General features: G+C 33.8%; 6 protein-coding genes, 1 non-coding gene and 1 pseudogene across 9 annotated transcripts; 5 read left to right on the forward strand and 3 right to left on the reverse strand.

The window, feature by feature from the left end:
• The first annotated feature begins 12,675 nt into the window (after positions 1-12,675).
• Positions 12,676-13,747, forward strand: LOC25496973 (mitochondrial import inner membrane translocase subunit TIM17-2). The gene has a single exon (XM_013597724.3). The coding sequence runs from the start codon at positions 12,808-12,810 to the stop codon at positions 13,438-13,440; it is 633 nt and encodes a 210-aa protein (XP_013453178.1). The 5' UTR covers positions 12,676-12,807; the 3' UTR covers positions 13,441-13,747.
• A 3,206-nt stretch (positions 13,748-16,953) lies between these two features.
• On the forward strand, positions 16,954-21,462 carry LOC25496975 (receptor-like protein kinase 5). Its single transcript, XM_013597726.3, has 2 exons — positions 16,954-20,606; positions 20,897-21,462. Exons 1-2 carry the CDS (start codon positions 18,017-18,019, stop codon positions 21,265-21,267), a joined length of 2,961 nt encoding a protein of 986 aa, XP_013453180.2. The 5' UTR covers positions 16,954-18,016; the 3' UTR covers positions 21,268-21,462.
• Positions 21,463-22,461: 999 nt separating this feature from the next.
• LOC25496976 (aspartic proteinase CDR1) lies at positions 22,462-24,598 on the reverse strand. Its single transcript, XM_024786601.1, has 3 exons — positions 23,346-24,598; positions 22,701-22,797; positions 22,462-22,635 (listed from the first exon to the last, which is right to left on the reverse strand). The coding sequence occupies exons 1-3, from the start codon at positions 24,596-24,598 to the stop codon at positions 22,462-22,464; spliced, it is 1,524 nt and encodes a 507-aa protein (XP_024642369.1).
• A 1,452-nt stretch (positions 24,599-26,050) lies between these two features.
• On the forward strand, positions 26,051-26,166 carry LOC112416161 (U5 spliceosomal RNA). Its single transcript, XR_003006471.1, has one exon. It is a non-coding gene; the product is annotated as a U5 spliceosomal RNA (small nuclear RNA).
• Positions 26,167-28,857: 2,691 nt separating this feature from the next.
• LOC25496978 (receptor-like protein kinase 5) lies at positions 28,858-32,428 on the reverse strand (annotated as a pseudogene).
• Positions 32,429-41,780: 9,352 nt separating this feature from the next.
• LOC25496980 (receptor-like protein kinase HSL1) lies at positions 41,781-46,687 on the forward strand. Of its 3 annotated transcripts, none has more exons than XM_013597731.3 (3): positions 41,781-42,973; positions 43,295-44,878; positions 46,003-46,687. In XM_013597731.3, the coding sequence occupies exons 1-3, from the start codon at positions 41,923-41,925 to the stop codon at positions 46,413-46,415; spliced, it is 3,048 nt and encodes a 1,015-aa protein (XP_013453185.1). In that variant the 5' UTR covers positions 41,781-41,922; the 3' UTR covers positions 46,416-46,687. The 3 variants fall into 3 exon arrangements, with proteins under 3 accessions (XP_013453185.1, XP_013453186.1, XP_024642400.1); XM_013597732.3 differs by lacking the exon at positions 46,003-46,687 and adding an exon at positions 45,077-45,996; XM_024786632.2 differs by lacking the exon at positions 46,003-46,687 and adding an exon at positions 45,080-45,996.
• Positions 46,688-48,903: 2,216 nt separating this feature from the next.
• LOC25496981 (receptor-like protein kinase 5) lies at positions 48,904-52,602 on the forward strand. The gene is made up of 2 exons (XM_013597733.3): positions 48,904-51,713; positions 51,871-52,602. The coding sequence occupies exons 1-2, from the start codon at positions 49,079-49,081 to the stop codon at positions 52,272-52,274; spliced, it is 3,039 nt and encodes a 1,012-aa protein (XP_013453187.1). The 5' UTR covers positions 48,904-49,078; the 3' UTR covers positions 52,275-52,602.
• Positions 52,603-53,037: 435 nt separating this feature from the next.
• Positions 53,038-58,109, reverse strand: LOC25496982 (hexokinase-1). The gene is made up of 9 exons (XM_013597734.3): positions 57,747-58,109; positions 56,746-56,896; positions 56,470-56,652; positions 55,652-55,726; positions 55,332-55,487; positions 54,855-54,953; positions 54,647-54,777; positions 54,010-54,091; positions 53,038-53,798 (listed from the first exon to the last, which is right to left on the reverse strand). The coding sequence occupies exons 1-9, from the start codon at positions 58,010-58,012 to the stop codon at positions 53,451-53,453; spliced, it is 1,491 nt and encodes a 496-aa protein (XP_013453188.1). The 5' UTR covers positions 58,013-58,109; the 3' UTR covers positions 53,038-53,450.
• Positions 58,110-72,089: the final 13,980 nt, after the last annotated feature.

Here is a 72,089-nt window from a genome sequence, read left to right on the forward strand (position 1 = left end):
TTGCTTAAAAAAAAAACAAGAAGAATCAGAGTTCTTTTGAAAATATTTACAAAGTCAGAAACATAATTGAGAGTACTCTCTATATAGTCATAAACTAATTTAACTGTTTACTCCTAAATTAATTTAGATACTAATAAAATATCAGGAAATATCAACAATAGCCATCCAAATGGAATAGCCCCACTAAAATAATTATTTTCGAAGAAAAAGAAATTTAATGTAAGTAAATATCATTTCCTTTATTTCACAAAACATAATATTCCTTAAGATTTCTTCTTAAAAAAAAAAAATGCAAGATGACTTTAAAATCCTCAAAGTTAACACCAGAAAGAATAGTGTTACAAAACAATGATGATAACATAAATTTGTCAACTGAATGTGATCACAGGTTACTTTTTGCAGCTTCTTCAGATGATGCAGCAGAATCTGGTTTTCTAATCACCTCACAGGAAATTTTTCAGGTAGCGTATATAACGGTCCATCAGCAGCAACACCTTGATATGCAAGGCCAAGACTGTATCCTAAAGCTCGAGCCACCGGAACTGCAACTACATTCCCAACTTGCACGTACCTATATCAATATATAAAACTTTCAATATAATTATTTAAAAAATATATACGGATTCCACATAGCTTCCTGGTTTATATTTGTTTAAAAAAATGTTAAACAAGTTTGTTCTTGGTCCTCTAAATAAGTATTCATCGTAATTTTGAGTTTTTCTCAAGTATGTTTAGTATACTAGATAAATTTCTCTTGTAAAAGTTTAGAAGTTATTAACAAAAATTAATTAAGTATTCCTTCAAAAAAGTTAATTAAATATAAATTTTATGTTTTTAGCGCTTAAAATATCATATATGATTCATCATTTGATAAAAAAAATTATAATATTTTTTGGAAAAATTCTTATAACATTTTAAACACGTTTACAAAAGCTTATTCAAAAATCGGAAAGATACATATGACTTGAAAACATGGACCAAACATGCTAACCGTAAATATTTGGAGGACCGTTGTTCTCAATTTTTTTCTAGAGGGATTAACATGAAATTTGATATATTTATTAACACAAAATATGTATTTAACCCCAAAAAAAGTCTTCAATAATCTTGCATGTTGTAGATAATAATAAATGATCATTTTTTTCCATGAGCATAACTCAATTAGTTGAGACATTGATGCGCATGGGTTGAGTTTTGGACTCAAAATTCTTTATTTATTCATCTTAAAGGGTGAATTTCTAGTCAATGGACTACTTGGACAAAAAATTTCTCACGAGTATAACTCAATTAGTTGAGACATTGCGATGCGCATGGGTTGAGTTTTGGACTCCAGATTATTTATTTATTCATCTTAAGGGATGAATTTCTAGTCAATGGACTACTTGAAAAAAAAATAGTGAATCCTAAATAATATATACACGTTAATTTTTCATATTATTATAACTAAGAAAAATTTACCATATACCCCAACAATTATACCTCTATCCCAACAAAATCATTCAAATGCCAATTTTAACCATTTCCAAATGGAAGCATAGCCTTAAAAGCCAACACCAATCAAATCACAATCTTAAAGAACTTATTGAAACTTTTTTTATATCCGTATGAACAAAAGTATATGCATAGTTGCAGGGGTGGAGCCAAAATTTAAAGACAGGGGGACAAAACACATGAAACATTTTTTATGTTGTAATCAAACTCTTTGAAACGAGCTTAAAACGTATACAAAACTGTTAGTTTGAATGCGATAGAAAACAAGGAAAGATGAATTTTGTTATGATTCTAAGACTCTTCGAATTATATAAGATGAATATTTAAGTCATAGTTCAAATATATTTTGAAATGCCCAAAACACCCTACCTCCAAGCAGACCAACTACGTCTGCAAGGGGGGTGAAAACAAACATTTCAGATTATATAAGCCGAAACATGTATGTTTAGTTTGGCTTATATAATCCGAAATGTCCCTGTACAAGAACATAGTGCAAAAAACATAATATCAACCAAGCACAATTTGCAAAAAAAGTACCCGAAGCAAATCCCATTCTGATAAAAGAAAGATGTTTGCTTTTTTATCCTTAGGATCACCTTCTCACGAGTATGAGTTTCATCCAAACAAATGGGGAGTGGTGTTGTAACACCCCGTTACCCAAAAGCAATTAAATAGCAAATATACATCAGAGTAGTTCCACAACGGGCATGCTACACGTCATTTCAAAATTTCTTAAATAGAAAATAAAACTATTTAATCAAGCAACTTATTATTTATGAAAACATAGCAGCGGAATAGTTTTCATAATCCATAACCACATGAACATCCAACAATAGTCTAAGGCATTAAAGGCCTTAACATAATTCAACATCATAGTTCAAAGACAACAAAAGGCTCCACACCATAAGTTCCAAAATTTGATACATGGAAAGGAAAAGCAACAATAATAAAAATGATAAATCCCATCCCACGTATCAGAGCCCTAAACACGACTTTGAGCCACCACCTACTACTCAGGATCACCTGCAAGTTACCCATAGGAAGGGCAACATTTTCAAGCAGAAGGGGTGAGATTCACAACAATAAATATAGATATTAAAATCATCAATTGAATCTAACACCCTAACCAACAACACTTTATCTTGTAAACAAATATATGTATAAGTCACAAGTAACAACAACATCAACAATACCCATGATCACAATGAATATATATATAAATGCATATTCAACACCAACATCATCCATCAGAAAATAACTGACATCAACAACCAAGACTCATGCAAATGACATGACCACTGCTAAGACACCATCTTAGACTTCTTAATGAAATACAATATGCATGTGGTACCAAACAGGACCGAAGCCCTCACCGCTTTTGAATGGTTAAAGCATTCATCAGGACCGAAGCCCTCACCGCTGTTGAGCAACTAGTACTCCAGGACCGAAGCCCTCACCGCTGTTTTATGCATATGCAATGGACCTACTTGGGTATATCTACATACAACTGACCATGCAATGCAACTCCATGTGACTCTACTATAATAATATGTATGATTCAATAAATAACATACATTTCAACCATCATCAGTATTCATCAATCCAACAATCCAATCAACCAAAATAATGTATAATTATATACAACCATGCTCAAATACAACAACACCAACCACTACTAATCATGCAAGCAATTCAACACTCAGAAACAGTGCAACTCGCCTCGCGAGCACATCTGCTCGCCATGGCGAGTTCACAAAAACAGTAGCTCGCCGTGGCGAGTTCAAGGCGAACTCTAGGCGAGTGAAAATCAGGAGCTCTCGGGAAAAATGCCATTTTCTCACTCAAATCCAAATTCTAAGTTCCCTATTCATCTTTTTAACCTAAAACTTTCACCATTCATCATAAAAATCATCTAGGTACCTTAAACCATCCCCAAAACATCTTATAACAACTTTTCAAAAATCAAGTTTTATTATGGGCTACTCGCCATGGCGAGTTGGACTGCTCGCGAGGCGAGCTGTGAAGTTGCTCACTCGCCATGGCGAGCACAGCTACTCGCGAGGCGAGCGATGAACTTCTGTACGGGCAGAAAACTGGTTTTTCCCAAAAATCCCATTTTCCTTCCAATCACTCCCCAAATCAGTTTACAGATGAGAAATGAATGTTTCTATGCAACCAAAACCAAATTCTAACATCAGAATAGCAATATCTACCCCAAAAACCATAAATTCAATTAAAACCCAATTCCTCAATTTCAATCCAAAAACCTGTTAAACTCAAATCAGACTTTAAAATCTACACTATTGAAGTAAACCTCACCCTTACCTTAGAAATTGAAGAAGAAATGTGCAGCAAATTCACTCTTGGCTCTAACTTGGTCTTCTCCCCTTTTTCTCCCAACTTGTCAGTTCTTACGTACAACTGCTTCTCCTCTTTCTTTTCCTAACTTCCCATTACTTAACTCCCTATATTTTCATTTAACTCCCAATTAACTTTAATAACTATTAAATAACTCCCCAAACTCCAAAATAATTATTATTTCATACTTATACTAATTATTATTAAATAAACTATATAATAAAATAATACACCTCATAAGACACCCAAAAATCACATATATATATATATATATATATATATATATATATATATATATATATATACTCCGCATAAATCACCAAACATCATATATAAAAATACATATACTCCACATAATTCAAATTAATTAAATAAACAACTAGGGCGTTACAACTCTCCCCAAATTACAGAATTTCGTCCTCGAAATCTTACCTCAAGCAAACAACTCCGGATACGACTCCCGCATCTTACTCTCCAGCTCCCAAGTCAAACTTTCACCAGTCGCTCCACCCCAAACGACTTCACCTTTCTGTCATCAATCCTCAACGGCATAATCTCAACTGTCAGGTTGTCCCTAACCTGCACATCATCCCTTGGAATCACATGTGAAGGATCCGCAACATACTTCCGAAGCTGAGAAACATGAAACACATCATGCAAGTTCGAAAGATGAGGTGGTAAACCAACTCTATATGCCACTGTACCAACTCTCTCTGAAATCTGATACGGACCAATGAACTTAGGAGTCAACTTTCTCGACTTCAAAGCACGACCAACACCCGTCAAAGGAGGGACCCTCAGAAAAACATGATCACCCTCCTGAAACTCAAGATCCTTTCTCCGCTTGTCATGGTAACTCTTCTGTCGACTCTGCGAAGCTTTCATCTTTTCTCTTATCAACCTGACTTTCTCAGCAGTCTCATGAACCAAGTCCGGTCCCAACACAACACTCTCACCCGACTCAAACCAGCATAAAGGAGTCCTACACCTCCGACCATACAAGGCTTCGAACGGTGCCATACCAATACTCGAGTGATAGCTGTTGTTATAAGTAAACTCAATCAAAGGCAAGTGACTATCCCAAGCTCCACCTTGTTCAAGCACACACACTCTCAACAAATCTTCCAATGATTGAATCGTCCTCTCCGACTGACCATCTGTTTGAGGATGATAAGCCGAACTCAACCTCAACTTCGAACCCAAAGCGTCCTGTAAACTCTTCCAGAATCTAGAAGTGAACCTCGGATCTCTATCCGACACAATACTCGACGGAACACCATGAAGTTTCACCACACTGTGAATATAAATCTCTGCTAATTGCGCTACCGGATAATTGATATTGATAGGAATGAAGTGTGCCGACTTTGTCAACCTGTCGACAACAACCCAAATAGCGTCATGCCCTCTCGGAGTGTTCGGTAAACTCGTCACAAAATCCATAGAGATACTGTCCCACTTCCACTCCGGTACATCTAACGGTGTCAACAACCCTGCAGGCTTCTGATGCTCAACCTTGGACTTCTGACAAATCAAACAGGCATAAACAAACTGAGCAACATCTCTTTTCAAACCGGACCACCAAAACAGTTTCTTCAAATCATGGTACATCTTTGTAGCCCCCGGGTGAATACTCAACCTACTCTTGTGACTCTCCTCAAGAATCAACTTCTTCAACTCTTCATTATTAGGAATACAAACTCTACCTCTGAACCTCAGCACACCCTGATCATCAACCTTAAAATCACTACCCTCAGTGTCATTACCTGAAGTCATCAAATCAACAAACTTCAAATCCACTTTCTGAGCTTCTCGGATATTGTTCAAGAAGTCACTATCAATCTTCAACATACCCAACTGTATACTCTGAGATGACAATTCACAGACAAGGCTCATGTCTCTGAACTGTTCTAGCAATTCAAATTCCTTCACCATCAAAGCAGACATGTGCAAAGTTTTCCTGCTCAAAGCATCAGCAACAACATTGGCCTTACCAGGATGGTAATTCAAGCCAAAATCATAATCCTTCAATAACTCTAACCACCTCCTCTGCCTCATGTTCAGTTCCTTCTGGTCAAATAAATACTTCAAACTTTTATGATCACTGAACACCTCAAATCTGGAACCGTACAAATAATGCCTCCAAATTTTCAAAACAAAAACCACCGCAGCTAACTCCAGGTCATGTGTAGGATAATTCTTCTCATGAACACGCAACTGCCTAGAAGCATACGCTACCACCTTACCATCTTGCATCAGAACACCACCTAAGCCCAGCTTAGATGCATCACAGTACACAACAAACGGTTCTTCTGGTTTAGGCAAAATCAAAACAGGAGCAGTTGTCAATCTTCGCTTCAACTCATTGAAACTACTCTCACACTGAGCATCCCACACAAAAGATTTACCCTTACAGGTCAACTGTGTCAACGGAAGAGCCAATTTCGAAAACCCTTCTATGAACCTGCGGTAATAACCAGCCAAACCCAGAAAACTTATGATCTCAGTTACCGACTTCGGAGTCTCCCACTGTGATACCGCATCAACCTTTGAAGGATCCACTGCAATACCACTACCAGAAATAATGTGACCCAGAAAGCTCACTTCACTTAACCAGAACTCACATTTCGACAACTTTGCATACAACCTCTTTTCCTTCAACACTTGCAACACAATTCTCAGATGCTCTGCATGCTCCTCCTCATTCTTGGAATAGATTAAAATATCATCAATAAACACCACAACAAACTTATCCAGAAAAGCATGGAAGATTCGATTCATGTACTCCATAAAAACACCAGGCGCGTTAGTAACACCGAAAGGCATCACTTTGTACTCGTAATGACCATAACGTGTCCTAAAGGCCGTCTTCTGCATATCTTCATCCTTCACCTTTATCTGATGATAACCAGACCTCAAATCAATCTTACTGAAAATCTTAGCACCAACCAACTGATCCATCAAGTCGTCAATTCTAGGAAGCGGATATCTGTTCTTGATCGTAACTTTGTTCAACTGACGGTAATCTATACACAGTCTCATACTACCATCCTTCTTCTTGACCAACAACACCGGTGCTCCCCAAGGTGAAACACTGGGTCTTACAAACTTCTTATCTAACAGGTCCTCCAACTGTTTCTTCAACTCAGCTAACTCAGAAGCTGACATACGGTACGGTGCCATCGACACCGAAAATTCAACCTCCCTCTCTGGTGGCACATCAGGAAACACTTCCGGAAATTCATTCACTACAGGTAACCCATCAATCACAGCTTGGTTTTCTAACGACAATTGTGCCATTAGAGAATACATCAGAATTTGCATCACGTTCAAACTGTTTCATCTGTTTCGTAGACAGAAGCTCAACTTCACCTTCTTCTTCAGCAGAAGAGAAATGCACCGTCTTATTATAGCAGTTGATATGGACTCGATTAAACTCTAACCAATTCATACCAAAGATAACATCCATACCCGTCAACGGCAGACAAACTAAATCAATCACAAAATCTCTACCAAACATAGATATAGGACACCGCAGACAAACAAGAGAAGTGGTTACTGAACCCTTAGCTGGAGTTTCAACAACCATTTCCCCTTTCATATCAGATACATCCAAACCCAACTTATATGCACATTCAATAGCAATAAAACAATGAGTAGCACCAGTATCTATAATAGCAATTAAAGGAGTACTATTAAAGAAACAAGTACCTCTGATAAGTCGGTCCTCATTAGGAGTCTGCGTACCAGTCAAAGCAAACACCTTTCCACCAGTTCTAGTCTTCTTCGGTTCAGGACACTGTGAACTAATATGACCTTCTCCATTGCAATTGTAACAGACAATGTCCCCACGCTTGCATTCAGCTAAACTGTGACCCTTCTGACCACACCTGAAGCACTTCCTATCATCTCTTCCACAGACATTATTCTTGTTGCCTTTCTCACCACACTTGTAGCAAACAATCTCAACAGGAGCATCTCTCCTCTTGGGCCTCCTATCATCACCCATCTTCTGCTTTCCTTTGTCAGCAGGAGCACTGTAAGGCTTAGGACGATTCTGCTGTCCCTTACCCCTCCTCTCACTCATTATCTTGTAATGAGCTTTGGTGTCTTCTTCATAGATTCTGCACCTATTAACCAACTCAGAGAAGACTCTGATCTGCTGATACCCAATAGCCCTCTTGATGTCAGCCCTCAACCCATTCTCAAACTTGATACACTTGGAGAACTCAGCTGTCTCCGCACTGTAATGAGGGTAGAATGTGGCAAGCTCCATAAACTTTGCAGCATACTCTGTGACAGACATGTCACCCTGTTTCAACTCCAGAAATTCAATCTCTTTCTTACCCCTGACATCCTCTGGAAAATACCTGCCCAGCAACTCCTTCCTGAACATGGCCCAGGTTACCACAGCATCATCCTGCTCCAGAACAGGCAACAAACTAATCCACCAATCATCGGCCTCCTCAGCTAACATGTGCGTCCCAAACCGCACCTTCTGTGTCTCAGAACACTGCATGACTCGGAATATTCTTTCAATCTCCTTCAGCCACTTCTGAGCACCATCAGGAGCATACCTACCCTTGAATGTTGGTGGATGATTCCTCAAGAAAGTCTCTAGCATCCTGGTTCCATCACTACCAGTCTCAACCTTAGGTTGCTGTTGAACAACTTGAGCTACAGCCTCAAGCGCAGCAACAAGGGCAGCATCACTACTTCCAGTCATCTCGAGATTCTACACGACAAACAACAACTCAGAACAACAACAAAAAAAACAATATTAAAGTTGACACTCTATCCTAGGTGGCTCAACACGACTCTACTAGTTGGCCGGACGGACCAACCGGCTCTGATACCAAATTGTAACACCCCGTTACCCAAAAGCAATTAAATAGCAAATATACATCAGAGTAGTTCCACAACGGGCATGCTACACGTCATTTCAAAATTTCTTAAATAGAAAATAAAACTATTTAATCAAGCAACTTATTATTTATGAAAACATAGCAGCGGAATAGTTTTCATAATCCATAACCACATGAACATCCAACAATAGTCTAAGGCATTAAAGGCCTTAACATAATTCAACATCATAGTTCAAAGACAACAAAAGGCTCCACACCATAAGTTCCAAAATTTGATACATGGAAAGGAAAAGCAACAATAATAAAAATGATAAATCCCATCCCACGTATCAGAGCCCTAAACACGACTTTGAGCCACCACCTACTACTCAGGATCACCTGCAAGTTACCCATAGGAAGGGCAACATTTTCAAGCAGAAGGGGTGAGATTCACAACAATAAATATATATATTAAAATCATCAATTGAATCTAACACCCTAACCAACAACACTTTATCTTGTAAACAAATATATGTATAAGTCACAAGTAACAACAACATCAACAATACCCATGATCACAATGAATATATATATATAAATGCATATTCAACACCAACATCATCCATCAGAAAATAACCGACATCAACAACCAAGACTCATGCAAATGACATGACCACTGCTAAGACACCATCTTAGACTTCTTAATGAAATGCAATATGCATGTGGTACCAAATAGGACCGAAGCCCTCACCGCTTTTGAATGGTTAAAGCATTCATCAGGACCGAAGCCCTCACCGCTGTTGAGCAACTAGTACTCCAGGACCGAAGCCCTCACCGCTGTTTTATGCATATGTAATGGACCTACTTGTGTATATCTACATACAACTGACCATGCAATGCAACTCCATGTGACTCTACTATAATAATATGTATGATTCAATAAATAACATACATTTCAACCATCATCAGTATTCATCAATCCAACAATCCAATCAACCAAAATAATGTATAATTATATACAACCATGCTCAAATACAACAACACCAACCACTACTAATCATGCAAGCAATTCAACACTCATAAACAGTGCAACTCGCCTTGCGAGCACATCTGCTCGCCATGGCGAGTTCACAAAAACAGTAGCTCGCCGTGGCGAGTTCAAGGCGAACTCTAGGCGAGTGAAAATCAGGAGCTCTCGGGAAAAATGCCATTTTCTCACTCAAATCCAAATTCTAAGTTCCCTATTCATCTTTTTAACCTAAAACTTTCACCATTCATCATAAAAATCATCTAGGTACCTTAAACCATCCCCAAAACATCTTATAACAACTTTTCAAAAATCAAGTTTTATTATGGGCTACTCGCCATGGCGAGTTGGACTGCTCGCGAGGCGAGCTATGAAGTTGCTCACTCGCCATGGCGAGCACAGCTACTCGCGAGGCGAGCGATGAACTTCTGTACGGGCAGAAAACTGGTTTTTCCCAAAAATCCCATTTTCCTTCCAATCACTCCCCAAATCAGTTTACAGATGAGAAATGAATGTTTCTATGCAACCAAAACCAAATTCTAACATCAGAATAGCAATATCTACCCCAAAAACCATAAATTCAATTAAAACCCAATTCCTCAATTTCAATCCAAAAACCTGTTAAACTCAAATCAGACTTTAAAATCTACACTATTGAAGTAAACCTCACCCTTACCTTAGAAATTGAAGAAGAAATGTGCAGCAAATTCACTCTTGGCTCTAACTTGGTCTTCTCCCCTTTTTCTCCCAACTTGTCAGTTCTTACGTACAACTGCTTCTCCTCTTTCTTTTCCTAACTTCCCATTACTTAACTCCCTATATTTTCATTTAACTCCCCATTAACTTTAATAACTATTAAATAACTCCCCAAACTCCAAAATAATTATTATTTCATACTTATATTAATTATTATTAAATAAACTATATAATAAAATAATACACCACATAAGACACCCAAAAATCACATATATATATATAAATATATATATATATATATATATACTCCGCATAAATTACCAAACATCATATATAAAAATACATATACTCCACATAATTCAAATTAATTAAATAAACAACTAGGGCGTTACAGGTGTTCTTTGTATTTTTAGCAGTGGTGCATGCACACGACAATTCACATGTGATGAAAACTAAGCAACCATGTTTGGATTTATCTGTACCACACTCAACTGCTCGATCAGATTTGTTTGCGATATATAATGCAAAACATTCTTTGATATGTTTCCAATCAACTTAGACCACGACAACTTTCCCGTGAAACTGTTTTAAGCATGATCATACTCATATAGAACAACACATGTATTTGAGTATGTTGCGATTCTAACATGTTGTGAACGAATGACCAATTCATACACAAACATCCCATACTACTAGTCAAATACTTTTTCAACTGACTGTGCGCATATTCAACTACGTTTTTCGTTGTATTTCCCATATATCTTACACATGCACAACTTCTTGTACTCAGTATACGAACCTCCCTTTTCACATATAACGTAACAAATACATTTATGCCATTTCCACCCTTATTTGACTTTTTAATAACAGTTGAAAATCCTAGCCTCCCTACTTATTTTCGAATCCACTCAACAAATCGTTATGTGTAGCAAACTTTACTTTAGTGGTAAAATTTTCCTGATGATCAATAGAAACAACAATAGGTCCAACAATTGGATGAGTATCAGCTGGAGGCACACCAGGTGGAGGAGCACCCTTCACTTTCGCATCCTCAGAAGGAATATCGACTAGAGGTGGGGGATCCTCGACTTTGACATTGACGGTATCATCCAAATTTTCAGGTGAAATAATTAGCAACATAATAGGAGTTTCAATGTCAGGAGCCAATGTAAGAGCCTATGAGATATTAATGAGAGCGTCCATTACTAAAAACAATGCAAAATCATGGTAACAAACTGGACAATGTCTGCAATGGTGTGTTTCAGATTATATAAGTCAAACCATATTGTTGACGTGATCAAGAGGAAAGCGCCTAGAAATCGAACGAGGAAGGTCTTATAGGAACATTATCTATGCATTCAAACGAAAATGATGTTGTTGACGCCCCTTGATGACCAAATTGCTACTCCAAATCACACTTTCGCCCAAAATGGTGTGTTTTTTTTTGAGATGTGAGGAGTGTTTAGTGATAAAGGTGGTGACATTTTGTTAGGTTTTTGGCAAACCTTTATATTCGAAGGTTTCAGATTCCATAATCCAAGTGTTCCCCCGCCTTTTAAAAGCTAGTTTTCCCGATCATAAAAATAAAAATGGGCCCAAAAACTATGTTTAAAATCATACTTTCAACACATTGTGAAAAAATTTCGGTTTATATATTTCAAACGATTGTTATAGAAATTTGGGCAAGCATAAGTCATGTTGCATGCCTGCCTTCAATTTTTACATTGTTAGGATTCCATAAATCAAAACACCTTATGATTATAAAATTCGAACAAAAACACATTTTTAAAAAATAAATCGTGCAAGAATCTCATGGAAAGAAAGAATTAAGGTTTAAATATGCCTTTAGTCCTTACACTTTCATCAGATTTTGGCATTGGTCCCTACACTTTTTTTTGTTTGGAATTGGTCAGTGCACTTTGTAAAAATATTGATATTGGTGCCACGTGGCGTGAAATGATTGGGCCAGGTGGCATTCCGTTGATTTTGTGTTTTTTTTTTTTAACAGAAAGTTAACAGAGGGACCAATACCAATATTTTTACAAAGTGCAGGGACCAATGCCAAACAAAAAAAGTGCTTGGATCAATGGACACATTTAAACCAAGAATTAATAATCATATATATATATATATATATTTTTTTTTTTTCCAATAGGTATGCAAAAACAAAATATCTAAAACATTTCCCGTTGATTCTAAAAAAAAAACAAAATTTCCCATTGCTTGATAAAAAAGATTGATATCTAAAATCTAAAATAATTTTAACATTATTAGTCGGCGTATAAAAAGAGAACTTCGACCCTCTTTACTTCATTCTTTTGTTCTCTCTCTTTCTCCTCTCACGCACCAAAACCCTAATACCCAAATTCACTTTTCGATCAAATCAATCAAAACATGGGAACACCTGAAACCTCACGCGAGCCTTGTCCCGATCGCATCCTCGACGACATCGGCGGCGCGTTTGGTATGGGTGCCGTCGGTGGCTCCGCCTTCCACTTTCTCAAAGGTCTCTACAATTCCCCCAAAGGAGCACGTTTCACCGGCGCAACACAAGCTGTTCGTCTCAACGCACCTCGAATCGGTGGTAGTTTCGCTGTTTGGGGTGGTTTATTCTCAACTTTTGATTGTACTATGGTTTACGTGAGACAAAAGGAAGATCCGTGGAATTCTATTGTTGCTGGTGCTGCTACTGGTGGTTTTCTTGCTATGCGTCAGGGTTTAGCTGCTTCTGCGCGATCAGCGGCATTTGGTGGTGTGCTTTTAGCGTTGATTGAGGGGGCTGGTATTGCTTTGAATAAGTTTTTGAGTGCTCAACAGCCTTTGCCGATGATGATCGAGGATATGCCGCCAGAGAATTCGAATTCAAATGCAAATTCGGAGGAAAACAAAGGTGGGAAGCCGTGGTTTGGTGGATTTGGTGGAATTTTTGGACAGAAGGAGGAAGAGAAGATTGGTGGTGGTGGAAGTGAGGTGAAGGTTTTGGAGAGTTTTGATGCGCCTCCTGTGCCGAATTTTGAGTATAAGTGATTATGAATTAGAGTTTTGAGGTAGTGAATTTGTGTTTTGAAAATTTAAATTTGAGAAAATTAGGGTTTGGTTTGAACCTTGATTGATGTTGGTTGCTTATTAGCTATGATACTAATGAAGTATTTATAAGAGTTATCTGGTTTATGGCTGTTTTGAAATTGATAATCATATGTAATAAGTTTAGCGGTAGACTTTTATTATAATGTTAATGATATTTTTTTAATGTTGTTATGATTAATGTAAGTACAGTAGATTATTAGTTGTTTAATTATGTTGAGTTTAAATGAATGTTCTTTGTTTGGTGTGTGATTGCTTGAATTTCAATTGTTTGTTACCAACAAATTTGTGTTGATTAGTGAGGTGAAGGTTTTTGAGAGGGTTGATTCGCCTTCTCTGCCTTATTTTGAGTACGTGTGAAATAGGGTTTGGTTATTGTCTTTTAAGCTTATAATCTCCCTAATGAGTTTCTATTCAGCTAGATTTTCACTGTGTTTTGTTGCCTTCACAAATGGCTACTCACTTAGTGAGGTGTGAACTGGTTTTTGAGGGGCCGTAGGGGTTCTGTGGTTCTGTTTGGTTCTTTTTTTTTTAGCAGTGGCTTTGTTGTGTTGGGTTGGGGGATATTTGTTACTTGAATGAATTTGTGGTGATCAGTGAGGTGAGGGTTCTTGAGAGGTTTGGTGCTCCTCTGCCTTATTTTGAGCACTAATTTCATGGCCGGCCATGTCTTTTGTCAAGAACTATATTTTGTTCTTGTGGCACTAGTGACATGATAGCTACCGGTGGTTATAATTAGTGTAAGTATATTAGATTACCGGTGGTTTAATTACAATATGTTTAAATTTGATGTTTCCTTTAACTGGATTTTGAGAGTGAGGTAAAGATTATTGAGTTCAAGTGAATTTGGGTATGGTTTTTGACTTTTGAGGTAGTGATTTTTGTTATGTTCTGAAATTTAAATTTAAATTTGAAAATTTTAGGGTTTGTTTATGAACCTCAATTGGTGGTGATTGTTGATTGATATGTCGTATCATAATTTAGTTACTTTGTTAATCTTTGTTTTGAAGTCAATAATACTATGCAATTAAAGTAACTAAATTTTTTAGACAAAATTATACATGTTCTGATTGATGCACTCTGAAATTAAGTTTTGTTTTAGGTTCTATTATTATATTTGCTTTTTACTGTATCGGCTTATTACACAAGCACTGCTGAATGCATGTGAATTTCATGTTAAGCTTAGAATCTCCCTAATGAGTTTCTATTCAGCTGGATTTTTACTGGTTTTGCTGCCTTCACAAATAGCTACTCACCTAGTGAGGTGCGAACTGGTTTTTGATGGGCATCAGGGGTTCTATTTGGTTCCCTTTTTTTTTTTTTTGCAGCGGTTTTGCTGTGTTGGGTTGAGGGGTATTAGGGTCTGCTTTCTGCTTCTTTTTGTGGGCTGGTTCGTGTTGCTGTGTTAGCAGCCTGGTGTTGGGCGTTTCTTGTTCCTTCAGTTTTGTGTTGTAGTGGTCTGGGTTCTAGTCCACCCTTCTAGTGCAATGCCCAATCTCTGGTAATGTGAAAAGTTGATTTAAATTTTTGAATTGAACTTATAATACAATATTCAGCAATTGATTAATAGGTGTTTAAATACTTGTAATCTCCATAATATTAGCATTGATGTGCATATTAGTATTTGATTGCTGGTTTAAACTGTTCGGCATACAGATAAGATAAATTGTAGGAAATTGTTGTTGCTAGCTATGTATTTAACCAATGATTTCAAAGACTGAAAACAAAACTTTGACAAATTTGTATTCTGATATGGGAAGTTGAATTTGTCAATTGGCAGATTATTGTTAGATGTTATCTGTGCCGGTGTTTCAGTTTGAAATCTGTGGTTTTTTGCTCATCAGTTTTTGTGGCAGCAGATTTGTTGGGTGGTTTGTGTGGGGTTCAAGTCTTGAATTATTAATCTCAGATTAGTCTCAGTATCTCTTGGATTGGCGTGTTAGGATTGCTGAATCTTCATCTGTTTTGAGTTGGCTTTATGAGTTGTAATTGGTGTCCTTATTTTCAGCATTTCCAGTTGTTAAAAGAGTATTTTAAGAGGTTTGTTTTTCCTTTAGGAGGATTTTTGTTCCATTTTGTTTTGGGTCTGCTATGTAGCTTTTCGCTTACTGTTAGCTACTGTTTTTTTCTGGTGTAATTTCCTGCACTTCTTGTGCATGGCTATTTAATAAAAAAATTCTTTGGCCTTAATAAAAAAAAAGACTTTGACAAATTTAAAAAAATTGGTTTTATTTAATGATGTTTACTTAACTGAATTGAAGTTTATAAAGTTGGTTGGAAGGTGCAGGGATACTAAGGTATGTGAAATTATTCTTATTTCATAATTGGAACTGTACGATGGTGCCATAGTTATTTCATAAGTCATTCTAAAGCCACTATGTATCATTCTATATATGCCAAAAAAAAAATCCGGTGTGTTGATTGTGTCTGCTTCAAGTTGTCAACGGCTCAACTCAAATCGAAGTCTTGGTAAAGAATCAATTTGGTCACTCAAATTAGACACTCAAATTAGACCAAATTGGAAAAATAGGTTTCAGTGACAGTGACAGGTTAGCATGAATGAGCATCAGATCATGCTATTTCAACAAGAGTTTAATTACCAATATCTTTGATTATTTCAACAATGTTATTTGTCTGTGCCCTCCCAAAAGTTAGAAAGGAGTTAAAACACTCTTTTTCTCTCTCTGTGAACTGACACTTGGAAAATGGGTGCTTTCTTATGACATGTTCCATTTTTGTTTTGTTTATGATGTCAAGAATCCTCCCAAGCAATTACCTAATTAAAGCATTTGTGTTTAAATGGAAGCTACAAATAGTAATTTCTCAAAACCATGGCAAAATGAACTCCAAACGTGCAGCAGGGGTTGCAAAATGTGGAACCGAACACATACTATCAGGTTTAGCAAAAGCACAGTTTGCTAAAGTTTCAAAGTGTATATACCTAAATGTTTGCATTTGTCAAGGTCTTCCAATGTTGTTTACCACAATTGATATGGTGGAATTTTATGTGAACTTCCTAGTTCCTAAGATCTATTTTCAACAAAGGTGCGCTGTATGGTTAGAAAATAGAAACATGGATTTGAATTGACTAAATCGTAAATTATCCTAACTTGATTATGTAAATTAAAGCAAACTTTCTATGGTCATTACATAGTTTGGATTCCATTCTAAACTGTCCCACATGAACATTAGTATAGAGGAATGGACGAAGAAAAATAGTGGTGTAAGACCGGTATTTTCTACATGTAGAAAACACTATTTTTCGTACATGTTTTTGGCCATTAAAGACCGGTATTTTCTGTACCAAAAAAGAGAGTGGTTCAGCACATAGATAGTATGTAAGACTCAAAATTGAAAAGAAAAGGAGCAACATTTTGCACTCTAAAATAAAAGAGCAATTTCTTTATTTTTTGACTACTACTACTAGCATGTGTGTTTTTGATCCTGTCTATTTTGTCTTACACTACTATTCATTTATGTTATTTTTTCTATTTCGTGATAATAGCTTAACTATTTTTTTCAAGGCACACAAATTTGATCTATACAAATACAATACTATCTTACACATAAAATACAAACATGACTTCCCCATAAACTTATCTCATTTGATAAGGACATTGCGTAATTTATGCAGAGGCTGAGATCTGAACCCCGAACACCCCACTCCTCCCTGTTTAAATGTGTAAACTCTAGCCACTCATTATCAAATATGACAAACTTTTTTTGACCTTCTTACTAGAAAGAAGCTACTTCTTTATAATTTGATCACTAACATGTTGTCTTTTTTGATACTATTTATTTTACCTTGTAGATAAACTTTACGCTTCAATCACTTTCATTTCAGTATCTCCTAAATTGAAGTTGTTTTATATGCATGACTGCAACCTGTTTGGTGAAATGCCTGAAACAATAGGAAATGGTTTCTTTGGATATTTCACAAAACGTTGAGTGAAAAAATTCCTAGCGGTTTGTTCATGCTGAAGAATCACAGCAGATTGTTACTTTCTAGAAATAGTCTTTCCGGAGAGTTACGTGGTATGATTGAGTCGTTAAATTTAAATATAGTTAGGAATGTCATCATGTCAATTTGCAGTCAGGAATTTTTCCCTACGGGATGGGGAGGGACGGGGAGAAAGTCACCGGAAACTTTATTAAAATGACTTTTAAATGTGTATGTTCAAGTGCTTTATATGTTATATTTAATGGTATTATTACGTAATTTATGTATAAGTTTTTTGTATACATGATTTTATTGTTGCCACAATAATGTTATAATTCCCCCTTCATTTCATCCATGCTTATACAATATATTTAAGGATCATGGATATATACATCCGAAAATACAGTAAGTGATGATGATGATACCTTTTACTATTAGCTGCCATTGTTCTTGTTAGAGTCAAAAAAGCATAAAGCAATCTGAAAAGTATATTTAATGTCAAGAGCGTGTGGGGTTTCTGGGAACTTGTCCTCTATAAATGAAGTTGATTTGGGTTATGTGTGAACCAAAAACAACCAAATGAAAAAATCCATCATGTCAATTCTTCTCTTCATTTTCTTTTTCATCTATGCAAATTGTGAATCTCAGCTATACAATCAAGAACATGAAATCCTATTAAGCATAAAAAACCATTTCCAAAATCCATCATTCCTTAGTCATTGGACAAAATCAAACACTTCATCACATTGTTTATGGCCAGAAATCCTTTGCACAAAGAATTCAGTCACTTCACTTTCAATGATCAATAAGAACATAACACAAACAATACCGCTTTTCCTATGTGAACTCAAAAACCTCACTTACATTGATTTTCAATACAATTATATTCCAAATGAGTTTCCAACATCCTTATATAATTGTTCCAAGATTGAACATCTTGATCTTTCAGATAACTTCTTTGTCGGTAACATTCCGAATGATATCGATCGGTTGGCCAGTCTGCAGTTCCTTAGCCTTGGAGCAAACAACTTTTCAGGTGATATTCCAATGAGTATTGGTAAGTTGAGGAATTTGAAAAGTCTTCGACTTTATGAATGTCTTTTCAATGGTAGTATTGCTAATGAAATTGGTGATTTGTTAAATCTCGAAACACTGTCAATGTTCTCAAATAGTATGCTACCTAGGACAAAGTTGCCATCTAGTTTTACTAAGTTGAAGAATTTAAGGATGTTTCATATGTATGACTCCAACTTGTTTGGTGAGATTCCTGTAACAATTGGTGAAATGATGGCTTTGGAGTATTTGGATTTATCAGGAAATTTTTTGAGTGGAAAAATTCCAAATGGTTTGTTCATGCTAAAGAATTTGAGCATAGTGTACCTTTACAGAAATAGTCTCTTTGGAGAGATACCAAGTTTGGTTGAAGCATTGAATTTGACAGAAATTGATCTTTCAGAGAATAATCTTGCAGGGAAAATACCAAATGATTTTGGAAAGCTCCAAAGTTTAACATGGTTGTATTTGTACATGAACAATTTGTCAGGGGAGATTCCCCATGGTATAGGAAATCTTAAATCTTTAAAAGGTTTCTATGCTTTTATAAACAAGTTTTCAGGTACACTTCCTTCTGATTTTGGTCTTCACTCAAAGCTTGAATATTTTCGAATTGAAGTCAACAATTTTAAGGGAAAGTTACCAGAGAACTTCTGTTATCATGGTAACTTACAAGTTTTCACTGCATATGAAAATCATTTAAGTGGTGAGTTGCCAAAATCAATTGGAAATTGTAGTAACTTGCTTGTGCTGGAAATTTACAAGAATGAATTTTCTGGTAAAATTCCTAGTGGACTTTGGAATATGAATTTGGTGATTTTCATGATAAGTCATAATAAGTTCAATGGTGAAATTCCTCAAAATTTGTCTTCAAGTATTTCAGTTTTTGATATAAGTTACAATCAATTTTATGGTGGAATTCCAATTGGAGTATCTTCTTGGACTAGTGTGGTTGAGTTTATAGCAAGCAAGAATTATCTTAATGGAAGTATTCCTCAAGAGTTAACAACTCTTCCTAATCTTGAAAGATTGTTGCTTGATCAAAACCAGCTAAAAGGGTCACTTCCATCAGATGTAATATCATGGAAATCCTTGGCGACTTTGAATTTGAGCCAAAATCAACTTAATGGACAAATTCCAATTTCAATTGGTCATTTACCTTCCCTTAGCGTTCTTGATTTATCAGAAAATCAATTCTCAGGCGAAATACCTCCGATACTCACACATCTCAGAAATCTCAATCTCAATCTATCATCCAATCATTTAACAGGAAGAGTTCCAACTGAATTTGAAAATTCAGCTTATGATAGAAGCTTTTTGAACAATTCAGATTTATGTGTTGATACACAAGCATTGAACCTCACCCATTGCAAGTCTGGCCTTAAAAAACATTGGTTTCTTGGTTTGATTATTAGCCTAATTGTGGTGACTTTGTTGTTCGTTTTGTTGGCATTGTTCAAGATCATCAAACGTTACAGAAAAAGAGAACCAACATTGGAAAATTCATGGGAGCTCATTTCATTTCAAAGGCTGAGTTTCACAGAGTCAACCATAGTTTCCTCAATGACAGAACAGAATATCATTGGAAGTGGTGGATTTGGAACGGTATACCGCGTTCCAGTCGACGGTTTAACCTATGTTGCTGTGAAAAAAATCAAGAGTAACAAAAATTCAAGGCAACAGCTCGAAGCTTCGTTTCGGGCGGAAGTTAAAATATTGAGCAATATTCGACATCGAAACATTGTGAAGTTGTTATGTTGTATCTCTAATGAGGATTCTATGATGCTTGTATATGAGTATTTGGAACACAGTAGCCTAGACAAGTGGCTGCACAACAAAAATGAGTCATTAGCTATGTTGGATTCGGCGCAACATGTCGTCCTCGATTGGCCAAAGCGATTGCGAATAGCTACTGGTATTGCTCATGGTTTGTGCTACATGCACCATGATTGCTCGCCTCCAATAATTCATCGCGATATAAAAACAAGCAACATACTTTTGGATTCTGAATTCAATGCAAAAGTTGCTGATTTTGGCTTTGCTAGATTCTTAACGAAGCCAGGACAGTTTAACACCATGTCAGCTTTGGTTGGATCGTTTGGTTATATGGCTCCAGGTAAAATGAACGAACGATTCTTCTGTGTTTTTCTTACCAACAAATATATTCCTTATTTAACATTCTATGCATGATATTTTCCATTAGAAAGATTAGTTTGTTACAGACAAGCAAAACTAAGTCGTAACAAACGGATGAAAACTTTTGTAACATTTGATGATAAAAAGAAATTGTCTAAATATGATCTAAATGTGTTCACAAAATTGTTAACAACGATTGTTCTTAAAGAAAGCTGAAACAAACAGGCCATAACTTTGATCTAATTGTGTTTTGCAATGCATGAAATGCAGAATATGTTCAAACAACTAGAGTCAATGAAAAGATTGATGTCTTCAGCTTTGGTGTTATCCTATTGGAACTTACAACTGGTAAAAAAGCTACTCGTGGTGACGAGTATTCATCTCTTGCACAATGGGCTTGGCGCCATATTCAAGCAGAAAGCAATATAATAGAGTTGCTTGACAATGAAGTAATGGAACAAAGTTGTTTGGATGAAATGTGCTGTATTTTCAAACTTGGGATAATGTGTACTGCTACACGTCCTTCTAGTAGACCTTCCATGAAGAAGGTGTTACACACATTGCTTAGAAGTGAAGTAGGGATTGTGTTCGGACAGAGGAATGATATTGCCGGGGAATATGACATTGTTCCATTTCATTAAATTTCAAAATTGGAGATATGGTTGGGATGTTGTTGATAGCGAGTAACAAATTGGTCGAACTCCTCCAATGTATCTGTCACATTTGTTTGCCTATCTCGAGTGAACATTGAAAATATAGTATTAGAGTGAGTGTTGGCACTACTCGTTTTTTTAATTTCTTACTTGTATCCCAAGCATCCCGTATGCTACATTGTTGTAGTGTTTAATAAAATCTAATTTATGATAGAATCATCATGCAGTTAAGTAAAAAGAAAAATTATCAACATGAAACTCACAAATTTTAGTCAAGAGAATATATTATATATAATTCAAGAAAGAAATACGATTGACACATTGTTCAAAACACACAAACACTATAGTTTAAATATATGTCGCCAATTCGATTTCACAGAACTGACATGATCTAGATTCTAGAGTGTGTCAGCATTATTCTTCTGAATCAAGTTAAACATAAGTGCTAGAGAAATATAAGTTGGGTTGTTCCATCGACGAAGATCCTTCTAAATCAAGTTTCTTCCAGCCGAAAACCAGCAAGGATCATCAAAGCCAACACAACCATGCAATAGGATCAAAAGTGATACGCTGAGTGAACTCATCTTTTTGAGAAAGTGAATAACAAGCTCAGTTTCAAACATTTGGCCAACACAACCATGCAACTCCATAAATTTCAACTCAATGTGAGAAAATCATGAATGTTGTTTTATTTTCCTTCTTTGATTGGGAAACAGACAAGACACATGCAATCTGAAACACCAATTATTCAAATAATAATTATTCATGGTCATGAATTTAAATAATCATCTGTGATAAATGTTGCAATGAATAGACAGAAAGATAAGAGTTAACAACAGTTAGAGCATAATGAAAGAAATACAACAGAATGTGTCTTTGAATTAGGCCCTCTTTGGATAAAAAACTTATCTTGCAGCTAATAGCATAAACGTTTATCATATACTAATGAATAAGATATTTTTATAACACAAGATAAAACAAACTCAAACTGTTTTAGTATAATCAATAAACTGTTTTCATAAGCTATCCTGAAATGCTTATGGAAATAAGTTGAAAACAACTTGTGAACATGTCATAAGCTATTTTCATAAATTCTCTCAAACAATGTCACAAGTGCTAATGTCAGTAAATAAACTCAAATAAATAAGTCAACCAAACAGGCCCTTAGAGGTAGATAGAGCACTAATTCAAAAGAGGCAACTCACCCTCAAACACAGATTTTAAAGACGGCCATAAGTTCATAAACATGTTCAAAACCCAAAAGTAGTCATCATTTTCATCTTGTGGTCCAAGGAAAAACAAGTCCATTTCAGTGAGATGTTGTAACTGGCAAATTGCTGCTGGTAAACGGAAAACCTGCATTAAGACGCGATGAACAAATTAAACCAGACATGATGTGGAATGAATGAGGTTTTACTTACTTGTGACAGAAGCAAGAACAAACTTAGACTCTGAAGCTGAGAGAGAGAAGCCTTGAGAGTATTCACAAGAGAAAAGGAAGCGAATGTGAAAAATACGCTGAATAAATAAATAAATATCTCTGTTAAAATTTTCATGCGAGGTTACCCGAGTTCACTACAAGTCCCCTACCAAATAAACTTGGTTTTGTTTCTGAATTTACAAAATTCAAGTTTACAACCGAGTCAACTAAAAATTGATAACTAGACTCATGAAATAGTACGATTCCACGTGTTAACTCACAATTTTAACAACTTTGTCACATAGAGCGACGGTAAAGAATTAAAAGCTTTCACAATACAAAGAGCGACTAACCTTAGAACACAGACAACAGGAGCAAGAGATCGATGATGACTTGCTCTAGGGTTCGCTATTTTATCTTCTTTTTTTAAATAAAAAAAAGAGGGATTTTGTTTATCAAATATCTTTTTTATTTTTAAGTAACTACTTCGTTAGAAAAACATTAGATGATTGATACAAGTTAGTGGCAAAATATTATGACAATGGAAAATTTAGATTAATAAAGCACTTCTACACTCAATCATAACTTGGTGCAATCAATAGGCTTAAAAGAGATAATATTTTTTTGTAGGTCATAACCAACTAACAAGTTATGTTGTGCCAAGTTCCCGAATATTGAAGGACCTTGAGACGGTAGGAATGAAAAGCACATAATCCCCTCTTCAATCGGAAAAAATGTGCTATTAGAATCTAGCTTAACATCTGCACCACTAAAATGTGCAGTAATGACAGGAAAATTTGATTGTTTTCCAGTGGTATTATAGCAAAGGCTTAATCGATGATCAGGAGGCTCGGCACGTGTGTTTAACATCTTTGCCACATATGATTCCAACTTAGAGTGAAAAAGAGGTGGCAACATAGTAAGCGGTGTGCCCGAGTCAATTAAAATGTTCTGCTTAGAAACATTTGTTTCTTCTCCATATTCTATTCTATTGTTTCCCACACTAAATGCTTCCAATGTTAGGAAATAATAGTCTTCTCGACCGATGACTTTGACCATAGGAGATGAAACAATCATTTCACCCGAAACAACAGCAGCATCTCCGAATTTAAGTTTGCTTGAGGAGTTCGACCGACTAGAATCACTATGAAAAGGAATCAAGCAGTAAGAGAATTTACTACCAATTGAAGAGCCTAATTGTTTTACAAGCGACATTTGTCCACTTCCCATGCCAACTATACTAGAGCTTTGATCGTTATCCGACAACATGTTGACGTGTCCACATCCTATCACAGTTTTAGGAAACAATACACTAGAGCCGGAGGTGGAATCTAATGTTAGAGTCTCCGTACTAAGATCTCCGTGTGACTTTGCATCACCACCATATGTAACCGAATATTCACAAGCATCTTCGTCGTGGTTACAAGAGGTATCTACTTCAGGTGTATCTTTACATGCACTAGAAGAGCAGCTAATATTTTTGTAACTTGAAGATTTTGAAGGATTAAATATAGGAGAGGTTTGATTGAAACAGGTATGACAAGGCTGACATTGGAGCCATATTAAGTTACTACCTGTATCCATAAAACCATACGCCTTAAAGGGTGGCGTACCAACCAAGTAACTAATGAGATACTCACTTGAATCTGGGATTAAAGTTGATACAGGTTGATTTGTATTGTGTGAGAATTGTTTGGAGAAGTGATTAACACGATTAATTGAACGACTCACAACATTATAAGTTCTTCGGAATTTAGTTTCTATGGGATGGTAGATGGGTGATTTTGAGGAGTCACGATGAATGAGTTCAACACTGAAACCATTGTTCAAAGCATGAGAAAGATATACGAAACAAGAAAGATGAAAGAAAATACGCATAAAAAATGAAAAGTGAGACATTATTTCTAGAGATTTGAGAAAGAATTTGCTGCAACAAGTTATGTTCTTTAGAGGTTTTTAAAGACTCATGGTGAGCCAAATTTTCAACATCATAACTATTAATGATTTTAATAACTTTTTATTACCAATAATGTCACTAATATATTTTTTGACCAAATATTAATATTATTACTCTTTAATATTTGTAGCATAAATTCACATCTTTTAAATCACAGAGTTATGCAAAGCATTCCCTACATACAATTATAGCATTTGCTCTTTTTGTTTTAAAAAGGCAAGAAAATTGTAGGAGTTTCATCACATTATGCTAATTCCCTAAATAGATAAATGACATGGTTATAGTATTATTTAACATCAAGTATGTCCCATTATGCAAAACCAAGAAAATTGTAGGAGTTCCATCACATTACACAAAACTGTGATAAATGTTGCTATGAAAATGACAGAAAGACAAGAGTTAATAGCAGTTAGAGCATGATGAAAGAAATAGAACTGATTGTGACTTTGAATTAAACCCTCTTTGGATAAATAACTTATTTTGCAGCTTATAGCATAAACACTTATCATATAAGCACAAAAGCTAATAAACTCAAACTGTTTTAGTATAATACAAATTCTGTATTTGAAACTGGACATCATGTGGAATGAATGAGGTTTTATTTGTGACGGAGACACGAAAAATAAGCTTAGATTCTGAAGCTGAGGCAGAGAAGCCAAGAGAGCAAAGGCACGTGGAATTTCTAACTCTTCAAACTCCATGGAGTTAAGCAAAACTTTGATAACTTGGGCGAATCGATAGATGAAATAGAAAGAATGTTTTCACAGTAGACGAAGGACGGAAGGTCTGAGGCCGTGATACCAATCTTCGTTGGAAGGCGAGAAGTAATTAGCTTGAGACTACGCAATGTGGAACTAACCATATGAATCATGTGGTGGAATATACAATCTATGAAGATAAGGTTTCCAAGATTGAAGCATTTATAAAACAGACATAACAAGACATCCTTCTCTACTTTGAATTCCTCTATCACAAGCGTCTTAAGATGCTTAAATCCAGAAAAGTTGGCATGTGGCAATCGAAAACAGTTTATGTAAGGAAATGTGTAAGTTTCAAGGTTAGGCATTCCATTCCATAAGGTACATTTGAGAAGAAGAGGTGAATGTGTTCAGCACCCTTGACAATTGCCATATAGAAGAGTTGCTTGACAATGAAGTAATGGAACCAAGTTACTTTGATGTTGACGAAACCACAACGCAACCATGATTAAATTGCATCAACTGCATTTGACGGTGATTCTCCGCTATATCAGTGATTGCAATGCGACTGCAACACTCTGAGTGTAGGAAAGTAATTTGTGCAAGCAGTAGGAAAGCCCACATCGGCTAGTTTAGAAATCAAAGTATGCTGCTTGTGCTATAAAATGAAAGAACTCCTTCTATGGCAAACCACGGAACCGTGTGATAAGCACATAGCGAACTATTCTTTCGCCTTTTACTAAAGAATACCGTGTGTTTGTCACTAAAAGCGGTATACGCTTATTTTTGAAAGGGTTCTCGAAAAGAGAACTCTGCAATGATAGTTCAATTTTTAATTTTTAATTTTTTTTCAAGGCTTAACACAAATGATTTTCATAATGAAAAAATATAGACAACTAGTTTGTTATAGCTTTAAATTTTATCAAGTTATATTCAAACTTCAAATAGTTACTGTGTCTTAATTAAGCTAAATGCTGAAAAGAGTATTAGAACGACTGTTGCTAGCACTACTCGCTTTTTAATTCCTTACTTGTAGTGCAAGCATCTTGATCATGCTACATTGTAGCAGTGTTAATAAAACCTAATTCATGATAGAATCATCATGCAGTAAAGTAAAAAGAAAAATTATCAATATCAAACACAAAGATTATAGTTAAGAGAATGTAGAGTATAATCCAAGAAAGAAATACAGATGACACATTATTCAAAACACACAAAACTGACATAATCTAGAGTGTGTCAGCATTATTCCTCTGCTAGTAATCCTATAGAAATATAAGTTGAGGTGTTCCGTCGATAACATACTCATTTAGTGGAAAAAGATTTGGTTGTTGTTGTGTTTCGTCGATGACATAATCTTGAAGATCCTTCTGAATCAAGTTTCTTTGAGCCGAAAACCATAAGGATCATCAAAGCCATCCATCCATTTTCCATCTCCTAAATAGATTCTTGCAATAGTAACAGAAATTTTAGTGGAAATTAAATGCGACAAAATACATTATAACATCCTTCTAGATTTTTTTTTTTTTTGTGCTAATACCTTCTAGAAATATCTAAAAAAAAGGATTAAATGAAATAAAAGTCAGTACTCCATCATAGCAAATATATGTAAAATTCCACTCAAAAAATAAAACAAATATAAGTAAAATTGTCTAAAAATTTAAATACATTTGACTCAAATTTTAAACTAAATATATTTGACGTTGTAAATTTCTCTTACAAAATCTCTTTTACTTAACATTTTATAGCAAGGAGTATGTATGTGAGTCTCTTAAAACAAAAATGTATATATGTGAGAATATTAATATCATTTATTCGGAAAAAAATATTTTAGAGCACATGTTAAGGATTCCACAAATGTTATATTTAAAGGAACTTCTACGGTGCAATTATGAAACTGACTTTTTTGAAAAAGTTAATTTTAACCTTAATGTTTGATTCATTTTTAAATTGTTGATTATTGATTAATGATCAATAGTAATTCATTTAGTAATGTTTGCAACATCTTGGACTTACATGTACTATTTTATTGTTGGCATCTTTAACATGCAAACTGAGTTGCTGATATCATGTGAGTGTTACACTTTGTGGGGTGTTATACATAAAACAAGGTAGGATAAAATTAGATTAAGTGTATTCTTGTTAATCTGATGAATTGATGATACTAAGGGACTGAACTTTTAATATCATTGTACAAATAGTGGGGTGTTACTCACAACACTTTTGATGTTATAGTGTTAACTTCACTAAAAAAATTATTCTAATGACTTTACCATAGAATTTTCCAATATTTAATGAGAAAAATTAATTTTGAACTTTTCAGCCTTTTTCCACTATGGCTACAATGTCAGCCTTGTCACAATTGTTTCAATGAAACCTCTCCTATATTTATTCCTTCAAAATCTTCAAACTTACAAAAATATTAGTTGCTCTTTCAGTGCATGTAAAGATACATCTGAAATTAAGTTAAGGGATTAAAAATACAATTTTGCAGCAAATATTCTATTACATACGGTGGTGATGCAAAGTCACAAGGAGATCTTAGTATGGAGACTCTAACATTAGATTCCACCTCCAACTCTAGTGTCTCATTTCCTAATACCGTGATAGGATGTGGGCACGTCAATGTGTTATCAGATAATAGTCAAAACTCTGGCGTCGTAGTTGGAACGGGAAGAGGAGAAATATCGCTTATAAAACAAGTAGGCTCTTCATAGCGATTCTAGTCGGTCTAACTCCCCTAGCAAAATTAATTTCGGAGATGCTGCTATTGTTGTTTCATCTCCTATGGTCAAAGTCATCCATCGGTCGAGAAGACCATTATTTCCTAACATTGGAAGCATTTAGTGTGGGAAACAATAGAATAGAATACGGAGAAGGAACAAATGTTTCTATGAAAAACATCGTAATTGACTCGGGTACACCACTTACTATGTTGCCACCTCCTTTTCACTCTAAGTTGGAATCATATGTGGCAAAAGAGGTTAAACTACCATGTGTCGAGCCTCCTGATCATCGATTAAGCCTCTGCTACAATACCACCGGAAACCAATCAAATTTTCCGGTCATCACTGCACATTTTAGTGGTGCAGATGTTAAGCTAAATTCTAATAGCACATTTTTTCCAATTGAAGAAGGGATTATGTGTTTTTCTTTCCTCTTGTCAAATGTCAAAATCACGCTTTTATTAGGATTTATATCATCTCATTTTCACCTTCATGTTAGGAGAAACTGAATTTTTCTTATTGTACCAGCACCATCTCATTGGTTTCAAGTGATAGAAATCACAGGAAAACAGAAACACAGAATTGAAGAAGGAAATTGATTAGAGACGCAACGGAAGAAGAAGAAAAAACTGGATATGATATACCAGTTGCGACTGATGCCATGTTAAGAGTTGATCTCAACCTCCATGAAAATGAAACTAAGCTTGCAATATGCAAAGCTTTAGAGAAGAGAATGAAATATGAGAGAAAGGAATTTTATTATTCATAAATCTCGGTATTACAATGAAGCTCTATAGCTTTATATAGAGTGTAACTAACAACTCTAACTCAACTAAACTAACTAAATTCTGTTACAGCTGTTTAGGCAAGTTAAGTTTTAAACAGTTACTTGCTACCCAAGTAACAAATGTAATACAAGCTAATTAGGCTTTAACAGATACGTTGGAGGAGTTCGACCAATTTGTTAGTCGCTGTCAACAACATCGAACCTTATCTCCAATTTTGAGTTTTAAAGAAACGGAACAATATCATATTCCCCAACAGTATCATTCCTCTGTCCGAACACCATCTCCCCTTCACTTCTAAGCAATGTGTGTAACACCTTCTTCATGGAAGGTCTACTAGAAGAAGTGTAGCAGTACACATTATCCCAAGTTTGAAAATGCAGCACATTTCATCCAAACAACTTTGTTCCATTACTTCATTGTCAAGCAACTCTATTATATTGCTTTCTGCTTGAATATGGCGCCAAGCCCATTGTGCAAGAGATGAATGCTCGTCACCACAGGTAGCTTTTTTACTGGTTGTAAGTTCCAATAGGATAACACCAAAGCTGAAGACATCAATCTTTTCATTGATTCTAGTTGTTTGAACATATTCTGCATGGAATGGAAAAAATCATGCATAGAATGCTAAATAAGGAATGTATTTGTTGGTAAGAAAAAAACAAAGGAATCAGCATGTCGTTCATTTTACCTGGAGCCATATAACCAAATGATCCAACCAAAGCTGACATGGTGTTAAACTGTCCTGGCTTCGTTAAGAATCTAGCAAAGCCAAAATCAGCAACTTTTGCATTGAATTCAGAATCCAAAAGTATGTTGCTTGTTTTTATATAGCGATGAATTATCGGAGGCGAGCAATCATGGTGCATATAGCACAAACCATGAGCAATCCTAATGGCTATTCGCAATCGCTTTGGCCAACCAAGGACGACATGTTGCGCCGAATCCAACATAGCTAATGACTCATTTTTGTTGTGCAGCCACTTGTCAAGGCTGCTATGTCTCAAATACTCATACACAAGCATCATAGAATCCTCATTAGAGATACAACACAACAACTTCACAATGTTTCTATGTCGAATATTGCTCAATATTCTAACTTCGGCCCGAAACGAAGCTTCAAGCTCTTGCCTTAAATTTCTGTTACTCTTGATTTTTTTTCACAGCAACATAGGTTAAACCGTCAACTGGAATGCGGTATACCGTTCCGAATCCTCCACTTCCGATGATATTTTGTTCTGTCATTGAGGAAACTATGTCTGATTCTGTGAAGTTTAGCCTTTGAAATGAAATGAGCTCCCATGAATTTTCCAATGTTTGTTCTTTTTTTTCTGTAATGTTTGATGATCTTGAACGATGCGAACAAAACCAACAAGAAAGTCACCACAATTAGGCTAATAATCAAACCAAGAAACCAACGTGAGACGTTGATTGGTTTTTTAAGGCCGGATTTGCAAAGGGTGAGGTTCAATGCTTGTGTACCAACACATACACCAGAATTGTTCAAAAAGCTTCTATCATAAGCTGAATTTTCAAATTCAATTGGAACTCTTCCCGTTAAATGATTGGTTGATAGATTGAGATTGAGATTTCTTAGACGTGTGAGTATCAGAGGTATTTCGCCTGAGAATTGATTTTCTGATAAATCAAGAACGCTAAGGGAAGGTAAATGACCAATTGAAACTGGAATTTGTACATTAAGTTGATTTTGGCTCAAATTCAAAGTCACCAAGGATTTCCATGATATTACATCAAATGGAAGTGACCCTTTTAGCTGATTTTGATCAAGCAACAGTCTTTCAAGATTAGGAAGAGTTGTTAACTCTTGAGGAATACTTCCATTGAGATAATTCTTGCTTGCTATAAACTTAACTAGATTAGTCCAAGAAGATACTCCAATTGGAATTCCACCATAAAATTGATTGTAACTTATATCAAAAAGTGAAATACTTGAAGAAAAGTTTTGAGGCATTTCACCAGTGAACTTATTATGACTTATAATGAAAGTCACCAAATTCATATTCCAAAGTCCACTAGGAATTTTACCAGAAAATTCATTCCGGTCAATTTCCAGCGCAAAGAGGTTACTACAATTTCCAATTGATTTTGGCAACTCACCACTTAAATTATTTTCATAAGCACCTAAAATTTGTAACTTACCATGATAACACAAGTTCTCTGGTAACTTTCTCTTAAAATTATTGATTTCAATTCGAAAATATTCAAGCTTTGAGTGAAGACCAAAATCAGAAGGAAGTGTACCTGAAAACTTGTTCTTAAAAACATGGAAACCTTTTAAAGATTTAAGATTTCCTATGCTTTGTGGAATCTCCCCTGACAAATTGTTTTTGTACAAATTCAACACTGTTAACTGTTGGAGCTTCCCAAAATCATTTGGTATTTTTCCAACAAGATTATTCATTGAAAGATCAATTTTTGTCAAATTCAATGCTTCAACCACATTTGGTATCTCTCCAAAGAGACTATTCATCGCAAGGTACACTGTGCTCAAATTCTTTAGCATGAACAAACTACTTGGAATTTTTCCAGTTAAATTGTTCATGAAAAAACTCAAATATGTTAACCTTTGAAGCTCCCCAAAGTCATTTGGAATTTTCCCTACAAGATTATTTTCTGAAAGATCAATTTCTATCAAATTCAATGCTACTTGGTATCTCTCCAAAGAGACTATTTCTGTAAAGATACACTATGCTCAAATTCTTTAGCATGAACAAACCATTTGGAATTTTTACACTTATAAAATTTCGTGATAAATCCAAATACTCCAAAGCCATCATCATTTCACCAATTGTTTCAGGAATCCACCAAACAAGTTGGAGTCATACATATAAAGCTTCCTTAAATTTTTCAACTTTGTAAAACTAGATGGCAACTTTGTCCTAGGTAACATATGATTTGAGAACAATAACAATGTTTCAAGATTGAACAAATCACCAATTTCATTTGCAATACTACCATTGAAATTACATAGATAAAGTTGAAGACTTTTTAAATTTTTCAACTTACCAATACTCATTGGAATATCACCTGAAAAGTTGTTTGCTCCAAGGCTAAGGAACTGCAGATGGGCCAACCGGTCTATATCATTCGGTATGGTACCGACAAAAAAGTTTTGTGAGAGGTCAAGGTGTTCAAGCTTGGAACAATTGTATAAAGATTTTGGAAACTCATTAGGAATGCAATTGAACTGAAAATCAATGTAGGTGAGGTTTTTGAGTTCACATAGGAAAGGTGGTATTGTTTGTGTTATGTTTGTGTTGATCATTGAAAGTGAAGTGACTGAATTCTTTGTGCAAAGGATTTCTGGCCATGAACAATGTGATGAAGTATTTGATTTTATCCAATGACTAAGGAATGATGGATTCTGAAAGTGCTTTTTTATGTTTAATAGGATTTCATGTTCTTGATTATACAGCTGAGATTCAGAGTTTCCATAGGTGAAAAAGAAAATGAAGAGAAGAATTGACATGATGAATATCTTCATTTAGTTGTTTTTTCGCACATGCACACTATGTTATTCAATGAAGAGAAGATAAATTTATGTGAAAAGAAGCAAAAGACATTGAAGTTTAACATAATTTTAGTTAGTCAAATTTGCTTTATAGTGTTGGAATATGTTTATACATGTTTTCCGCGCACTACAAATATTCTAATCTTTATAACCCTAAGTTTTGCAACGTGAACATTAAAAAAAAATTATTCAAGTTTTGCAATGTGAACTTATCATTGTTAATTAAATTGTCATTGCATAAAACAAATTGGCACATGCTTTGCACTGTGCAACTTTATTGATGAGCTACATCTCATACCATTCTTAATGAAACCATTGATGCGTACGGTCTTTGGTCAATGCTATAAACAAAATTCTACAAAATGATGTATGCGGTCTATATTATCAACCATATACAAACTAAAAAAATAATTTTTTACTTGTAACAGTAACTGGATTGTGCACATGCGTGTTTCGTTATTTTTGGTTTTTTTAGTTTCATGATTATTGTGTCTCCATTCAACTGTTGAATTTAAACATGAATCTTTTGTAAATGTGTTTGAATATTTTTGCCACAAATAATAAGGAATCCATTTTATTTTTTTATTTTTAGTTTGAGGGATGATTATAGTTTGGAATATGGTGGATTCAGTTGTTAGTTTCGACTTTTGTTATTCATTGGTCAATATTAAAATCCTTTATTTGAATGGTGAATCCTAGGGTGGAAAGCGGTTGTCTCAGTCGGGGTCCAAAACCGACCATACAGTCGATATGAGATTTAAAATCCGCCATCTATTTAAAGGCTTCGTTTACGACGGTGGTGGGTTGTCAGTTTTTACGATCGAGCGGGTGGTTTGTGTCAGTTTAAGTGTATACAAAAATTGATACAAAATAATCAACAAATTTAGAAAATTTGGATGTAAAGTTTTGGAACTAGATCTCATAACAACAATAACAAGTGGATGAACTCATGAACAACAAGGAAACACAACAGAAATAGAGAAGAGATGATGAAGAAATGAAGAGAGGATGAGATATAGTGTGTGTTTGGTATAGCGGTGGTGAGAATTGATTTTGATAGAATTGAGTTTGAGAGAATTGATTTTGATTAAAAGTGAGTTTGATATGAATTGATTTATGTTTGGATACACTAATGTAAAAGTGATTCTTATGAGTTAATAATGTTTGGATGGTTTAAATCAAAATTGATTTTGAATGTGTAATGACCAAAATATCCTTTTAATTGTATTTAAAATTAAATATCTCATTTTATATAATTATTTCAAGTTATCGATCATATTTAGTTTTTTATTGCTTCATCCGTTCATCTTATTATTATTTTCTTATTAATTAATTAATTAAAATCATCTTCAAAAAACAAATAAGAATTCTCTGGAATTTCTCCTTTAATTAAATAAATAACAAATATAATGATGGATAATTGAAGTCATTTATGAGGAAGACTCCATGCTCTCTCTCTCTCTCTCTCTCTCTCTCTCTCTCTCTCTCTCTCTCTCTCTCTCTCTCTCTCTCTCTCTCTCTCTCTCTCTCTCTCTCTCTCTCTCTCTCTCTCTCTCTCTCTCTCTCTCTCTCTCTCTCTCTTCTCTCTCTCTCTCTCTCTCTCTCTCTCTCTCTCTCTCTCTCTCTCTCTCTCTCTCTCTCTCTCTCTCTCTCTCTCTCTCTCTGTGTGTAAATGAAGAAGACTCCAGGCTCTCTCTCAAGCTTCAATGGAGATTGGGTATTTCCTCATTCTTCCTACCCACTTTTGTTTTTCACCAAATCTAGAAAAATAAGGAGATTTTTCACTAGATCTGATAAAATAAGAAAGTGTTGCATAGAATAAACATTGAAGTTTAAGGAAAAAAAAAAAGGAGATTGTGTTGAATCAAAATATATTTCTTAACAAAAAGCAAACTCCAAAATTGCTTTTAGTTGCCGCAGAAGCTACAATTTGTGGCTTCCAGTTAACCCACGTTTTGAATGTGAAATTGCTTTTTCAGAATTGCTTTTGATTTTATCCAAACACCACTGGAAAAAACCAACCCACGTTTGAGAGCACAAACCCACATTTGGAGAGCACAAACGCTCAACCAAACAGATACATAGAGAGAGGGACATGAAAAAGAAGCAGCAGCAAAACACATAAGCTTTAGCAGTGCACCAACCTAGAGATGGAGTTGAAAATGTTAGAAAATTGTTGTTTACACTTCAAACAATGCCGAAACACACCAGAAAAAGACGTAAATGCTCATTGGTAGTTAACTGCCGCCGGTTAAAATTCATCGGCTGTCGATGATGTTATATTGTTAAATTACTAGTGTTTTCGAGCATTGAGTGAAGGTGAAGAGCATTCTTTAAAATGTTAGGGCTAGTGATGTAAAATGGGCTGGTGGTGTATTAGTGGGTTAAGTGGGCTCAAGTTGTTGTTGGGTTGTATTCTAACAACTTCGGTTCGGATTCGATTTGCAACGGTGCTATCCACACCCCCCCTCTACTGCACATGATTACCCAGCAGAACCTGTTTCCTTCCCCCGCCTAACCGCCCAAACCGGTTCAGCCAGCCCGTTTTTCCTTTTTCGCTCGTGGGGTGGCTGGTTTCGGACGGGTCGATCCAACTTGTCCATCCCTAGTGAATCCATGGTAGAATAATTTTCAATTTATTTTCCATTTAAAAATAATAAAGTTAATTTAGCTATGATTTGAAACTAATCTCTATGTTTGACTTGTACCCCAAAAAAAAAAAAAAAAACTCTATGTTTGAATTTTTTTGATCATTTTCCTTCAATTAGATCCAAATTATATCATTCGGTTTTCTTTTATTAAGTTTATGATATATGTGGATTTTGTTTTGAAAAAGGTGGGAGAGATGCAACAACTTTTCAAGAGGGTGTGGAACAATACTTCATTTGATGGTTCACAATCCTTTAAACAAGAGGTATATAATGGCGAAGTCACTACAACATTTTTGAGTTTAGACCACACTTAACTTGACCACGGCAAAAAAAGTATGGCTTAAAATAGGAAAAATGACTTCCAGACCAAGCGTTTCAAACTTTGTTTGGTAAAGAAAAACCTGGTAGAGTTCGTTGTTTTGGAAGAACAGCTACACCATCGATGTTAAGGAAAAATGAAGAAATTGCCAACATTAAGAAACACTATGAAGGTGAAATGACTAGCATGAAGGAGAGGATGGAAGCATACGAGTCATTAACAAAGAAGAGGATGGAAGCCTATGAGTCACTTCTAAAATGTGTATTAGTGCAACAAAATCCAAATTTAAGTGAAGATGATGTGGATAACATGATGGGACATGCTTTGGGCATTGCAAATAGTGCAGCACACCATTCGTCTATATCAACCCATGTTCCTGAAAAGGTATGATATATTAGTTTGACTTACTTTATTTTAAGGTTAGATAATTGTTTAGTAAAAGAATGGTAAAAGACATTACTCATAGAATATTAATGTTTTGGTACTGAGAATGTTGAATTTTGGACATGCTTTAACGGTTAATGACATTCTATATAGAATGTTAATTAACTAAATGAATTTGATAGTTTTGAATAATTTAAAAAAAAAATACATGTTGTTGTAACTAAATTTTCGACATTTTATGCATCTATCTGCTTGCTTAAGTGATTAGTAATTTTGTGCATGATAGTATATGAGTTGATTGAAGACACAATAGATGAGTATTGGAGGAATGATGTTAGTTAGTGAAGCTTTTGTTTGTTTGTTTGTTTTAGTTGTGTTCTTCTGCTACTGGTGCACTTTATGTTCTTCTGAAATTAAAATGAAGTAATGTCTTTATCATGGTCTTTGACAGGGGTGTATCTATAATGCTCACACATCATTTTAGTCTCTAATATTTTGCACTATATTCTATACTTCTATACCAAATTGTATATGTGAACTAAAATGCAAATAAAATACCAATTGAAAGATATAAAATAAATTAATAAAAAAATTAAAAGATTAAAAAACATTATTTTTGCATTTATTACTTCTTTATTTTTTGTTTTATTTTTATTAACGTAATTTTTTTGATTGTTACAGTTTGGACCCGAAGATTATCTTCAAGAGGAATGAAGCTAGTGGATTTTGCACCTAATACTTGTTTTATGTTTTGGAAATACAAGAGTTGGTCGTATTTTATTTTTTGGAATCAAAAACTTAGTTGTTTTTTCTTTTGGAAGACAAGACACTTGGTTGCTAGGTTTATTGTGGAACCATGAATTGGTCTTTTGTGGACGTTACTGAATTTTGTAAAAGATGATTTTATCTTTGCTTGGTTAAATATATATATTTTAAGACATTACTATGTTAATTTATGTTCCTTTTTTAATAATTTTTTAATTATGTTTATTTATTTTAAGAAATATTTATGGAATAAAGGCACAAAAATAAATAGACGATGTTGTGGCCTAAATATTTATCAAAAGTTTAGTCAACGAATAACTTATATAACTAAAAAGGAAATACCTAGAACTAAAAATGGCAATAAAGCAATTCTGACTCTAAAGTTTACGCCACAGTTAAAAATCAGTTACCACGGTCATAAAAGCGTGGTCTAATGTTCAGGTGACACCTAATCTAAATTAAATGCCAAATATCCGTGGTTTAAACTAAGCCATAAAACCGTGCCCTATTGATGTACCTTAAGCCACGGTTACTAAAATTTCGTGGGCAAAGGAAAAAGTCCGTGGCCATAGGGAATAGGCCACGGGCGCATAAACCACACTTGAAAAATAGTGGCCAAACCGTGGTGTAAAGCTTTGGGCACGGATATTCTGGCTTTGGCTACACTTTTTGAAGTCTGGCCTAAGTTCAAAAATGTTGTAGTGAGTGCTTTAAATCTTTAGCCTTCAAGTGCAGTAATGAACCTTTTCTAATATGATGCATCACAACCCCCAAACACGAGGCCTGAAGAGGATAAAGTGTTTAACAAGTTATACACTAATATCGTGGCGAGCTTATTATGATTATGACAAACACCCAAAGCTAAGGTTTTTAAACGGGAGAGATCAATCTGTATTTTTATTTTGCTATATTCGGTGGCTTAGTATAATTGTATTTGTTGTGAGAGATATTTCCAAAATATTAATTTTGGAAGGTTGTTATCATGTATTAGTTAAATACTTATTGTGAAGCAAATTCACAAGAGTTTTGTTGCTTGATCTAGTGGTACCAGAAATTGGAAATATGTTTAGAGAAGTGCTATATAGAGCGAACTTCTCTATCCCGAAAGCCTCGCGAAACATATTTTCACTTAAAAAAAAGGACAAAACCGGTTTTATTTTATTTTAATCTTCGACTGGGTGGAAAAAACGGTGGCATGGTGTATGTTGTGAAGCCTCCATGAGAATATTTCCTGCGATGTTTATCATTACTCATATGTTTAAGGTCATTGGTTCCATTCTTACCAAGGACGCATTTTGGAAAATGTTTTTAATAAATGGCCAAAATTGAAAAATAAATCACTTTTGTTCGAGGCATGATTCGAACCTGTGACTCTTAGTTCATATTTGGCGAGTTCTTAAACGTTGTTGATATATAAACCGTTCGGAACTGCCAGTTTTTAAGTTATTGATATTGTGTCTCTTCACCAAGTGACATATATTTCTATATAGAGGCACCTGGGGACAGTAAGAATACAAATTCTGCAACAATTCTAATTTCTAATCCTTTTCTCTCCCATTTACTTCCCTCTAAATCATTCTTCATTTCTCTAATGCATGATTGCAGTGTAGGAAACATATTTTTGTAAACTATTATCAAAATATATATGCTTGTTGTAGTTATGCAAACCACATCAATGTATTCAATTCAAAATATCCTGAAGAGAATCTATTGTGCATCCCATTGCATCCAATATCTAAATATTGGCGGAGGCAAATTGACTCTAAAGGTTAGTTTAATCACAATCACACACTTTAAATTTCTCCAAGTGTAATTTTCATCGACATCTTCTTTATTCAAAATGTAGCAGCATCTTCCCAACAAAAAATTCTAGCATTTGTTATCACTTGTTATTATTACTTTATAGTTGTCTTCAACTTGTAACATTGACGTTTATCTCAACCAAATACATGAATGAAAAATATCTAACTAAATTTTACTCTTTTCACATATGCCCTGCTTATATATATATATATATATATATATATATATATATATATATATATATGGGTGTATCAAATAAGAGCACTATTAAAATGAGAGAAGAGAGGGATACATAACAACTCTTGGATTAATCTTTATTGTGCTCCTTAATTTTAAAAACTGCAGCGTATAAATCTTTTTCATTCCCTTTTGTGTGCTTCTTTTCTCGCCGTTTCTTCTCGCTGTTGCTGTTACGGTTTCTTTTCCAGATCTCGGGCAAGACAATTTTGTTGCATCAAATCTAATTTTTAATTAATCGAATTGCAGTTTTGAAATCACACCAAAATGAAGTTGGAAAAATATGATTTTTTTTTTTTCATTCTGTTCATCTTCTAGCTCCAATCTACTTTCGATTTCAAGAAGATAAGAAGAAAAAAACAATCTTTCTTTCTGCTGCTATTTGTTTAATGTTTCTGTTACCAATTAAGAGAATGTAAAATTTTCTTTCTCAATTAAAAAAATCAAAATCCAAATTTCAAATTAAAAATCAAGAGTGAATTGCGAAACTAGAAAGTGACATGACAACGAACAAAATGGATTGAAAATAAAAATCGAATTTAAAAAAGAAAAAGAAAAAGGATTTCAATGGAACATGAAGAAGAGTAGTGGAATAATTGCAAAGAAAAAATAAATCAGAAGTGCTATATAGCACGAGACGAAAGTGAGCGAGCGGAGATAGCGGAAATCAAGCGGTGGAAAAGAAAATATGGGGAGAGAGAATTCAATTAGTTAGCAGAAAGATAAATATCCAAGGGTGGTAATGAATTCGTCGCTTCTCGTGCATGTATTTTGTCGCTCCATAAAGCATTTTTCAAAATCAAAAGTGCCGTATAGGCATAGCACGAGACGAAAGTGAGCGAGCGGAGATAGCGGAAATCAAGCGGTGGAAAGGAAAACATGGGGAGTGAGTATTCAATTAGTTAGCAGAAAGATAAATATTCAAGGGTGATAATGAATTCGTCGCTTCTCATGCGTGTATTTTGTCGCTCCATAAAACATTTTTCTACTCTATTCATTGCCCCATGCAAAACGTCACATGGACCTGTATCTCTTTTTGTACCATATACCAGTACTCCATTCTTGTTGAAGTTGTAAAAGTCAAAAGAGGAAAATGCATTTAATGTCAAGAGTGTGGGTTGGGGTTTCTTTATGGGACCAATTGTCATCTAGAAATGAAGTTGATTTGTGTTGTGTGGTTCATGACTTTTTCTTATATGGTGTTTTCGTTATCAAGAAGACTTGCCTTTTGCGTTAGGTACAAAAGCAATTCTTAGATGGTTGTTGACTTCTGTCCAAGTGTTTTCATTATGAATTTTAGATTGCATGTTATAAATTTATATGCAAATTGCTCAACACGACAAAAATGACATAAAAAAAAAAGGATAAATGCCCTAATTGATTCTTCGAAGTAAATGATTGAATGTTTTGTTTTTGAAGGCAAATGATTGAATGATTTATTGTTTACATTCTCAACCAAGCTTCATTTATTGTTTACATTGTTAAATTCTTTTCTCCTTCCAAATTTTCTTCACAAGCTTATATATTTTTTTTTGGTACACCTTTTTCTTTCTTTTCTTAATCTCTTACTAATACCGAGGGAAAAATACTTTCCTAATTGAGAGTTTAATCAGAAAATAAAATAAGTTGATCAGATTGCTCAAATAAATTTTCCCTAATTGATTTTTTTTGAAGGATTGTCCTTAATTGAATTTTATCAACTATTTGAATTTAATAATGAGATTCAAAGCTAAAACTATTGAGTAATTATTATATTTTTTGGTGTAAGAGAATGATGATGACACACGTTTAATATATGCGAACTCAAAGAACACTTATAAGAATCTATACCCTTTTCTTACTTTTCTTAATCTTTTACTACTACCGAGGGAAAAAGACTTTCCTAATTGGGAGTTTCATCGAAAAATAAAATAAGTTGATCAGATTGCATCAAATAATTTGTCTTTAATTGAAACTCATCAATTATTTGGATATTCTAAGGTAAAACTATTAAGTAACTTAAATATTTTTTAGCGTGAGAGAATGATGTCACACCAAAACTAAGAGAATATCTGCGTACTCAAAAAACATTTATATTTATCTCTATTATAAGACAGTAGTGGAGGACGAACCCGTAACATCGGAATCTAATGCATTCTTCTTACTACTATATCAAATTTCAAGAGTTACCTTATAATTATTCATGTTAATCATTATGATTTATGAAGATATACATGATTAAGAAAAAACTCCGCATAATAGGTTTGTTATCCATATCAACTCATTACTTTTAATTGATTATATACACACCAAAAAAAATATTAAGGGTGTGTTGCTAATGAGTTCTCCAAAAACATTATTTAAGGATTTCACATAAACCGATTAATCTTAAAAAAAGAATGAATTAGATACACAATTTTTCATAAAAAAAAACTTATTTTTTATATCATATATTTCTTTTTGGAAAATACTTGAGTGATTTTGTATTTTGGTGTATTTTAGATGAAATAGAATGATGATTAAAATAAATGATTTTGATGAAAGAGAATTATTCGTTAGAAGAGAGATAGAGACAAAATCGTTAAAATCATCGAACTCAAAATCATCGAATTGTTACCCATTTTTTTCTATTTCATATTTCTCCCATTTTTTTTTTTTATATTCTTAAAGCATAGCAAAATTTGACACGTACCATAAACCTGGTCAACTTGACCAAAGTATTCATTCATACTACAAAAGTTTTGATAGATTTTATACTTGTTCTTACCTGTTTTAGAGTGGTTTGATTGTTAGTTTGTTTTTTTTTTTTTCAAAAAAAGAAAATTCCTTTTTTGAAAAAAGAAGTGTTAAAATAAAACGACTGACACAAAAACATAAAATTCTATGTGTATGTTTAAATACTTTAAGCTTAAAACCAATTCCATTTATGAAATCAACATTATTTTCTAACCAAACCCTTTTAATATCATTAATATTCATACTTTGTTGATGTAAACTGTAATATTGAACAATATAAAATGAACAAGCTTTGTCACATTCCACCCAAAATTGGTCTTATTGACTTTACTAACAACCAAAATTGAATAGGAAATTGTCTGAGAAGCCAAACAATTCTCAACTTTTCTGCTTTTCAAAGTCAAACAAAGACATAAACGGATTCATTGCATTAACGTGTCACACAATTTCCCTAGAGTCTTATATTTGAATATTCATATATAACTTTGTTTTAACTTCAATTTATCCGTGCTTTAACAGATACAAGTAAGACATGAAATCTAGAAGAACTTTGTAGGCACTACAAAACACAACCATTTTCCTCCTATACCTCCCATTTTCAATGCACAAAACAATAAAAACCAGAAAGATAGAAAAACTATCAACACCAAAATGAAAATATCAACATTTTCATTTCACCATCTTCTTACATTTTTCCTCATAATTCTAAACCATGCAAAATCTCAATCTCAACAAAATCTTCATAACCAAGAACATGAAACCCTAATGAAAATAAAACAACATTTTCAAAATCCACCAAACCTTAATCATTGGACTTCATCAAACACCTCTTATTGTTCTTCTTGGCCAGAAATCACTTGCACAAATGGTTCTGTCACAGGTTTGACTTTGTTCAACTATAACATAAACCAAACCATACCATCTTTCATATGTGACCTTAAAAATCTCACACATGTTGATTTCAACAACAATTACATACCTGGGATGTTTCCAACAGATTTATACAATTGTTCAAAGTTAGAGTATCTTGATTTGTCAATGAACAATTTTGTTGGAAAAATTCCTGAAAATATTTTCACTTTGTCAAATTTGAATTATCTTAATCTTAGTTATACTAACTTCACTGATGATATTCCTTCAAGTATTGGAAAGTTAAAGAAACTGAGATTTCTTGCATTGCAAGTTTGTCTGTTTAATGGAACATTCCCGGATGAGATTGGAGATTTGGTGAATCTTGAAACGTTGGATTTGTCGAACAATTTGTTTAAGAGTTCTACGTTGCCGGTGAGCTGGACCAAGTTGAGTAAATTGAAGGTGTTTTATATGTATGTCTGCAATCTTTTTGGTGAAATGCCTGAATCAATGGGAGAAATGGTTTCTTTGGAGGATTTGGATATTTCCCAAAATGGGTTGACTGGGAAAATTCCTAGTGGTTTGTTCATGTTGAAGAATCTTAGAAGATTGTTGCTTGCAACGAACGATCTTTCTGGAGAGTTACCTGATGTGGTTGAAGCGTTAAACTTGACTAACATCGAGCTTACGCAGAATAATCTTACTGGAAAAATACCAGATGATTTTGGAAAGCTACAAAAGCTAACAGAGTTGTCTTTGTCGTTGAATAATTTTTCAGGAGAGATTCCGCAAAGCATAGGTCAACTTCCATCTCTGATAGATTTTAAGGTCTTTATGAATAACTTATCAGGTATATTTGAATTTTTGCACGAGTTTTGGTTTCTCCGGATTTTTTTCTATTTGTATTTGTTCGAACAGCAACTAGTAACAAAATATTAAATAAGAGAACGAAAGAGAAAGACAATGAACACATGATATTTGTTAACGCAGTTCGACCAATTGTGCCTACCCTATAGAGCTGCTATAGTTCCGTTTCTATTACTGTGATAGGAATTAGGGTTTCAGTGTTACAATATTATCCCTGAACCTTACCTTCTTCAGTGTCTTGTATATATGAGCCATACTTCAACAGTATTAATAATACTATTTTCGTCTAAAAAACATTTGTCAGGTACACTTCCTCCTGATTTTGGACTTCACTCAAAGCTAAGAAGTTTTCATGTTACAACAAACAGATTTGAGGGAAGATTGCCAGAGAATTTGTGCTATCATGGAGAGTTACAAAATTTAACTGCCTATGAAAATCATCTAAGTGGTGAGTTACCAGAATCACTTGGAAATTGTAGTAGCTTGTTGGAGATGAAAATTTACAAGAACGATTTTTACGGTAACATTCCTAGTGGACTCTGGAGATCTGAAAATCTGGGGTATTTTATGATAAGTCATAATAAGTTCAATGGTGAGCTTCCTCAAAATTTGTCATCAAGTATTTCACTTTTGGATATAAGTTATAATCAATTTTCTGGTGGAATTCCAATTGGAGTATCTTCTTGGACTAATGTGGTTGAGTTCATAGCAAGCAAGAATAATCTTAATGGAAGTATTCCACAAGAGATAACATCACTTCATAAGCTACAAACACTGTCGCTTGATCAGAATCAGCTAAAAGGGCCACTTCCATTTGATGTAATATCATGGAATTCATTACTGACACTAAATTTGAGCCAAAATCAACTAAGTGGAGAAATTCCAGCTTCAATCGGTTATTTACCTGATCTTAGTGTTCTTGATCTCTCAGACAATCAATTCTCCGGCGAAATACCTTCTATAGCTCCAAGAATCACAGTTCTCGATCTATCATCCAATCGTTTAACAGGAAGAGTTCCTAGTGCATTTGAAAATTCGGCATATGATAGAAGCTTTTTGAACAATTCTGGTTTATGTGCTGATACACCAAAATTGAACCTTACCTTGTGCAATTCTAATTCCAACACTCAAAGTGAAAGCAAAGATTCATCTTTATCTCCTGCTTTGATTGGAATTTTGGTGGTAGTTTCGATCTTAGTGGCTTCATTGATATCGTTTGTGATTATCAAACTTTACAGTAAAAGAAAACAAGGATCGGATAACTCATCATGGAAACTCACTTCATTTCAAAGACTAAATTTCACAGAATCAGACATAGTTTCTTCAATGACAGAAAATAATATTATAGGAAGTGGTGGATATGGTACAGTTTATAGAGTTTCTGTCGATGTATTAGGCTATGTAGCTGTGAAAAAGATTTGGGAAAACAAAAAACTAGACCAAAATCTTGAGAAATCATTTCACACTGAGGTTAAAATATTGAGCAGCATTCGACATAGAAACATTGTGAAATTGTTATGTTGTATCTCTAATGATGATACAATGCTACTTGTTTACGAGTATGTCGAAAACCGAAGTCTTGATGGATGGCTGCAGAAGAAGAAAACTGTTAAGTCTTCAACTTTGTTGTCGAGGTCAGTTCATCATGTTGTTCTTGACTGGCCAAAGAGATTGCAAATAGCTGTCGGTGTAGCTCAAGGTTTGAGCTATATGCATCATGAATGTTCACCGCCGGTTGTTCATAGAGATGTGAAGACAAGTAACATTCTTTTGGATGCTCAGTTTAATGCAAAAGTTGCTGATTTTGGTTTGGCTAGGATGTTGATCAGTCCCGGGGAAGTTGCTACTATGTCAGCTGTGATCGGTTCTTTCGGCTATATGGCTCCAGGTGAAATTAATAACATGCCGATTTTTTGTTTTTCTTGCTTACAAATATGCTTCGTCGTTAACATTTTTCTCATGGTTGTGTATATTTTGGATTTAATTCGTATACATATATATATATTTTACCATGTCAATCAATTATGCAAAAAGGTTATACACATACATTCCATTTACTATCATACGCCAAAATGCATATATATAGCAGGCCGCCACTCAAGAAACCAGAAACCTTCCTGCGCCTGTACAACAGATACACAGCAGCAGGAACCAGAAAATTTGCTGCAATCTGCAGGCCGAAAAATCCCCCAGCCGATCCTCAATCTCTCGAATCCCTCTCCATACAATAACATGGATCCCAAAACCATTCGTAAAAAAGGCAATTACGCATATTTGATCTACTCAGACTCCATTTTCAAGATAACACCTTAATCTCCTCCACCGGTCCAAAATATCGGGAATGCTTATTTTCAAAGATAAGGGAAGTTCTCGTTTTCCAAAGAATCCATGTCAATCAATCTTGACTGTCGATCATTAAAACATTTGACTTTAAATCATAACAACTTTTAAAGTGATTTGATTCATCTGATTGGCTGTGATTTGTTGAGAGTATACAACTTTTTACACTGAAAGTGTATGCATATTAATCTAATCCATTTATTTTCTCAATATAAATTAAACAAATTTTGGCTTTGATCCTGTTTAACATGAAGCAATTATTGTTAGTCCTTGTAAAAAAAAATTCTTAGTGAAATCTGAAATCATTATCTTTTGCATGTTCTCTATCATTTACGGTATGTCTAAATTGACTTATTTGAATTTATCTACTAGCACAAGCACTCGTGAAACTGTTTAAGAGATCTTATGAAAATAGCTTTGGACATGTCTGTTAGCTGTTTTCAGCTTATTTTCACAAACTTTTCAGGATAGTTTATGAAAACAGCTTATAAATTATATGGATCAGTTTAACTTTATTTGATCTTTTGTTATAAAAATAGATTATACATAAACACTTATATTATAATCACTTATGTGATAAGTACTAAATTTGAATTTAACCCTTTTCTTTTGTTACTTTTCTCATCGGCATAAGCTTACCTTGACTGTGTTTTTGACATGGTTGAATTGCAGAATATATTCAAACAACTAAAGTTAGTGAAAAGATTGATGTATACAGCTTTGGTGTAATCCTATTGGAACTGACAACCGGTAAAGAAGCTAATTATGGCGACGAGCATTCATCTCTCGCAGAGTGGTCTTGGCGCCATATTCAAGCCGGAAGCAATATAGAAGAGTTGCTTGACAAAGAAGTAATGGAACCAAGTCACTTGAATGGAATGTGCAAAGTTTTCAAACTTGGTGTGATGTGTACTTCAACACTTCCATCTAGTAGACCTTCCATGAAGGAGGTGTTAGAAGTATTGCTCAATTGTGGAGAATTGTTTGGTTATGCAGAAAGGAATATTGGACTTATTAATGATGGTGTTCCACTTCTTAGAAATTCAAAAAGAGAGAGTAAGTTGGATATTGATGATGATAGCTAGCTTGATTAACTTGCAACTCAAGTAACTAGATTAATATTAGATTTTTGCTAGGTACAAACCCTATTTTCTTGGTTACACCCCTCAAACACAAAATATTTAATTATTATACATAAAATACCCCTAGGTTCATATTTGATTTTTAAATCACATTTCATATCTTCCATTAACACTTCATTATATTATTATTAATTATATGTAAGTGATCATCACATACACAAATTCTGAATTTTTAAATGTTACATGGGTCTAGTCCCTTTTAAGTTTATTAGCAATATTTTGTTAATAATTTTATTTAATTTTTTTTTGAACATTTTTAATATGTAAATATTTTAGTAGTTTATTGTTTGTGAGCCATCACACAAATAGAAAAAAAAAGGTATTTATTTTGAAATATGATTATTGATGAGTGCACAATCAGAGGTTAAGCACAAATATGGCAGAACTAGACCAAGCAAACATTTTTTTGTTTCAGTCATATAACGTGTCTATAAAGGAAAACAAACTTTTGGGTGAGGCATAAACCAAAGGACTTTAGCACCTTAAGGTAGGTCTGTTACCTAATCTTACTTAATGTTCTCATCATCTTAAAATTGTTATTTGCAAAAATTACATCGTTCATTTAGTTTCTAAGTATTATATTCACACTTTCTATAGCCAACAAAGCTCTCTATGTATTGTTGTAGTATAAATAAATTTATCAATCAAGTGATAATATTTCATATTTTTCCATTTCTACTAGTTTTTGACAAATAATTTGAGGTAGTTAAATCTATTTTACACCTATCTACCTTGAATTTGAACTATGATTTGTCCAATCTTAAATCGACAATTAAGATTTATTACATCTTAAACTTTGGAAACTACTTACAACAATAATCCCATTATATTCCAACATTATGATTTATATTTTATGATGTATGTCTCTATCATATGATGACCATCAAACCTATTTTAAATGTATGATGCTCACATCAATTACATTATAAGAAAAGCCACATGAAAATAGACAAAAGCCGGATGCTGCTTCCTAGAAGGTATATCATATTACCATCTTCTCCTTCTCCTTATCTCTATGGGCACATTAATATAGCACATATATATTGACCATATAAAGTATACGTAGAAACAATGAAGAAAGTGACAAAAAGAATTGCAATTTGTCATTTGATGGGGTATCTATCTAGAAGCCTACCTTATAATATGGCAATAATTTCATTTAAACATGCGGTCACAATGCTTCACTGTCTCTATGTTTAGTCATCCCACGTGGATTGAAGTCAAAGTTTTGGGCTAGTGGAATTATAAAGTAATGTAGAATAATCATATTGTTAGTAGTTAACAATAAAGTAATATAGTGGATCCGTCAAAAAAATGTAATTTAGTGGATACACCTTACTTAGCAACTTCACCTAATAAGTCTCCAAACTTGAATTAAGAGTAAAGATATATAGTATCACCAGGTTGGAAGCCATAAGATGAAGGTTGGACTTGGTGGTATAAATTTGATGGACCTTTCAGCATCTTAATGTCTTTATTTAGGTCACAATCTTACGTTATAAAATTTGACTTTTAATTTAACCATCCATAATTCTAAGTTGGGGCCTTATCATCAATATTATTAATTTAAGAATAAAATAAAAAAACATTGTTATAAAAAAAAACTAATATTGAAGAGTAGTTTAGTGTCAAAAAATAATAATAAAGAGTAGTTATTTATTTGGATACATTCCTTTTGGCAATATATCTTTTTGGCAATATATATTGAAGAGTAGTTTAGTGTCAAAAATTAATTGATTGAACTCAAATGATTAATAAATTTCACCGATTATAAATTATTTAGAAGAATCTGAATTCGATTTTTAAGTAAAATAATTTTTTTATCAAACTTTAATCACTTTTTGACCAAACTCCGGATTATTCAAAACCCTTTCCTATAAAATTCGGAGGATTAAATAAAAAAACTAGATCATGTAAATAAATTGGAACTCCAATTTTGAAAGCAAGCTATGAAGTTGAAACCAATCATTTGTTTAATGTTCAACACATATTCAACGAGTAAAAACTGGTAGCTGAAAAGAAGAGATAAGAGTGCTTTTTTCAATAATGGACCTCTTTTATATTAATACTCATTAAGTAAATGACATAATTGTTTATGAAATTCCTTAAGGTATTTTATTGTACTAGATTAGATTAATCCTTTTTAATTATATACTTTTTTGGTCTTAAGTAGGCCTTTTAACTCTTATTATGTGCATGGAGTTGAATGACTAATTGACTATAATAAAATAATTTAGTGTGTGTTTGATTTTGCAATGTTTATATTTATGTGTGTTTATATACATATGCGTACATAGATACATAAAATCAATTCTACTAAAAAAATATTTAAATTTATTAAAATCAATTCTACCATTCAAAAAACAATTATGGAGTCAATAATTTCTAATGAAAAACATTCAAACATATATGAATCAATTTTGATGCGTCCAGAAGTAGATTCAAATACACACACTTAAAAGCGGTGGAGAACAATTTTTTCTATCCACAATAATTTGAAACTTTGAAGACTTTTTGACTTCTTTAGTAAGAGATTCTTTTCACATGGATTTATTATCACCTCATCAATGAATCTCAAATTGTGTGTGTGAACCAAAGCCTTCCAAATGACAAAATCTACACCACCATGTATCAAAATGAAAATCTTCATTCTTGTCTCTTTTCTCATTTTCACCTATGCAAATTCTCAACAATCTCACTTATACAATCAAGAACATGAAATCCTATTAAAAATAAAAAACCATTTTCAAAATCCATCATTTCTTAGTCATTGGACAATATCCAACACTTCATTACATTGTTCATGGCCAGAAATCCATTGCACAAAGAATTCAGTCACTTCACTTTTAATGATGAACAAAGACATTACACAAACATTACCACCTTTCCTATGTGAACTCAAAAACCTCACTCACATTGATTTTCAATACAATTATATTCCAAATGAGTTTCCAACATCCTTGTACAATTGTTCCATGCTTGAATATCTTGACCTTTCACAGAACTTCTTTGTCGGTAACATACCGAATGATATCGATCGGTTGGCCAGTCTGCAGTTTCTTAGCCTTGGAGCAAACAACTTTTCAGGTGATATTCCAATGAGTATTGGTAAGTTGAAGAATTTAAAAAGTCTTCAAATTTATCAATGTCTTGTTAATGGTACTATTGCTGATGAAATTGGTGATTTGGTCAATCTTGAAACTTTGTTATTGTTCTCAAATCATATGTTACCTAGGACAAAGTTGCCATCTAGTTTTACTAAGTTGAAGAATTTAAGGAAATTTCATATGTATGACTCCAACTTGTTTGGTGAGATTCCTGAAACAATTGGTGAAATGATGTCTTTGGAGGATTTGGATTTGTCAGGAAATTTTTTGAGTGGAAAGATTCCAAATGGTTTGTTTAGTTTGAAAAATTTGAGCATAGTTTATCTTTACCAGAATAATCTTTCTGGAGAGATACCTGATGTGGTTGAAGCGTTTGAGTTAACAAGCGTGGATCTTTCGATGAATAATCTTACTGGTAAAATACCAGATGATTTTGGAAAACTCGAAAAGCTAAACGTCTTGAGTTTGTTTGAGAATCAATTATCTGGAGAGGTACCGGAACGCATCGGTCATTTTTCGGCTCTGACTGATTTTATTGTTTTTCAGAACAATTTATCAGGTAATCTTCCTCAAGATTTTGGTAGGTACTCTAAACTCGAAACTTTTCAGATTTCATCTAATAGTTTCAATGGAAGGTTACCAGAAAATTTGTGCTATCATGGAAGGTTAGTTGGTTTAATGGTTTTTGACAATAATCTGAGTGGTGAGTTGCCAAAATCTTTAGGTAGTTGTAGCAGTTTACAGTATCTGAGAGTTGAGAACAATGAGTTTTCTGGTAACATTCCTAATGGTTTATGGACATCTACGAATTTGTCGCAACTTATGTTAAGTGAGAACAAATTCACCGGTGAGCTTCCCGAAAGATTGTCTCAGAATCTTTCAACACTAGCCATAAGTTATAATCGGTTTTCTGGTAGAATTCCAAATGGAGTTTCTTCTTGGAAGAATGTAGTGAAGTTCAATGCTAGTAACAACTTTTTCAATGGAAGTATTCCATTAGAGTTAACATCTCTTCCTCGGTTAGAAACTCTTCTACTCGATCAGAACCAGCTCACCGGTCAAATTCCATCGGATATAACATCATGGAAGTCTCTAGTAACATTAAACTTGAGCCACAATCAACTATCTGGAGAAATACCTGATGCAATTTGTCGGTTACGTTCACTTAGTATGTTAGACTTATCAGAAAACCAGATCTCAGGCCGAATTCCGCCTCAACTAGCACCTATGAGACTCACAAATCTCAATCTCTCTTCCAATTATTTGACTGGGAGGATTCCGAGTGACCTCGAAAGCCTTGTGTATGACAGAAGCTTTCTGGGAAATTCTGGTCTATGTGCTGATACATTAGTACTAAACCTTACCTTGTGCAATTCTGGAACTAGAAGCAGAAGAAGTGATTCATCTATGTCTAAGGCTATGATCATAATCCTTGTTATAGTAGCTTCTTTAACGGTTTTCTTGGCGGTGTTCTTGTCGATCAGCTTTTACAAAAAAAGAAAGCAATTAATGAGAAGGACATGGAAGCTAACTTCCTTTCAGAGGCTGAGTTTTACAAAATCAAACATTGTGACGTCGTTGTCAGACAATAATATCATTGGAAGCGGTGGATTTGGTTCCGTGTACCGTGTTGCTGTTGAAGATTTAGGCTATGTTGCAGTGAAGAAGATTAGGGGAAGTAGCAAAAAGTTAGACCAGAAGCTTGTGGATTCATTTCTTGCAGAAGTTGAAATACTGAGCAATATTCGGCATAGCAACATTGTGAAGTTGATGTGTTGTATCTCAAGTGATGATTCTCTACTACTTGTATACGAGTATCATGAAAATCAAAGCCTTGATAGGTGGCTGCACAAGAAAAGTAAGATACCGGTTGTGTCAGGGACGGTCCATCATAACATCCTTGATTGGCCAAAGAGACTGCATATAGCCATTGGAGCTGCACAAGGTTTGTGCTACATGCATAATGACTGCTCACCGCCTATTGTTCATCGAGATGTGAAGACAAGTAACATTCTTTTGGATTCTAAATTCAATGCAAAAGTTGCTGATTTCGGTCTTGCCAGAATATTGATCAAGCCAGAAGAACTTGCTACCATGTCAGCTGTTGCTGGAACATTCGGCTATATTGCTCCAGGTGAAAAAATGTCTCATAATATCTTTAATAGTATCTATGATAATATATTAGAGTATCTTAACTTATTTCCTATGATCATTAGATATTAGATATTTTCTAAAATCTCAACATTTGACATCAATGTAATCTCCATGTTAATTGCATGCGTGAATTGCAGAATATGCTCAAACAATACGAGTCAACGAGAAGATAGATGTCTACAGCTTTGGTGTAGTCCTATTGGAACTGACAACTGGAAAAGAAGCAAATCATGGAGACGAATTCTCGTCTCTTGCAGAATGGGCGTGGCGCCACATTCAGATAGGAACCGATATAGAAGAACTTCTAGACGATGATGCTATGGAACCTAGTAACGTGGAAGAAATGTGCAGCATCTTCAAACTTGGAGTTATGTGCACTTCAACACTGCCAGCTAGTAGACCATCAATGAAGGAAGTCGTGAAGATATTGAGAAACTGCAAGGATCCACTCGCCAATGTGGAGAAGATTGTTGATATCTATGATGCTGCTCCACTTCTTAAGAATTTGAAATGGGAAAAGCAGGTTGAATACTCAGTATGATAGCTATGCAGTCAAAATTAAGTTCCTCTAAAATTAGAGTGTACTTTGGAAGAATAAGTGCTATGATATCATTAACCTTTGAAAATGTGATAAAACAAATGCACATTTGTAACAAAATAGGAAACTGAGTTTTGGACTAACTGTTATAGTTCCTAACTTCATCTTTTAAAGTGCACAATTCACTTTAAACTTCAAAGGAGATGAATCCAAAGTTTTGTGTAAATGGTTGCTATGTTTAGATTTCAGTTGTCTACATGTTTGGAACAAATTCAACTATATATATATCCATTGTCATCGATAAACATAATTGGCCTTCGATTCGAGAGAATAGACAAGAATACATTTTGATATACACATCTTTGTCATGAATCACTTCAGGACCGTTCTAGGTTGGAAACTCAAAAGTTGGAACCAAACCACATTGTTAGAGAAGACAATATCTCGTGCTAAAGCAACCCCGAATTGAGTAGTTCGAAAACGAGGTGAAGACAGACTTTCTGAAACACTATTTAGGTTGTAGAATCACAGAAAAAGATTACATAAAATGCAAGCTATGAGTGTATGATAGTGGACATGAAATTGAGAATGAGCATTGAGCAGGCGTCGTAATCCAACCCAAGGATTGATAAGCCGGAAGTAACACCACAAGGATCAACATGCCTGATAAGTTCAAAGTGAATTTCTCAAGTCTCACTAAACTGCAGAGAGCACAAAAATAAACCAGGATAGTAAATATTACAAAAAAGGTTGCCAATTAGGAATGTGTATCATAATAATCAAAAGGAACTCTTCATTGATAACTTGAAAGTTATGCGTTAAAATCTTTCACCTTTGCCAATAAGTTAATCCTAATTTATTCTTGTAAACATGTTACATTTGGCAAAACATCACTATTCAAAAGTTTACATCTCCCATATTATTCTTAAAAGGGGGAGAGACAAACACTATGTAACCAAAACAACGCCCTGGCAATTATCCAAGAAGCAGTGAGGTTGCAGCAAGAATGCATATCTCCATCGATATGCTCAACGTGAACTTCGGCCACACTCCAGTTGAAACCTCTGAAGGGGCGGTAACTAAGGCTTTGCCATTTCAATCGGTTGATCTACTCGGTATGAAGAAAATCGAAACTACTATTACACCTGTTTACTTTTGGCAATGGTGTTAATAACATCATCAGGACTCTTCCACTCCCAAATATTGGGACTGAGAAGCTGCAAGGAGGGCTGCTCCAATTCCAGAGCCGTCGTTGGAATGTTCGATTCCGATTGTCCCGGATGCTTCATCTCCCAACAACTCCCTTAGTGTACTCTCCATGCATGTTCTGAATTTCGCGTAGTGTTCAAATAATCCTCCATCCAATGCTATCACTGATTTTTGTTTATCCCCGTCCTTTACCGTATCTCTTCCCAATTTCCTTAGGATGCCAAATATAGCAGCAGCAGCAAGGCGGGCCCCACGAACAGAAACAATATCGCAGAGTTCCACAGCAATCTTCCTCACTTTTAAGGGTGTGTTATCAATCTAAAGAAAAGATGGAAAGCAGTGAGAAAACCAAACCACTTCCTTTGGATAGGAGAAATACAGTTAACTTGTGATGGAAGATTATAAACAATGGATTCACCAAAATTTACGGCCTTTTATATCTAATTAAAAAAAAATCAATTGCAAGATTATATAAATGTAGCCAACAAGTATATTTGTATTTTCCGCATGTTCAAAGAAGCGGCCATACCTCCAATATATCCTTCAATTTTTTTCCAACCACCTTTAGATCTGAAGATGAGTCGTGATGCATAGCCGACATGTCAGGCGTCCTATCAATCCCATAAAAAAAAGATGTGAAAATTCTATAAAAAGAAAGTTAAAAAAAAAAAAAAAAAAAAGAACAAGAATGATGGCTTACAATGCAGACATGTACACCTCAAATTAGTTTGTTTTAATATTGATATAGTGTTTAATTTAGTATCAAACAGGTTCTTACCCTATACATTAAATCATTGGAGACCCCCGACATGGATGTCACGTGTAAGAATGCTTATGCTATAAGAACCGGTTCTAAAATCTTAAGGGGTCAGATTCTGAGACTGGTTTTAAGTTCTAAACACTAAAAGTATGTGAAGAATCCACAACGAGTTCTACCATCGAAGATGATCTAAATACGATAAATTAGGAGGCAATGAAAATGAGGAGTGAAAACCATTTGTTTGCTTGCTTTGTAAGAAAATACAAATGAAGAAACGAAAAAGGCAAGACCACCATTCTCATTCCACTGTTCACAAAAAAAAATTCATCCAAATTTTGAATGAAAATGTGATGTAAATAATTCGAACAGAATCTAAAGTGTTAGGTTGGATAGATCATCATCATACCTAAGTATGAAAGGAATTCTCAACTTGGGAGGAACAGTATCCCCGAAAATTTCAGCTTCTTCAGCCATCTTCAATAGTACTCTCCTTACAATGTCACCCAAATACATACCAGAAATTATCTTCTCAAAAATCTGCAAATAACAGTGGAAGAGTATTATAGACACGCAATAAGCTCGCCGTGTTTAAAGCAACTATAGATAACCATTACCTGTTCTCCAGGGTTTAAGCTTGCCGCATCTAGAGCTTGATCGTATTCTGTTAGAGGAAGATGCGAGGAACGGAAATTACCCCATTCCATGTTTATAACCTATAGAAGTAATAATATTCAGCGTGCTTTGACAAACAACTAAAATGAGTAAATATCCAATTTGGTCCTTGAAAATGTAATACAGCATAGCCCTTCACATCATCAATATTTCGAAATGATCCCTGAAATTGCAAAATCTTAATCATATTCATCCCTTCGTTAACAGATCCAAACAGAGAGATGAACTTGATTAATAGTTTACAATTTCAGGAACCACTTTGAAATATTGATAATGTGAAGGACTAGGTTGATACGGTTCTACAATTTTCGAGACCAACGTGGATATTTACTCAACTAAAAATTACACGCCTCTTTGAATCATGGTGAACACAGTTCTATCACACAAGCAAATGTCATAAATATTCATATGCTATGTACCATCTTTCCTGATTTCGGTACAACACCGTGCCACTTTGGAATTGCATTAACATGCTCTAAATATGCTGCATTTGTTCCGGTACCAAGAATTACACCGGCAATGACATCCTGATTGCTGAATCTGGCTTTAGCTACTGTTCCAACGGTGTCGTTAATCTACATTCCATCATCGAGTTAGGTTTTTATTCCAGTTTTAAGTTGCTAAGGATCCAAGAAACATTTTAAAAAAAAAAATTGAAACTTTGAATATCATTAATCAAAATCCTAAGTAATCGGTGAAAAGGTAAAGGAATTGTGAAAAGAAGGTAAGCAAGACTGACGAGAGCTGTCACGCGCATATGCAGGCCAACTTTTTCCAAGGACTTGGTTAATTCACCAACTATATCTTCTCCGACCTACAGAAAAACCACACATAATCACAATGATGTAACTGTTAGAATACCACATTTAAAAATAAATAAAAAAATCTAGACATGTATTAATGTAGGTAATAGTAACTTCAATAATCATATCCTTAACAGCTACTCCCTCCGTCCCATTTTAACTGAGCCATTTGCTCATTTCGCACTTATTAAGAAAAATATATTAGTGAAGGAGAGAGAAAAATGGTTTTGAGTGTGTTTGTTAAGTATTGGTCCATTCTTCTTTATCATAAATGTAAAGTAGAATATATTGAATTGGGAGTTGTAAAAGTAGTATTAATTAGAGTTATAATTGGAAAAAAGTAATTAATATTGTTTTGGAAAGTGAAATGGGTCAATTTTTCTGGGACAATATTTTTTTAAAAATGGCTCAGTTATTACGGGACGGAGGGAGTAGGTATCTATGTAATCGTACTCTGATCGATTACCCTCATTTTAGTTATTCGATATTGAACATGTATCTTGTATTGACTATTTTTAACAAACTAATAAAACATAAATGCTATAATAATACTAACATAAATGGTAAAACATTGATTCAAAGTATGATATATAACTCAAGTGAAAAAAAAAATCCAAACATCATCCAAATCCTATTCGCAACAAATGAAGAGAGTTCTCTCTTCGAAAAGAGTTTATGTGGTAGAAATGACATCAAGAAAGAACGCCAATACAAATAAAATTTAATATAGAAGAATCATGGTTACAAGAATTACCACATCCTCAATATTGAAACCTTTACTCCACTTTATTAGAGTCCCGGATGCAATTGATGTTTGCCTCACCGGAAATGAGAACGTAAAACCCAATTCCCTTTTTCTTCCAGGTAGAGGACGAAACTCTTCAGGCTCAGAACTAACAAACTTTGCAAGAGATGTCGCTATAAAATCAAATAATTCCTGTAGTAATGAAATAATAAACATGTTTTAGGGTATATAGTATTAACTAAGAAGAATCAATGGTTTGATAGATTTTTCTTATTACAGACTTACATGTGAAGAACCAGTCATCAAATGAGGAGGAATTGAAACTTCTTCGGTTTCTACTTTGACAACACCTTTCTCTTTTCCACCTAATTGGATACGAAGGGCACGGAAGTTTGTGCCACCAAGGTCTAATGCATAAAAGAGTCCTTTCTCATCCCTATAAATAATGCCACGAAGTTAAACAAAATAGTCAAAAAGGATGAATAATGACAAGTTCAGATGAATAAGGAAAACAAAGATTCACATATAGCTATTGATCATTATAAAAGTCAACTACAAAAAGCTTGATTCTCAAGTATTGAGCAGAAATTCATGAACTCTTTAACAAGGTAATTCAACAAACATCCCAAAATTAAAAACAAAAACAAAAAGCTTCATTCTCAAGTATTGAACAAGGTCATTGAAATTGAACAAACATCCAAAAGAAAAACAATAAACACAACATAAATTCAAGAACACTTTAACAACAACATATTTCAACAAACATCGAAAAACTAAAACAAACAAAAAAAACAAAAAACGCATAAAAATGAGTGAAGAACAACTACAAAACACAAGACACAAATGCACATAATCTAGCCATAAAAAGGGCAACCATGTGCACTAAAGCTCCAACATAAGCAGGGTCCGGGAAGGGGTGCCACCGAATTGTACGCAAGAGGACGTTTCTAGGACTTGAACCTGTGACTTTTCAGTCAAATGACAACAACTTTACCGGTTGCGCCAAGGTTACCCCTCTCACATAATCAAGCAATGATGATCAAAATTACAAAAGTCAACTACAATAGAAAATCACCAAGTATTGTTGATTCTCAAGTATTTAACAAAAGTTCATGACCTCCTCAATAACAAAGCAATTGAACAAATAAATAAAATCCAAAAACAAAGACATAAAATGAACAAAAAAACACAAGCAAAGACATAAACATGCAAACACAAAAACATAAACATAAATATAGAAAATCGAACGAATTTGAAACTTAGGGAGCAAAAGCAAAGAGAAGAACCCAGATGGAAGATTATCAACAAAGGAGATCAACATCTTGAGCATACTTCCACCTTCATTCTCCAAACCATTATGCATTTCAACAACCATAGCTTCAGCAACACTCTTCAACTTCTCAATTGATGTCTCACACTCTTCACCAAACACCTTCAATATCTCCTCAACCTTTTCCCACTTTTCACACCCCCCTTTACTTCTTTGCTGCCCTACCACCACCGCCGCCGCCGCAGCCGCCACCACCGCCACCGTAGCTACTATCTTGGCCATTACTGAGTCAAATGATGAAAAGATAGAAATTTTTGAGTCAGTGAAGGAAGATGGAAAATGGGTTGGAATCAGAAATGAAGATTGGTTTGAAAAAGTACACAGATTCTTCGGATTTGTGTGTGAATTGTGACGTTTGGTCTGAATAAGACAAAAAAACAGCACGTGGGAAAACACAGTCAAAATTAGCACAAAAATAATTGTAATAATGTTTGAGATATTAATTTTTAGTAAATATTGTTAATTAACAACTAATGTAAAAATTAGTTTAATTTTAATTTTTTAAGGAATTAATAATTGACACTGAGATTAAAAAAATTGAATACTAATTAATGAATAAATTTATATTTAAATTTGAATAGCAATGAATTTAAAATTTATTGAAAATGTGATACAAGTTAATTTTTTAAATGTTATTGTTAACTATGATTTTAAAACATTATGTCAAAAAAAGTATGATTTTAAACATAGTTTCTGAAACGGAAAAATTGAAAATGCATATAAAATATATTTGTCCCAAAAAAAACTATGATTTCAAACATAATATTGTTTTGTCGTAATATATTTGCAAACACTTTTTTTGAATAATATTTGAAAACACTCAGTAGCAATAAATCCCTTATGTTTGGTGTAACTTTTCTGTTTTTGTACAACATTTTTCCATGTATTATTTCTCATAAGTTCACAACCTTTATTATATTTGACCCAATCAAGACTTATAATACCTTGTTGGGAAACTTACTTAGAGGAGCATGTTTGAGATTAACGCGAAAAAGAGGCTTGGCCAACGTTTAAGATGTGTAAACTTATGTTTAGTATCATGGTGAATATAGCAGAATCACAAAGATCAACCATAATTTTATAGAAGTTCTATTTCGGTATCACGGTAAATGTGACAGAATCACAATAATCCGTTGTGATTTTACAGAAATTACAAAGTGTAACCTTTGAAAAATCAAGGTGAGTTGTCGTGATTATGTCATACTCACCACAATAGCAAACATACACTAAAACAGGTCAAAGACGGATGAAATAAAAAGGAGATAGAGGTGAAGAATTTGAGAGCTGTTCTCATTTCAATAGAAAAGAGAAAACAAATATACCAATGTATCAGAAAACTATTAACATGTTAGAATTAGTATTTGTTGATTGTGAAATTCATCAAATAAACATTTTTTTAACTTTCTTTTCTTAGAGGGCTACTGTTAAGAAATGTTAATTTTATATAGGTACAGTCAGGTTGTGATTTGAAATGAAATGCAACCAAATCATATGATATTAGGGACCACCTGATAATATTTCAAATCATCAATATTTTAGTACATCAATCAAGTATAAATGCATACATTTTTTCAATTTGATAGTGACACATATCTTCTTTGCCGAGGGAACCTTAACATCTTGTAAAATGATACATAGAATTAGGAACACCCATAAGATTTAGCGTGTCCCTATAGTGTCCCTATATCAGACACGTGTTGTGTCCCACGACACGATACCGACACATATTATTACACTGAATTATATAATTTTTTAAAATTGTTAGTAGTATCGATATGTTAGTGTCAATATCATATCCGATGTCCGAATCCGTGTCCGTGCTTCATAGCATCAAATCAATATTTTAATTACATCAAACATAAATAGATACTATTTTTTTGGCAAAAAAAAATAGATACTATTTTTCAAGAGGACAATGACACATCTTAATATTATGAAGACAACTGCACCACCATACAACCACTACAGATAATCTATTCTCATCAATTTATTCATTCATTTTCATTCATTCATTCAAATCTTTGTATAGTAAAGATATAACTATCATATGATTGCACTTTATAAAAGCATTTTTGTTCTTTTTCTGTAATATATTGTTTTGGTAAATACACTTTATAAAATGCTTTATTCAAGATAAGACATTACTGTTGTTAGTGAGTGTTTTATATTGTCATCATTTATTGTGATTCCAACCTAATATTGGGAGCTAGTCAAGTCCACAGTGAATATTTCATTATGTGGGGTGTCTTATGCTAGTTGAATGATGACAAAAGCATGAACATCACAACAATACAAGTTTTTAAGTTATAATTTAGTCTCTGTTTGGATTGAGTAAGCGCTTAGAGCATAAGCACTTATGGTATAAGTGCGGTTATATAAGCTATTTCTATAACAAAAGATAAAGTTAAAATGTTTTCATTAAAGCTATAAGCGTTTTCATAAGCTATCATAGATAACTTACGAAAATAAGTAGAAAATAACTTATGAATTTCATCACTGATCGTCATAAACTCTCTCAAACAGTCTCCCAAGTGCTTATTCGATTATTCTAGCAGATAAGCTCAAATATGTCGATCCAAACAAACTTTTATGGTGTTACTGTTTAAGATGAGAACTTGCAACTTGACATTATAAAATCCATGAATTAGGGCACCAATACAAGAATTACTAGGCTAGTTCTGCATGAGTTGGAACTACAGGTACTAGAAAATTGCCATAAGGTGAATAAAAAATCCTATAATTCCCAGTACAACCATCTTGTTGTGCTTGTGTTGCTGCAAAAGATTTGTTCTGTGAAACTGTAGAATTGATTCCACTAGATTGGGCTGCAACCTACACATGCCAGACCAATAAATATATTCAATGTAAGTTATGTTATTCAAGGAGCTTAATCAAACGTTTATTACAAGTTAAACTAGTTTATAAACTTATTTTCATGTTTGTCTCATATCCGGCATATCTAATCAAGGTGTGTCTGGTGTCCGACAAGTGTTAGTATTCGACACTGACACATGCGATTACGTTTGATTAATTCATTTTCTCACAATATAATCGATTACGTTCGATTACGTTGCAATGGACCACCTAAAAAGTCCAGAACTGGTCATCTAGTGTCCTTTAAAATGGTCCCAACAAAGAGAAATGTGCAAGCCATGCCCAAATACAGTCCTAGACCAGAAGAAGAATTCAAATAGCAGAGATAAAGCTAAGACTATATCTCATTATTGACCCACATATCTAGGAGAGTCACTTATGACTTAACCTTAATCAGATAAAGATACACACATACCAAGATGAGGATTAAAACAAATTCAAACTTTAGGATGATAATGTGACCACATACAACATCCTTAGGATTGCAGAACCACCATAATTTGGGGGCAAACCTCAGGTATGTATGACACACTTCATACCTCACTCTTAGACCGAGTGTTAAACTTGGCTTTACTTAAACCTCAGAGTGTCTTTGCAGGTACATCCCTTCTCATTTGAGCAGAAGTAGAAGCTCAATCACAGAAGAAGGATCCATCACCAACTATGTGATCAACTATTAATGAGAATAGTCATAATAAACTCCTATCTTTTAGTCCCAAATTTTTTTCAGCGTCAGTTAACTTTAGACGTTAATCACAATGACGTGCGACGTTAAACAATGATGCACATGATTCCAACATACTTATTCTTAAACATGCCTACAAAAGCCACAACAATTGGCTAAAGATCTAATACGTTACACATGATTCCAATCAAATACTTCAAACAAACTTGGATGTGATTACCTAAAGATTTAAGGGCTATTATGCTATTTTGAAAAATTCAGGAACTACTGAAAGATAGTTAAACATTTAGAGACTACGTTGCTTATTTACTCCTATTAAAAAAGTAAAATAAAATAAAAAAAAGATACACACCGATAGAGAATATCACAACAAAAATGTCCGGCAAACAATGATTTTGATCCCTGAATATGTGAGACGTGTCATTATAATCTCATTATAATCTCTGAATGCATCAAAATTGCAAACACATCTTCAAATATCTCATTTTTAATAGTTTTATAGACTAAATTGACAAATGTTAAAATCATTAAGTCGGATATCTGTGGTGTCTCAGATTCGAATCCACGATCTCCCATCTGTGTACGAGTTTCATGTGGTATTTGTCACTTTGTTTACAAAGCAGAATAAAAAAAATGACCAATAAAAACACAGTTAAGGATTAAACTAACTAAAGACATACTCGAGAACCAAAATGACCATCAAAAGAGACTCATAATGTGTTTGCAATTCGATACATTCAGGGACTATAATGATAACGTCTCACACTATGAAGCCCGGATACTCCAAAATGGTGCCATTCCCGTGTCGGATACGTATCGGATACCGATACTCCGCAGATACTCCCGAATATGTATCCCAAAAGTAACCAAATGATTTAATTTAATTTTTAATTAAAAATATATTGGATATGTTCGGATACGGGGGAATAATTCGGGATACGGCTTAACATGCAGGACACTTACGGGATTCGTACGTGATTTATAAATACAACATATCATATGAGTTCTTTTTTATTGTTTTTTTCTTTCGTGAACCCACCATCTGTACTAACTAGACTAGGTGATTATATATATGTGAATAATAATAGTATAATATATATTTAAGAAATCCACTTTACAAGAAGATAAGAACAAAACAAAACAAACAGTAAGTAGTAACCACACCAAATCCATCGTTACCAATCCATTGCTCACGGCCTTTTCAAATCCAATTGCAACTATGTTTTCATTATATTGGCCAAGACTTGAAAAGGGTGACTATCTTCATACTACCTTGGCATCTTCATAGTGCAGGTTGTTTATATGATATATTTTGTTTTCAAAGATGACTATATCTTAGTTGGTGAATGATGAATCGGCGATCTATTGTAGTTTGACTTGGTGTAGTTAGTTTTAATATTTTCATGCGTTTATGTCTATATATATATTAAAAAATTGTAAACGTATCTAAGCCGTATCGTATCATAAATTTAAAATTTTTGACGTATCCACATACCTGTATCGTACCCGTATCCGTATCCGTATTTGGGCTTCATCACACATTCATGACCGAAAACCAAAATGGTTGTTTGCTAAAAAATATCTGGATAAAGAAAATATACCACCCATCCATTCACTTTGTTGTAGCAGCTGTCACATTCTTTACATCAGATGAAACTCGTGTCCTATATGTAGAAAATCATATAATATATATTTTCTTATGGTGAAGTGAAATCAACGAGAAAAATAATCTATAGTCAAAGAGATTTACCCGAGCAACAGTGGTTCACCGATTTCCTCTTCTTGTTTGGTTCTGATGCCATGTTTGTTTGGTAGAGATTCTGTTGGAAGGAAGGTCTCATTAGGGAGTGGAAAACTAGAAATTGCTCTTCTCCTTTTTATTTTTGTTTTTGCTCATTCATCCTTTAAAATCTTTAAAAGGTGACACCATCAGTTAATTCGCGCTGAAAAATGAGTCGAGTGTGAGTTAACTCACGCCGCTGAATTAAGGAAAGACAATCATGAAAGGGAGAAAGAAGAGCATATTTCGTAAGGAGTTGATTGGGTTGAAAGCCCATCTATGAGCCCATGGGTTTTAAGGTCCATGGGCTTAAGCCCATTGGAATTGGATCTAGAATACTTTGTTGGGGCCTATATGTCAAATTTTGAGTAGATTTTGATTGATATCAATATCCCACACCTATTTTCCCACCCCCATATAATACCAACAATTTTTTTTTTTTCAATTTTGACCATATTTAAAAAAAAAATCAATTTAACTCTTTATCAATTTTTTGGAATTAAAAATGTTACGGATGATTGTTATCAAAGAAATTAAATAAATGTAAAAAAAAAAATGAATGATTAATTTTTTTTATAAAATAGCTCAACATTTATTATTAATATATAGTTTTCATCCTTTGTTTCATTGATTTATAGATCCCCATACTTCTTGTATGCTCCTCTAAGGTGAAGGCGGTGACACTTATAAGACACTTCAATATCAATGTACAACAACATCGTAGAAAGCAGGATATAGTGAAGTGTTGATTGAGTAATATGTCCAAGGGGTAAGACCCTTATTTGCACACCTAGGACTATTATTCGAGAACAACCAGACTTACGTTAAGATCTTCCTCATTTTGACTAGTTATTGATGACTATTTTATAGTGACTCCTTATCTCGTTCTCTGAACCTCGACTAATGAGTTGATTATTTAAGTATAAGCTTGCATTGAACGGTTTTTTTAGGCACTCTCAATGTCTATTAGGCCCCCTAAAAATTTCGGGAGATAACTCACAAAAGACTTTTTATTTTTTAATTTTAACAAAAATAATTCGGAGGGCATTTTTCAACAGAGAGATATTGAGAGTGTCTAAAAAGAAATCCTCTCTTGCATTTTCTGATATTCGGCCTACACTACCATCTTAATGTTGGGCTTCTATACAAAGTCCATACTAGTTAGCATTGGTGAAAATCTTCTCTGCCACTTGAAAATTGCTGTGTGCACATGTGATAAGGTTGAAACACAACAACAAAGGATGTAAATGCCCATCGACAGTTAATTACTGCCGGTTAAAATCCATCGGCAGTTAACTACCGATGAGAGTATATTGATAAATTACTGGTGTTTTCCAGCCAAACATTATGTGTGAACAACATTCTTCCTGCCACTTTCCAGAAGCTAAAACAAAGCTATAAGCCTATAACAACCAAATGAAAATGAGTGTATGCATCCAAACTAACCACTTATGTGTCTATTGCCAATTTGCCACCAACAAACAACCTCCTTTTGCTACTTTAATCAGTAAAATGGAATGAAAAGAGAATGCACCACTTACTAGTTAAAGATCTCATAGGATTGTATGATGTTTGCACGTACCATTATTTCATTCTTTAAGTCATTTTATTAAGTGAAAGTTAGATATCAAGATTTAGCATAAGTAATTTTTGAATTATGTTGGACACATTGACCTCATTCTATTCTTTATGATGATTATGTACTTGCGATAAGATTATCATAGTTGACAATACTTTTATTTTCTTCCTAGTTTCTCAGCATAGTAATCATTTAAATTATATGATGGTATTGAAATCAAATTACTATTGATAGATTAGACATTGTTTGTCCCCGTGAGCTTAGCTCAGTTAGTAGGAAAAATGCATAATATATGCAAGGTTTAGGGTTCGAACCCCAACCACAAAAAAAAATAAAATAGATATTGTTTGCTAGAATAAAAGAAAATGTAATTATGCTTAATGCATAATTCTTCTAAGAAAAAGCCTTAGTACATGTTTGTTTGAGCATTTAGTATACCTAGACGTGCGTTTCTATTGTTTTTTGCCGTGGAATCAAAAAGCTCTAATTTGGAGAGTTAGAAAGAAGAAGAAAAAAACGCACGTTTAGTGCCTCTTTGCCATTGAAACAAACATAGGTTTAGTGATTTGAATTCAAGTGTTTAATAAACTTTAATAAAAACGAATCGTTTAGAACAATCCAAGTTCAAATTCCGACTGAAACAATCTTTACCTTGACTTTACTTACATTTTGACTAAACTTCAAATTATCAAAATTCATTTTTCCCGAAAACTAGAGGGATTTAATTGATGTGAATCGACCGTAAATCAATCAAAAATCTTAAATTTTTAAAAATATTTAACTTTAATTATATCTTTCATAAAAGTCATACAAAATTAATTTTAGTATTAAGTCACCATAAGCTGAAGATATTTTATTTAAATATCACTTTAAGGATTTGTCAATCATAGTCTTTAACCCCACCATTGATATCATCATCCTTTCTTCCAACATTGAAATTGATAAGACAGGTACCAAATAATCATAGAGTAACTTGGATTCTATGGAGAGAAAATGAAGGAAATAGATGATGTTTATATAAGCAAGATGCTACATTATTGGTAGCACAATGTATGGACCACACTACTAGTAGTTAAAAAAAACAACTTTGTGAGAGCAACAGGTAAATATGAACCATAAGCTACACAATATCATGAATCAATTACTGTTTATATAAGAGAAGGGACCAAATATTTTTAGCCCCTCAAATAACTGTTCATCTGATCATTCCTTTTCAAGCTATAGTTACAACTTACTTGCTTTCAACTTTAATAATTTGATAAGGATATCTCCAAGTAGTTTTCATGAAATTATATATTCTGAACATGCAAGCTAAATTTGTACTTTGACAGCTTGCTTTGATGTTACTAATCAAACAACTTTCTGTCCTATTGTAACCCTAAATATTATCTATCTCTTTCCTTAAATATAAGATTCACTTGATTAAATTATGTGAATTAAAAAAAATATAATGGTATTGACTCTACTGATAATTGATATTGTTTTACAAATTTATCTTTTGTGAAAAAAAATTAGTTTACGTTTTCATCATAGTATTTACTACAGATAGAAAAATATAACAAAATTAAGAATATGTCTGCAAAGAAAAAATAATGTAATTGAAAATTTGATTTTTCAAGAGGATCTTTTATTCAGAGATAGAGATAATAGTTTTTTTTTTTTTTTTAAGAAACTTAATTAGTCCACTCAAATTGATGTTATGAAGAATCAAATATGAGACTTCGAGGAGAAATATATTCTAAGATCCCAAGTCAATACCACCAGGTCAACCCAAGTGAGTTAGACGGAGGTAATAGTTGAAAAGTCTTGTGATGCTAGCCTATGCCTAAACTTACTATTTGATATAGCAACATTAAGGAAAAAATTTCTTTGATTACTATTGTGAAATGGAATTTGACATACAGTTTTGGATCAGAAGTGCACAAATTGGAGGGAATCACTCACTATAAAGCAAAAAGAAAGACTTTGTTGGAGCTGATTGTGACCTTTTGATGGTTTCATGGAATTCAACCAAAATGATTATGTAATGCCATTTGACTCTAAGCTCATTATAAACCATTTGCATATTGTAAGACAATTATAATATATGTCTAGAATAAATGCAAAAAAAGAAAAACTGACCCCCCAAAATCCAACCATATCCAATTATAATCATTTCCATTTTGCATTTTGGTTGAATTTTTGCTAGTACTATTGAAAAATTTACATGATTCTCCCATGAATATATATAGATTGTCAACACAAGATAATATTTGTTATGCTCCATTTACAATGAGTGGTGCTGATTTGCTTCTATTTATTATTTAACCAACAATTTAAATAAAGAATAAAACCCATTAATAAAAATTACTCCAGAATAAGGAGGCCATTGTGAGCATTATATTAAATGATTTTTAATTGTATTGCTATTACACTCTGAACCTTTATATTGTGGCAAAAGATAGAAAATCACGACCGATACGATTGAAATAGACCTATTTTTTATATTGCGACTGCAATTACAGTTGCGGACGACGATTTAAGCTATTATCTCTGTAACAAAATATAAACCAAAACACATATGTATTTGGTCAAAGTTTAGTTCAAATGCATACATATACTTTTTTGTATGCATTTTGTTACGAGTATGTTAGAAAATAGGAATATGTTTATGTTTCACCATGGACTATATTATATCATAAGAAGAATATTGATTAACTTTGTAGTTTGCAGGACCACTATTTAGTACGTGGGGTAGAATTAACCTCTAATTTTATATTAAGTTTAAGGAATCAAAACTTTTATGATTAGCACAAGTATATGAAATTGGATCTAAATATAACACTAAAACCCTATTTATGAAAAAGGTACCCTACAAGGAATCCATCTACTGTTACATTTTCTGTCGTTTCTTTGGAGGTAGGGTATGTTTTCTGGTAAGGATCTGATGCCAAACTAACCACTATATTAACTCTCAATATTAATCAAATTGAAGTTGACTATAAGTGTCACTAGAAAATGAATGTTCAAAATTGGTAAATGCTTATTGGCTTAAATGGAAAAAGGTACTAAGAAGTGATGACACATTTTGTTAGTTAATTTGTGGCACTATAGAAAAGCACGTTGGTGTACATATATGTTATGTAGCATCTTTCACATTGAAGCATGTTTGATCTCCATCACGTTTCGGTGTCTGACAACAACAACACATATGAATACATTTAATTATTCAATTTTGTTAAATTATTATTGGTATCAACGTGTATGTGTCAGTGGGATTTGGATTATTTGCAGGCAATAATCCACACATTTATGGAATTAGGACATCCATGTTGTTGGATCAAGACCAAATGATCATGATTTCAGTGAAGCAGTTTTTTATAAAAAAAAACCCTGAAATATCGAACTTAGATCGTCCAATCTTAATCAATTGGCTATCAATATACTAACAACGTGAATGTGCGGATTGTTGATTGTACACTTGATCCAAATCTATGATAGTATCATGTCTGATGTCCGTATCTATATATGATGTTCGTATCTATATCGATGTTTTCATGTATATGAGTCGAAAACAAGCCAAAGAGCTTGAATCTTGAATAAAACGGCTTGATGAGAGTGAGATTTTCATGACTCAGCTGAGGGGAAAAAAACCCTAAAGAAATGAGTTAGTTGATGAAGGTTGTGATTTAGACAAGAATGTCTCATGACCATGTGCATGCTATACCACACCCCACGTGGGATATGACATGAGTGTGGGTCTCTATTAAACTCTAAGTGCTTCTGTTTTGTTCTTTTTTCTTTGACAAATTTGGTAAGGTACAGCACATTGATACTAACATACATAGTTTCCAAGTAAGGAAGTAAAGGTAAATCAGCCTTACACACAAAGTTAGAAAGAAAAGAAGATCAAAATATTCAATAATGTTATATATTAAAAGTATACATTATTCAAATATGTATATTAATTAATTGCAAGATGAGCTAAGGTAATAGTGCAATATACTTTATTATTATGATTTTTGAGGTATAAGTTTGAAATGTACACTATTGTACTGGGGTATGGAAATGAGCTGTGAGTGTTAGGCAAGTAGCTGGCTTTTCAAAGACCATGTTTTGAGACATCCTCTCATGCATCACGTGCCTTATTTTTCCTTTACTTTTCTTGATTGCATTCTTTTTTTCTTAAATTCTTTTGACATTAATGACTTATGATTTGTTAGAACACTATGCATGCATGTCAAGTGTTTCCCATTTTTTTCCTTCAACTTGGTAGACCACTTAGAAGTTGGTACTTAGTACAACAACAACCAGGTTCAAAGAATGTGTAAACTTGTGTGGAGAACCATGCGATGTTTGGTAACCAAGTTTGGTCAATATGTCTATATCTCGGACTGCAGAGTGATTGTAGTTTCTTTATTATCATTAGTGAAAATTTGAATTTGTGTAAACTTATGTAGAGAAACATGCGATGTTTGGTAATGAAGTTTGGTCAATATGTCTATATCTCGGACTGCAGAGTGATTATAGTGTTTCTTTTTATCATTAGTGAAAATTAGAATTTACGATATACAACTTATATTTAAATATCACGATGCAAATTAAACACTGCTTGTGAATAACTACGACTAATAGTTAACAATAATATTGACTTTAGGTAGGGCACTCCATGTAGTCGAACTCTAGGTAGGGCACCCTTGTGGTGATTATTGGAAAAAATTAAAGTCCCACATAGAAAAGACACGAGTCTAATAGTGAGAGATATTGACCATATTATAAACTGGTTTTTGTAAGGATGAGTTTACAATAATAATTTTGATCGATCATTTTATACTAAGACACTATTGTTTTTAGTTTTCTACTTGTTAGAATAGCAGCCACACTTCAAAAGAATAAATACATGAGAAACGTAAACAATGAACACCCGATGTTTGGTACTGGTAACGAGGTTCGGCTTGTTGTGCCTACACCTCCGATTACAGAGTGACAACAATTTCTTTATAATATTTCAAACTTTAAGTTTGCAATATACAACTTGTATTTAAATACTATACGTTCGAACAACATGTCCATTTACCAGTAACTATGACTCATAAACAACAATCCCTTAACACACCCTTTTCATTCACTCTTTCCCAACTTTCTTTGTCAATATTCCTTAAGTGTTGCCACCTTTGAATTATTCTACATTTTCCCTTCTTTTGATAGAAGAAATTAAGTTATTATAAACTACACATCCTTTGTGCAGCTGTTAAAAAAGACTTTTTGAATTCTCATAATTTTTTCCTTTTGATTCTAGCTAGGGTAATATTAATATAGGTTCGTGTGCACTGCGCTGTGTTCAACCGTTCATACACCTTTCAATTGACCTTTTTGGCCATGAAAGCTGAGTCCTAAAAGTGATATCTATAAGAATGGAGAAAAGGAGATATGAGAATCAAAGTTGTTGCTTTTAGATATTAACTATGTCTTGGGGTGATGCCATGTGTACCATCATAGATGTTGAATTTTGTTTTATTTGTTTGAAAGAAAAAATATATATGAAAACTATAAGTATTGAATATTGCACAACCCCACCAAAAATGGAAAATGGGATAGAGAAGTTTCCAAGGCCATGCTATATTGCATGATGTTAAATTTATAGTCTCTTTATTATGGCCAACCCAATAAAAAATAATTTGGAAGGAAATTACAAGGTATGTGAAGAATTATCAATGTTATCTAAACCTAAATAATGCATTGAATCCCATACATTACCATTGAAAGAGAAGCAAATTATTTGCAGTAGTAGAACAACCATTTTACAGATTTAATTTATATGCATTGACATATAAAGACATTTATATATAGTAAAAAAAAATATTGTCATCAATCATAATTAATCAATCATCATTAAAAATGCATAAATTTTGTCTCCGCGAACTTAGTTTAGTTGGTACGAATATTACATAATATATGCTGGAGTCAGGGTTCGAACCCTAAAAATCTCACTTATTCATCTTAGGGTTAATGGTGCTTCACCCCTCTGTAAACTATTTTTTTTTTATTTATCCCCTGTAATTTTATTTTTTTGGAATACGCCCTAATAGGTCATAAAAAAATGAAAAAATTCAGCAAAAAAAAAAATAAAGTCGTTTTTTTATGACCTATTAGGGGGGTATTCCAAAAAAAATAAAATTAAGGGGGGTAAATCAAAAAATATATTTTACATGGGGAAAAATAAAAAATGACCTATATTACGGGGGGTAAAGCACCATTAACCTTTCATCTTATAAGGTGAATTTTTACCCATCAAACTGTTTGAAAAAAATATATAAATTTTATCATATTTAACTAAAAAAATCATACATCATACAAATGGTGGATTGTGATTGATAGATGATGTAATAAGTTCTACCCTAATAATAATTCAAAATTATTCTCTTATTTTATTCATATAATAATTCATCACTAGAGTGTTGTATGCATGTGTGATGTGTGTGTATATATACATTATACAGATATACAAGCATAAGCAAGCTTGCATGAGTATATAAGAAAAGCAAGTGTGCAATCTACACTAGAAGATAAAATATAAAATGTCATATATATTTTATGAACATTTTAAAAGTGAGTGTGATCTCACATTTAAATCAGTGCTAGAGAATCTAACTCTGTGACTGTGCCTATCTTCAGACATGAAAAATGTTAATTTAACCTAAAGGCTGTGTTATATTTTACTGCAAATTCATGATCTGGCCATGATATAAGGATATTAGTTACAGTTTACCTTTCCCTATGTTGATTTCTAATTATAATAAGCAACATTTTCGTAATGCCCTTTGCATTTGCAAGGGACATTGCAGTACTCCTTTTGTCCTACAAGAGTAACTCATTCCACCATTTCATTAAGAAAAGTGCAAGATCGAAAGAGAGAAAAAAAATGACATGATAATGAATGATCGGTTTATGATTACATATCCGACCAAACTTCAAATGTAAGATTGTGTTCCCCTTAATTAGATGATACTTCTTTGAATGCAATATTAAGGTGGGTATACTCTATTTTTAAATAAATTAATTCGAAAATATGACATGGCATTGAGTAAGTGAGTGACGTATTTAAGACAAATTTTCTTCAAATAAGTCACTCACTATAGAATGGAGAGAGTAGATGGTAAGGGAAATATTTACTTAATCTAAGACCTAATCCAAGACGAAAACTCAATCCAAGACCGTACTAACGTCCAAAGAGAACCAAAATTGTTGCAGGATTCAACACCTCCGCAACCGAACATGCAATAGTGAACATCTGGAGTAGTAATAGTTAGCCTCATTTATCTTTATATATTTGTATAAATTCATATTTACTTTGTCAAGAAAGCCAATACAATAAACTTTAGCAAGTTGCTATTGGTTTGCA

Source organism: Medicago truncatula, chromosome 6 (genome assembly GCF_003473485.1).
Source record: "Medicago truncatula cultivar Jemalong A17 chromosome 6, MtrunA17r5.0-ANR, whole genome shotgun sequence".
Taxonomy (NCBI): Eukaryota; Viridiplantae; Streptophyta; class Magnoliopsida; order Fabales; family Fabaceae; genus Medicago; species Medicago truncatula.

Excerpts from the sequence above, each read along its gene's own strand:
- LOC25496973 (XM_013597724.3), top strand. The coding sequence starts at position 12,808 with ATGGGAACACCTGAAACCTCACGCGAGCCTTGTCCCGATCGCATCCTC.
- LOC25496975 (XM_013597726.3), top strand. The coding sequence starts at position 18,017 with ATGAAAAAATCCATCATGTCAATTCTTCTCTTCATTTTCTTTTTCATC. Across the intron at positions 20,607-20,896 it reads GTTTGGTTATATGGCTCCAG|AATATGTTCAAACAACTAGA; the intron begins GTAAAATGAACG and ends CATGAAATGCAG.
- LOC25496976 (XM_024786601.1), bottom strand. The coding sequence starts at position 24,598 with ATGTCTCACTTTTCATTTTTTATGCGTATTTTCTTTCATCTTTCTTGT. Across the intron at positions 22,798-23,345 it reads AACTTGGCACAACATAACTT|CGTATTTTTCACATTCGCTT; the intron begins GTTAGTTGGTTA and ends TTATTTATTCAG. Across the intron at positions 22,636-22,700 it reads TGTTCTTGCTTCTGTCACAA|GTTTTCCGTTTACCAGCAGC; the intron begins GTAAGTAAAACC and ends GTCTTAATGCAG.
- LOC25496980 (XM_013597731.3), top strand. The coding sequence starts at position 41,923 with ATGAAAATATCAACATTTTCATTTCACCATCTTCTTACATTTTTCCTC. Across the intron at positions 42,974-43,294 it reads CTTTATGAATAACTTATCAG|GTACACTTCCTCCTGATTTT; the intron begins GTATATTTGAAT and ends AACATTTGTCAG. Across the intron at positions 44,879-46,002 it reads TTTCGGCTATATGGCTCCAG|AATATATTCAAACAACTAAA; the intron begins GTGAAATTAATA and ends GTTGAATTGCAG.
- LOC25496981 (XM_013597733.3), top strand. The coding sequence starts at position 49,079 with ATGACAAAATCTACACCACCATGTATCAAAATGAAAATCTTCATTCTT. Across the intron at positions 51,714-51,870 it reads ATTCGGCTATATTGCTCCAG|AATATGCTCAAACAATACGA; the intron begins GTGAAAAAATGT and ends CGTGAATTGCAG.
- LOC25496982 (XM_013597734.3), bottom strand. The coding sequence starts at position 58,012 with ATGGCCAAGATAGTAGCTACGGTGGCGGTGGTGGCGGCTGCGGCGGCG. Across the intron at positions 56,897-57,746 it reads GTTGATAATCTTCCATCTGG|GGATGAGAAAGGACTCTTTT; the intron begins GTTCTTCTCTTT and ends CATTATTTATAG. Across the intron at positions 54,954-55,331 it reads TACCGAAATCAGGAAAGATG|GTTATAAACATGGAATGGGG; the intron begins GTACATAGCATA and ends TTACTTCTATAG.